General features: G+C 42.3%; 1 protein-coding gene and 1 pseudogene across 2 annotated transcripts; one reads left to right on the forward strand and one right to left on the reverse strand.

Moving 5' to 3' along the window:
- Nucleotides 1–1,114: 1,114 nt before the first annotated feature.
- On the reverse strand, nt 1,115–37,553 carry LOC120052675 (influenza virus NS1A-binding protein homolog A-like). Of its 2 annotated transcripts, XM_038999724.1 has the most exons (14): nt 37,208–37,553; nt 21,629–21,924; nt 21,201–21,338; nt 19,290–19,459; nt 16,881–16,956; nt 16,604–16,777; nt 10,056–10,181; nt 8,424–8,537; nt 7,751–7,895; nt 5,969–6,193; nt 5,717–5,838; nt 5,339–5,597; nt 2,365–2,538; nt 1,115–2,149 (listed from the first exon to the last, which is right to left on the reverse strand). In XM_038999724.1, exons 3-14 carry the CDS (start codon nt 21,309–21,311, stop codon nt 1,890–1,892), a joined length of 1,956 nt encoding a protein of 651 aa, XP_038855652.1. In that variant the 5' UTR covers nt 21,312–21,338; nt 21,629–21,924; nt 37,208–37,553; the 3' UTR covers nt 1,115–1,889. The 2 variants fall into 2 exon arrangements, with proteins under 2 accessions (XP_038855652.1, XP_038855653.1); XM_038999725.1 differs by lacking the exon at nt 10,056–10,181.
- Nucleotides 37,554–67,416: 29,863 nt separating this feature from the next.
- LOC120052126 overlaps nt 67,417–72,089 on the forward strand; it is a 10,887-nt pseudogene continuing 6,214 nt past the window's right edge.

Here is a 72,089-nt window from a genome sequence, read left to right on the forward strand (position 1 = left end):
CCTCCAGTTTAGACTTATGGTTGAATGATTTTCAATATTTCTATATAGCCTACACAAGAGTGGCTAGGTGTCGGCTATCACCAGTTAACGCTTGATCTGATAGAATCTATGCGTAGATTAGAAGATTGGACTAATCTTACAGTTAGTGAAATATTTGTCACAGAACATGTGTCATTTCCTAACCTCCCTTTTACAATGCATGTGACCCTGATCCTGGCTAAAGCTCATGTCCCTATGGGACCCTAGGCGGTTTATATTTTCTGTCTCCGACATTATGTCTGATTCAGTGAAACAATGAAACAAAATTCTGACTTTTCATTTAGAACCAGGCCATGTCAAACAATTATAATTCCATATAAGTATAATTATATTTCTATGGGTAGGTAATTGTTTGACATGGCCTGGCCAAAAGCCATGACCGCTCAGCAGAAAGTGAAGTGCTACCCTCGAACCTTCTGTGGCCTACTTCCCTCAGCCAGGTTGCGACGTGATTGACAGGTACGCCGTCACTCGTCACAGATTACAGGAGGCTATTTTGTGATTTGACAGAACGTAGAGGGGGAGGGATTAGTGGTCTTTGACAGACAGGTGTTAGGTAAGGTAGCCAATGTCCAAGGACAGGGTCGTTCAAGGGATTGCAGCTACAGCTCAGGTGTTGCGCCGCAATACGGATTGAATTCAGCCATTAGTGAGGTAGATAATCTGGTCCCAGTGGAAACTAACTGGTAGAGGAGCTATGGCTGCGCAGCCCAATTCTGATATCTTTCCACAAATTGGTCTATTGACCAATCAGATCAGATATTTTGCCAATTAGGCAAAGGGTCAGAATTTGGCTGCATAGACCATGCTGCCATACATTTCTGCTCGTGTAGAGAGAAGAGAGATAAATGCTATATTTGAGGACAGTAATTGTGTCCTGGTGGAAAAAAATAGTGACTTGCAACATCCAATTGGTGGAAGGTTTATAGAATGTGTATAAGGCAGGTTATTTCATTAGAACCCCAGGGTGGAAATTTCCCAATGCTACCTCAAAGACAGTGAAAGTCACTCCACTTTAACAAACCAGTCAAACCTGACTATTAGATCTAGTACTGTATTGAACTGGAAAACTAAAAGAGGTTGAAATGGTTTATTAGTTAAGAAATATCAGCTTGTTACAAATGTGATGCAGCACTTTCCAATTGAATCAATCTAAACTCAAAATTAAATTGAAGCCAAATATCTGAACCCCTTTTAAAACGCTCAACACAACAAAACAGCATCTCCATAATAGTAAATTAGTCAAAATGCAGCAACAAAAGAGTTGGTTAGCGTGTGTGTGCGAGTGTGTTACGCGTTACTAAACTGGCACTGGTTTCGTTTCATGACTCAATAGACATGTGCGTCCACTACTTCCTCTATTGGTAAATCAGCAGTGTATAAAAATATAAAAAGGCATTAAAGATTTGTCAAGCAATCCAGCTTCAGTTTAAACTACACAAAAACGCCATGGGAGTTACCTTCTTTCTTTGAATAAGGCTTCAAAATTGCAGATATTTAAATATGTGTGAGCTAAAATGACAGTTCAAAATGAAAAAAAGATATTCAGAATCACTTTCCTAAAACAAGTCAACTCAAAGTTTTCCAGTACCGTCACCTATTCTGAACACACCAGTAAGTCCAAGGTAGTCTTGGTGACCAAAACAGTAGGTGTTTCTCTGTAAACCCCCAGAAAACAATAGAAAACTTTCAAAGAAAAACTCAATTGCACTAAAAATGTATTAAAATGTTGGCATTATTAATACAAAAAAGAAAAAAAGAAATCTAAATATATACAGCACGAAAAATAAAAGGCTTGATGTTGCTTTAGGCAACCCCCCCAAAATGATCCCCCCCATAACCCCTGACCCTCAGGCGGAAGAGGAGAGGGCCTCGGCGCAGTCGCTCCACTCGTCCGTCTCAGGGTCGTACACCTCGAGTGTGTTCAGGAAGTTGTTTCCGTCGAAGCCGCCCACGGCGCAGATGACGTCACCCAGCGCGGCCACACCCGCATTGCTCCGTGCCACGGTCATGCTACCCAGCATCTTCCATGCGTTACGGACTGGGTCATACACCTCTACGCAGCGCAGTGCATGGGAGCCATCAAACCCACCAACCACTAAGAGCTTCCCTAGAGAGGGGAAGAGAAGGAGATGAGAGAGAGCAGAGAAAGGAGAGCAAAGGGTCAGCACAAATCAGATTTTATCTGAGTAAATTCCAAGTTTGCAACCTGCATTCCCACCCTGTGAACTGAGTACCCTATACATGGTAATCGTCTCTAGCCCACCCCCGTTTAGAGCAGAACATAGAATTTGAATACTTCATTTCTATGGAGTAGTCTCTTACCATCGTAGACGGCCACCCCAGCCCCCCTGCGAGCTACGTTCATGGGGGCGATTAGGGTCCAGGTGTTATTCTCAGGGTTGTAGCGCTCCACCGTGTTCAAGCAGTTCCACGACTCAGCACCTCCAATCACGTACATGAAGCCATCCAGCTCACATACCGCAGCCTGGTGCCTCTCTAGGAGAACACAGACAGAGTTAACACTGCACATTACCCACTTTTCACATTCACAGAACTCAAAGCTATTCCAGTTCTTCACGAATACAGTATATGCGATACAACGAAATCGGAAAGTATTCAAACCCCTCGACTTTATCCACATTTTGTTACATTACAGCCTTATTCTAAAATGGATTAACTAAATAATTGAGTGCTGCATCAGATGACCTGGCCTCCACAATCACCCGACCTCGATTCAATTGAAATGGTTTTGGATGAGTTGGACCACAGAGTGAAGGAAAAGCAGCCAACAAGTGTTCAGTATAATGTGGGAACTCCTTCAAGACTGTTGGAAAAGCATTCCAGGTGAAGCTGGTTGAGAGAATGCCAAGAGTGTGCAAAGCTGTCATCAAGGCAAAGGGTGGTTACTTTGAAGAATCTCAAATATATTTTGATTTGTTTAACACTTTTTTGGTTACTACATGATTCCATGTGTGTCATTTCATAGTTTTGATGTCTTCACTATTATTCTACAATGCAGAAAATAGTACAAATGAAGAAAAACCCTTGAATGAGAAGGTCTCAACTTTTGACTGGTACTGAAAGCATTCTGCCCCCTTCCCTTTTTCCACATTTTGTTACATTACATCCTTATTCTAAAATGGATTAAATACATTATTTCACTCAGCAATTTACACACAATTCCCCATAATGACAAAGCAAAAACAGTTTTTTACAAATGTATAAAAAACAAATACTTCATTTACATAAGTATTCAAACCCTTTGCTATGAGACTCGAAATTGAGCTCAGGTGCATACTGTTTCCATTGATCATCCTTAAGATGTTTCTACAACTTGATTGTAGTCTACATGTGGTTCATTGGACATGATTTGGAAACAAACACACCTGTCTATAAGATCCCACAGTTGACAGTGCATGTCAGAGCAAAAACCAAGCCATGAGGTCGAAGGATTTGTCCCTAGAGCTCCGAGACAGGATTGTGTTGAGGCATAGAACTGGGGAAGGGTATCAAAACATTTCTGCAACATTGAAGGTCCCCAAGAACAGTGGCATCCATCATTCTGAAATGGGAGTAGTTTGGAACCGCCAAGACTCTTCCTAGAGCTGGCCGCGCGGCCAAACCAAGCAAACAGGGGAGAAGGGCTTTGGTCAGGGAGGTGACCAAGAACCCGATGGTCACTCTGACAGAGTTCCAGAGTTCCTCTGTGGAGATGGGAGAACCTTCCAGAAGGACAACCATCTCTGCAGCACTTCACCATCAGGCTTTCATGGTTGAGTGGCCAGACGGAAGCCACTCCTCAGTAGAAGGAACATGACGGTCCACTTGGAGTTTGCCAAAAGGCATCTATAGGACTCTGACCATGAGAAACAAGATTCTCTGGTCTGATGAAACCAAGATTGAACTCTGGCCTGAATACCAAGCGTCACGTCTGAAGGAAACCTGGCACCATCCCTAAGGTTAAGCATGGTGGTGGCAACATTATGCTGTGGGGATGTTTTTCCAACGGCAAGGACTGGGAGACTAGTCAGGGTTAAGCGAAAGATTAACAGAGCAAAGGACAGAGATCCTTGATGAAAACCTGCTCCAGTGCGCTCAGGACCTCAGACTGGGGCCAAGGGTAACCTTCCAACAGGACCACGACCCTAAGCACACAGCCAAGACAACGTAGGAGTGGCTTCTGGACAAGTCTCAATGTTCTTGAGTGGCCCAGCCAGAGCCCGGACTTGAACCCGATCGAACATCTCTGGAGAGACCTGAAAATAGCTGTGCAGCGACGCTACCCATCCAACCTGACAGAGCTTGAGAGGATCTACAGAGAAGAATAGGTGAAACTCCCCAAATACAGGTGTGTCAAGCATCATACCCAAGAAGACTTGAGGCTGTAATCGCTGCCAACGGTGCTTCAACAAAGTACTGAGTAAAGGGTCTGAATACTTGTGATATTTCAGTTTTTCTTTAAATTTGCAAAAATGTCTAAACCTGTTTTTGTTTTGTCATTATGGGGTATTGTGTGTAGATAGATGGGGAAAAAACAATTTCATCCATTTCAGAATAAGGCTGTAACCTAACAATGTGGAAAAATTCAAGTGGTCTGAACACCTTCTGAATGCACTGTACATAAGCACCATTACTAAAGCATCCAGTCCTGTGACAGATCAAAGAACCCCTTTTTGGTATAATCTGGAACCCTTTTTGCTCAGTGTGTGTGATATTGGTACAGCATGTGTGTATAGTACAATCGTATTTGCTTTTAATTTAATTTTGCTTTATACTCCAGCATTTGGGATTTGATATCAAATGTTTTATATGAGGTGACAGTAAAGAATTTAGCCTTTTACTTGAGGGTATTTTCATACATCTGTTTTACCGTTTAGAAATGCACTTTATGTATCTAGTCCGCCCATTTCAAGGTGTCAAGTACTTTGACAAATGTACTTTGTGTATTCAATTCAGTCAAAAGTTTAGTATTTGGTCCCATTTACCTAGCATGCAATGCCTAAGATCGTGAGTCTTCAAACTTGTTGGGTTTATTTTTAGTTTGTTTTGGTTGTGTTTCAGATTATGTTGTGCCCAATGAATGGTAAATCATTTGTCATTTTTGAGTCACTTTTATTGTAAATAAGAACAGAATGTTACTGAACACTTCTACATTAATGTGGAAAAACCTTTAAATAATCGTGACATTCTGTACTGTCGCCTCATATAAAACATTTGATCTCAAATCAAATGCTGGAGTATAAAGCCAAATTAAAATAAATACGTAGGGAAGTGTATGTGTAGTATTGGTACGTACTGATGTTGAGAGGGGCACAGTTGTTCCAGGTCTTGGTCACAGGGTCAAAAGCATCACAGTTCTTCAGTCCTTTCTGCCCACAGGGGTCTGACCCTCCCACCACAAACAGCTTATTGTTCAACGAGCAGACACCTGCGTTGCAGCGATTGGTCCGGAGCTCTGCCACCTGAGCCCACGTGTCAGTGTGCGGATCGTAGGTCTCCCCACAGCTCAGCTCGTCTGAGTGACCGTTGGAGCCACCCATCACATACAGCTGACCCTAAGAGATCAGAGGAGACAGAGGCAGGTTTAAGTCAGAAAACTCTTGATCAGTCCGGGTCAGACAGGCACCTGTCAATCATATGAAATGCGGGTTCAAAGGACAGGGGTGTGTTGTACCATGAGCACGGCCATCTGGAAGCGAGCCCTGGCAGTCCGCATGGGAGCAGTGAAGGTCCAGCGGTCCTCTTTGGGGTCGTAACACTCCACAGTCCTCAGGCACTCCTCCCGGTTATACCCTCCTGGAGGGAACATACACAGAGGATGCCAGGTCAGTAACAGGACAGGGTTGATTTGGACGATCTGAGGCTTGAGACCTGTCAGTGCCAGACTCCAGATAGAGAGGCCCATTGGCTGGTTAACTCTGCATACCTGCAGCGATGAGCCTGCCGTGCAGGGTGGCAGTGCCCAGGCCAGAGCGTGCGTAGTGCATGGAGGTCAGCGGGTGTTCCTCCAGCTCCTCAGACTGAGCCTCAAAGCTCAGGCTCTTCATCAGACATGGTGTGGCAGAGGGAGAACTCTGGGGAGAGTTGCGGCCATGCAGGAAGATCACGCACAACACCCCGTCCAGTACTGCCAGACACAGGTAGGTGTTGTCTGGAAGAGAGAGGGGAGAAGGAGGGAGGGAGGTGATGGTATGAGCGGAGGTGATGGTAATAACTAAATAAAACACTTAAAATGTTATTATCTTAAAACCTCTTGGAAATAGGGGGCGCCATTTCGACTTTGGGAAAAAATCGTGCCCAAATTAAACGGCCTCGTACTCTGTTCTAGATCATACGATATGCATATTATTATTAGATAGAAAACACTAGTTTCTAAAACTGTTTGAATTATATCTGTGAGTAAAACAAAACTCATTTGGCAGGAAGTGAAAATTCAGAAAATGGGTCTCTGAATAGGCCTTGCCTATTCAATTGCCTTATATTTATGGATCGGTATGCACTTCATACGCCTTCCACTAGATGTCAACAGGCAGTAGAAGGTTGAATGGGGTGTCTAGCTTGATGTGAGACCGAATGAGAGCTTTTGGAGTGACAGGTCCGCCATATTGGCAGTATTTTGCTGCGCACTTGGGAGCACCATATTATTTTCTGCAATGCGTTAGGTAGACACGACGAAATGCTCCGTCTTGGACGTTATTGGATACATATGAGAAAAACATCATAAAGATGGATTTTCAACTGAGTTTGACCAGTTTATTCGACTTTTATTATGACTTTTGGAATTTTTCGTTCCATGCGCCAAACGTTCATGGACATGTGCGCTCCACCATGCTAGCCAAAGTTGCTAATTCGACAGAAGAAATGGACATTCTAAAACAAAACAACGATTTATTGTGGAACTAGGACTCCTTGCACTGCATTCTGATGGAAGATCATCAAAGGTAAGAGAATATTTATGATGTTATTTCGTATTTTTGTGGAATATGTTGGCTCCAACATGGCGGAGAATGGCTGGGCGCTGTCTCAGATTATTGCATGCTGTGCACTAAAGTATTTTTTTTTTTTTTAATCTAACACAGCGGTTGCATTAAGAACAAGTGTATCTTTCATTTGCTGTACAACATGTATCTTTCATAAATGTTTTATGATGAGTATTTATGTATTTCACGTTGCTCTCTGTAATTATTCTGGCTGTTTTGGTGCCATTTATGATCATGGCACCAATGTAAAACCAGGATTTGTAGCTATAAATATGCACATTTTCGAACAAAACATAAATGTATTGTATAACATGTCATAAGACTGTCATCTGAAGAAGTTGTTCAAAGGTTAGTGATTAATTTTATCTCTATTTGTGGGTTTTGTGAAAGCTATGTTTGCGGTGAAAAAATGGAGTTGTGTGTTTGGCTATAGTGGTGAGCTAACATAAATATATATTGTGTTTTCGCTGTAAAACATTTTAAAAAATCTGAAATGTTGGCTGGATTCACAAGATGTTTATCTTTCATTTGCTGTATTGGACTTGTGATTTCATGAAATTATATTATATCCCTGTGGCGCTAGGCTAGGCTATGCTAGTCAGCTTTTTTGATGAGGATGATCCCGGATCCGTAGAAGTTAAACATTAGGATATTCATACACATTATTATGCTATACACCCACTCCTTGACACCGAAGGCTTCAAACATTCTTCGACACATTCACTTACTGGTGGACTTCTCGGAGGCGATGTACTTCCACTCTCTCCTGCAGGGTTTGGGTGTGTTGAAGGCCAAGCCGGAGGGTGAGGAGCTGCCGGAGGTGGCGGAGCTCGGCTGTCTCTGGGTGTTGCTGTTCTCACGAGGGGGCTTCTTCTGCAAGAGCAGAAAGCAGCTACAGAAGCCCAGCTAGAGGTAACAGCCACATTATCCCACCACTGGCTAATACACCAGCTGGCTGCAGAGCGCACACTCCACAATCTGGCCTGAAAATTGACTAAACCTGGGTTTAAACCTGCCTAGAAATACATCCAAGCACATTCTTTTAGCAGTGCCAGTCCCCCTGAAATGTTTCAAAGCAGCCTACAACCCATTTTAAACCATCTGAACAAGCTGAAAGACAGCACAGACAATGGGAAGACTTTTACAAATGCAGAAGCAGCTACATACTGAGACAAAACACACAAAAAAGGTAGTAATCACTACCCAATCTCCAAAAGACTGATCTGAGAACCAGTCTAACATGCAACATGAGCTACGCAAGCAGGTCTGTAGTATCCCCAGGTTCTACAAACAAATTGTTTGCCTTGTTGCCAGGCTACATAAGGTGGGATAAAAACCAGGTTGGGCCAAGCGACACTCGGGTAGGCCCAGGAAAGGGCCAGGTAGGGGTGGGTTGTGTACCTGAACAAACTGCATGTGGTCCTCCTCCGCACCAACCCCAAACATCCCATGTTCCTCAATGACGAGTGCGCCATCGAGCAGCTTGTGGTCGGCTGAGTAGTACAACGTTTGCACCTGCAAGACACACAGTGACATCACCCATGTGGCAGCCTGTCTCCATGGCAACACAGCAGCATCCCGGGCAACACGAAAGGGAGGGAGGAAGGAGGACAGTGGGGGAGGAAGGCTGATCTGTTGTCACTGGTAGGAGCCAATGCTTCTTTATCAACATAGACACACAGAAGTAGTTACAGGACATGTAGGAGGCCGCACAAAATCAGCAGTTCCTGCTTCTGTGCTGCCCTCTCGCCATAAGATCTAAAAAAGGAGGAGTCTGGGTTTGGTAAATACGCAACATTTGGAAACTTCTTCTGTCCTCATGACCTCACACCGGCTGCTTGGAAACCAGAAACCACGCTCCTGGCTGGCTGATGAAGTCGGTCATTATAATTGCATAGGAAAACATTAGAAAAAAGGCACTGAGGTATGCTTTCATACAGCAGGTGAAGGCAAAGCTTTGACATACATTAACATTTCATACAAGTAGTCATAAAATAAATAAAAAAAGAGATGTTTTCAAACAAAGTTACAGTAAAAAAAAAAACTGTTCAAATAAGTGATTGGATTATGATGTGGGCATGGAGATGATGCGTAGAATATGCTTGAGCAGAGAAGCATTTCAAAAGTTGGTTTAAATGGCCGTCATTCTGCTCTTTCCCACGTTAAAGGACAAAGCTCTTAAAATGTACTGTGCAATCACTGATTTGGATTAAATATGGTTCATATTAAATGCGGTTCCAAAATAAGGGGTTAGATCAGTGAACGATGAGGGGTGTATCGAGTCTCGGGGGGGGGGGTGGTTGGGTTAATCATGGTTATGTGCTAAGCAGATGTACTGTTCAGTGGATATGGGTTTCTGTGAGTACTCTACTGCATGTCATTTTGTATATCCGGATGATCAATCCGACTGTATATCCGGCTGTAGAGAGAGGGAGGTGCTTCTCTCCTCCCTCTTTTTCTCTCTCTGTTTCTCGTTCTCTGACTCATTACCCTGGTGGCTCAGTCTTGGCTCTTCAGTCGTCTCCTGCTGCTGTTAATAAACCTGGGAGGACAGAGAAATCAACGGGGAGGAACAGTCATTAGAACTGGAGTGCTCGCTGACACACGCACGCAAACGCACACTTAATGCGCACACACCCCGGCTCAGAAAGAGAAGGGCATCAGTGAGACAGAACAGAGTCAAAGACCTGCTCACTCACTTTGTTTCCATGCGAAAGAGACCAAAAGTCATACTACTGTGGGTGGAACCAACTGATCACTAAAACATAAATATCAAAGAGCGAACACCCGCACGGCTGTGTCTCTGCTCACCTCTAGTTTGCAGTATGGCCAGGTACACTGTACTGCATAACTTAACACTTAAAAAAAAGAACGAAAAAACAAACAAACAGTCCTAACACAGTGTGTGAAATGACATCATGCCACGTTGAGTTGTAAACAGTGCCTCAACTTGTTAGAGGAAAGTGCAGAAAGGAGGGGAGGGAGGGATATGGGGCGGATGGGTGCAAGCTAGACTCCAGCTACGGTACTGACCTCCTCCATCAGTCTATCCAGTTGGTCGCCATTCTCCCACAGTCTGCGCTGGACCCAGTTAAGCACCTTGGAGTAGAGCTTGCCATTGCTGGGCAGGCTCAAGCTGTCTTCCAGCATTACTTCTAACTGTAGAGACAGATAAGAGGAAACCAGTCAGAAGAGGTGCTAGGATCAACCATGGCTAGGGTCAAATCATAAGACAATGACTCCTTATTGAACCATCATAGCCTAGCTAGGGTTATGATGCGTTCTACCTTAACTGGAGACAAAGAAAACTATTCAATCAAAACCAGTAACTGGTGAATTCTGCAGCACAAAAGTAATAATGCAACTAACTGTATTTGAAGGCCATAAGTAACCAGTTGGGTCACACCCACATTTGCAGATGGTCATTTTCAGGCAGGATCAAATACGGAAGCCATCGATTTAGATATGAACATCAACCGAGAAATGTAACCGTTCAATGATTAGTACATATTGGGTGAGATCCAGAGCGGGAACAGCTAACAATTTCTACTGAGATTATTTATCCACGTTTGTCCTCCAACGGTCAATAAAGCAATCAGATAGCCTCCTAGGCAAGGTAAAGACTAGTCTTGTATATTCCAGACCGTGGCGCATCATAAGCTAGGCAACGACACAAGGCCTGGGGAGGATGTCAGCTTCTGACATTTCAAAAGGATTAATATAATTATTTTTCAGGGAGGGTCCTCTTCAGACAATCAACACTCTTAACAAATCACACGTTTGGGTAGGTGGGGCTTAAAATGCAGGCAGGAATTGTGCTCATGTTTAGCTAGGACAAGAAGCAGATACGGCAGTGTCTTTACCGGTGACGCGCTTCCAATTTCCGAATGTCCCAACTGACGTTGGAACTTCTACAGACATGTTAAGCTGGAGCATTGGTACATTGTCTAGAGAGACTAGGTAAATAGTGAACATGTTTAAAGTATCCCTATATGTCTAACCAATCATTGTAGTTTATTTATTGAATATAATTAAAAATATATTTTTTTATAATTTATTTCCCTAAGCCTCTGAAATGTTTAGTCCAACTGTGTGGGCATGGGGATACAAATTTGAATATATTGCATCCTGGCCTATACCCTGTCTGCCGTTTATTCAATGCACAAACACCATGATTATCTACAGGCAGACCATAGGACTCTGCATCTGAGGCCAAACAAGTAATACTTCCGAATAATCAAAGTCTACTTCATAATTTTGCCAAATAGACTTTGTAATGAGACTGAAGATTATCATTATTTCTAATGAGTAAACACATGAATTACACATTTTGGAATGTTTTCGGTTGTTGAAAGTAAATAAAATAACGAGACTAGCATTAAAGTGTCATTCTTCAAATTCTCGTAAGTTATTTACATAAACAGATTGCAAACAAGGTTATAATGAAAGTCGAAATCATAGCATGTAAGTATCTTTTTACATGTGTTCAAGCTCTGGAAGGTGTTCCTGTGAGAGGAAAACAGATCATGGTGAAAGTAAGAGGTTGTTCGCTAAACAATCAGATAAGGTATAATCAAATCACATTTTATTGGTCACATACACGTTAATCAGTGGAAGAGTTGCAGTATTGCACACACACAATTACACTTAGCTTCTGACTAACTTGTTTGGCGGAATCTGTTGTGATATGTGATGTTGGAGTGATAATCAACCGTAGAATAGATCTCCAGGAGGTTGGTTGGTGACCACAGCCCCCACACACTACAAATGTGTCTTCAAATAGTCACGTCGCCCCCACCCATTGAATTCCTACTTGGTTATAGACCATGGTTTATTCCACTACTCGCTAAATTAAAAAAAAATTAAAAATAATAATAATCTGACATGGGTGGTGTCGTGAGAAATCAAGCTGCATAGTTTTGAACCATTTGGAGTTTATGGAGCTTGTGTTGATGCCTCAGAGTAGTTAATTACAGTAGTCTCGTTGGGAGGAGATCAATGCATGAAAGAGGATTTTAGCGCCAGGACGGGAGAGGGAGGACCTGACTCCGGAGAGGTTACGGAGGTGGAAGAACATTGTCGGACGTGGTGATCGAAGGAGAGGGTGGAATCCAGGATGACGCCATGGTTGCATGTGTAGGGGGGAGAGAGACAATGGTGACGTCAATGTTGAGGTTGCCAACTTTAAGTCTGGATTTGGTACCTTGTACGCAGAAAGAAATGGAGAGAATTTTTATAAATTTTATTTTGTCAATTAGAAAGATTGGAAGAAATTAGCCAACATGATTTGGCTATCCAACTTACCAATATTGATAAGTTGGTTAACTTCTTATGGCTGCAGGGGCAGTAATGAGTAGCTTGGATGAAAGGTGCACAGAGGTGCCCAGAGTAAACGGCCTGCTCCTCAGTCATAGTTGCTAATATATGCATATTATTATTAGTATTGGATAGAAAACACTCTGAAGTTTCTAAAACTGTTTGAATTATGTCTGTGAGTATAACAGAACCCATATGGCAGGCAAAAACCTGAGAAGTTCCACTTCCTGTTTGGATTTTTTCTGCGGCTGGTAGATTTTCAACCAAACTCCCATTGAAATTACAGCGAGATATGAATGAGTTTTCACTTCCCACTAGATGTCAACAGTCAATAGAACTTTGTCTGATGACTCTACTGTGAAGGGGGGCCGAAGGAGACAGGAATGAGTAACCACTGCCATGAGGTGACCACGCTTTGACCACGCGCGTTCGCGTGAGAGGCAGCTCCGTTCCATCGCTCAACTGAAGTCAATGTAATTCTCCGGTTGGAACGTTATTCAAGATGTATGTTAACAACATTCTAAAGATTGATTCAATACATCGTTTGACATGTTTCTACTGACTGTTACGGAACTTTTGGACATTTCGTCACGTTTTAGTGAACGCGCTTTGTGACTTTGGAATTGTTTACCAAACGCGCTAACCAAAGTAGCTAATTGGACATAAATAACGGACATTATCCAACAAATCAAGCATTTATTGTGGACCTGGGATTCCTGGGAGTGCATTGTGATGAAGATCATCAAAGGTAAGGGAATATTTATCATGTAATTTCTGGTTTCTGTTGACTCCAACATGGCGGCTAATTTGACTCTGAGCTCCGTCTCAGATTATTGCATGGTTTGCTTTTTCCGTAAAGTTTTTTTTTTTTTAATCTGACACAGCGGTTGCATTAAGGAGGTATATCTATAATTCCATGTGTATAACTTGTATTATCATCTACATTTATGATGAGTATTTCTGTTGAAACGATGTGGCTATGCACCATCACTGGATGTTTTTGGAACTAGTGAATGTAACGCGCCAATGTAAACTCAGATTTTTTTATATAAATATGAACTTTATCAAACAAAACATGCATGTATTGTGTAACATGAAATCCTATGAGTGTCATCTGATGAAGATCATCAAAGGTTAGTGATTAATTTTAGCTATATTTCTGCTTTTTGTGACTGCTATCTTTCGCTGGAAAAATGGCTATGCTTATTGTGGTTTGGTGTGACCTAACATAATCGTTTGTGGTGCTTTCGCTGAAAAGCATATTTGAAATCGGACACTTTGGTGAGATTAACAACAAGATTACCTTTAAAATGGTATAAGAAACATGCATGTCTGAGGAATTTTAATTATGAGATTTCTGTTTTTTTTTTTATTTGGCGCACTGCACTTTCACTGGCTGTTGTCATATCATCCCGTTACCAGGATTGCAGCCATAAGAAGTTAATTACATAAATAGTGAAGTTATAACTAAGTGATTGCAAATGTAAAATCAGGTTATCAATGAAGCACTGATGATGCTGTTACTAAAACATAGCTAGCTAGCCAGCCAGCTAATGACATTTCTCGAAATTACATTATAATGACCTGGAAATAGATGTCGTAAAATAAAATAAAATACTTTGTCATCCCTCTAATGTTGCCATTAGCTAGCCAAGTTAGTCAAAAACAGCTAGCAATGGTAACGTTAGCTAGCTAAAATTCAGTTTTGTCCCCTCAACCTTAGCTAGCTAAAGTTATTCAAGCTAAAGTCAATCTAGCAACTTCACAAGGATGACAAAAGGTTTTCCTATTAATTATATGCCTATTTTTGAAAAGTCATCGTTTTCCTAAGCCCCTTGACAATCTTCAACAGCGCAAATCAAGAGTAGAACATTGTCGGGAATCAGTCTTCAAAATAACATTAAAAACGAAAGATGCCACTCATAAATATGTCCTTCAGTTATTTTTCTAAAATTAAAAGTGTCTAGATACTTACTTCTTGAATGGTTGCTGCCGGGTGCAAGATAAAGTAGAAAGTAACTCCGGAAATACTTTGGTCGCCCAACTCTGCATGCTGTCAACAATGAGGAATGGAATGCCAATATGACCGGGCGGGTCCAGCAGCAGTGTAGACGGATATACGCTAGATGAACGGTCATTGGTCAGTTATAAAAAAGAATGCCTTTTGACGGAATCGGCCGATATTAGCTAAACAGATTGTCCTGATTTCCAATTTAACGCCGATGTTATAAACCTATGTCAAATCTAACGTGCATACCTATATAACGTAGGTACATGACGTAATGGCGCCACGTAACATTTGCGCTACACGTGCAACACAGCATTTCTAACCTAGCCCACAATGTCTGCTGTGTAGATCGAGCAGTCATTTGAAAGAGTAAGAACATTTCAGTGGGACAACTCAAAGGCAAAATCCATTAAATCCAAGATAATGGAATTCATTGCCCTTGACATTCCACCGTTCTCCGTCGTAGGTGATGTTGGCTTTCGCCGACTGGTCGAGCACCGGTACACAATACCAAGTGCGCTATTTTTCCCAGATGTTGCCCTGCCGGAGTTACACAGAAATAGCGTCACTGCTATTAGCTTCACGATATACATGCTATGGAACGCAGTTTAGGTCTTTGTGTGTCAAAGATACAGCAGCACTGTCAAAGCTGTTCAAAACAGTCTGCAAACACTGGCCACGAACGATGTGTTTACAATACCGCATTAGTAATAAAGCATAATTTGTTCTTCCGCAACTTCTGGGGTAGCTAGCTTTAGCTTGGTACCTAGTTAGCACCAATATAACCAGCCTGAAAACAATGACCAGTAGAAACTGCAATCATTTTCATTATTCTTAGCAATGATTTAGGAATCCTTGTAAGTATTAACTAGGTTGTCACTTGATGTTTGCCTACTGAAATTGAACTTCAGTTCATGAAAATAAATAGCTAGTCAGCAACTTAACTCTGTTGCCCAAAGCTAACTTTATAAGCAGCTAGCTAGCTTCATCTGGCTAGTGAGGCTTAACCGGACCGGGTTGTGAAGATAGCCACAATAGTGGAATTTGCAGTTTGCCATCAAAATAATAATGTCATTGACAGTGACGCAAATGAATACAAATAGTAGGACCATTCCATACTTTTATTTTGGAGGCTAACCGCAAAGTCCCTATTGTGGTTAATCCTTATTGTGGCTAGCTTCACATAGATGGGTCCGACCAACATTAATAAAATAAGACCTTATAAATTAGGGTTATTTTAGATGACACCTAGCTATATAGTTAGCTAGCTAACTATAGCTACTGAAACAGATGTCGTTTTGCTATGTTTTAGGGGAAGAACTACATTGCTTGCATCCATGAGCTAGCTAGCTTTTTTTTAATGACCAGCACTATAGGTGCACAAGACAACTTTACCAGCATCACAGCATACGTATCGATGAATCGTTGTGACATATGAAATATGAGTGATTGTAATCAATGTGTAATAACTACATAAAAAATGAATGAGCGCGTTAAATTATTATTTGACGTGCAGTCATATTCAGGTCCTGATTGGCCAAATCGCGTTATTTGACACGCCAAATCGCGTTATTTGACAGGCATCTTTTTTTGACACGCAAAGACCCAAACGACATTCCATAGAAATCCTGGTTGAGAATGAAACGACTGAACAACGAAACAGCAAGTAAGTGAAAGAAATAGGGTTTGATTATGTTTTACTGGTAATTTATTTAACATTTATTTAACTAGGCTTAAGAACAAATTCTTATTTTCAATGACGGCCTAGGAACAGTGGGTTTACTGCCTTGTTCAGGGGTAGTAAATGCCAACAAAATAACCCTTTGTGTGTGTAACATTAAATTTAACAAGGCAAGTCAGCTAAGAACAAATTCTTATTTACAATGACGGTCCGGACGACGCTGGGCCAATTGCGTACCGCTCTATGGGACTCCCAATCACGGCCGGATGTGATACAGCCTTGATTTGAACTAGGGACTGTAGTGACGCCTCTTGCACTGAGATGCAGTGCCTTTGACTGCTACGTCCGTGTGCGTGTTAACTATTTAACTGTACTTGAATGCTTTAAAGGCCACTTTTTTTTCTTTTTTTATATCGGTGTCATTTAATAAAATTTTTACAAGGAAAATATCGGATATTGGTATCGGCCAAAAATGTCATATCGGCGCATCACTATTAATGACAACCTGAAAAATCATGTTTTTAACTGCACTGCCCCGTTAAGGTTGCAGTAGAACATTACTCAGGGAAGGCTCACTTTGAGGCGGGGGAGTTTGAGGAAGTCCTCCTGCTCAGAGACCTCCAGCAGGTGTTCTTGGATGTAGATGTCGATCTTGGACAGCATGCGGCTGTCTCCCATGCAGCTGGAAAAGTTACGAAAGGAGATGGCACTCTGGGATTCCATCTTCGACAGCAGGTAGTTGCCACAGATCTGACCAATCAGAGAGGAGAGAAGTTTAAACCTCTGAACATTGGGACAGCATTTAAACATACAGTATTGCATATCAGTAGTTGAAAACCGAGTAAGATCCTACCTGCTTTACTCGTTCCATCTTTAGCCTTTTGGCTGCAGTGTAGACATCCTTAACCAACTCCTTGTCTGCCTTCAACCTGCAAGACAGAACCATTAGTTAGTCAGACAGACAAACACAGACAGGAGTTGTATGCATGCTTGACAGGTGATGAGCATAGTCAAAAAGAAAGCCTTGAGAGGGGTGAGCAGAGTTAGAGCGGTGAAGGGTCCAGGAAACATTTTAAAAAACCCATGCAGTCTTTTTAATTGTACTTTTAAATCCCTTATTTATTATTATTTATATAACTCCAATATATACACGTTTTCATAATATATTTCCCTGTTCCTCCTAGGGCCACTGAAACGCTCAGTCTGATCGTGTGGGCGTTAGGAAACAAAATTGAATATGAAATTACACAGCTGGAATGGCTAATAGGATGGTCTAGAGCCCACCCCCTTACCCCTTAAAAAAACAAAAAAACAAAGGCACATGGTATTCAACCTGTCAGTTGGAGCTGCACCCTGAAAGCGGCAAACTTTCACACGGCTGTAGGCTACTTTGTTAAAAACAAAAAGGCATACATAATGCATCTAAATATGCTTTATCGTTGTTGTACTGTTTTCAATAGGGAAACAGAAGATTCAGGACCAGAACAGCCTGTTTGCATGGTGGACCATCTTGGCCTATACCTTGTATGCAGTCTATTTATTGCAGAACACCACGATTATATACAGGGCCGACCATAGGCCTCTGGGTCTCAGAGGCAAAACACAGTAAGTCACACTTAAGCCTAACACTGCAAGTAATACTCAGAGGCAATGGCCCATGGTATAATCATCAGTATAACCACAAAGTCCATTTCATCATTTTGAGAAAATATCCAGTATCATCAGTGTCTATAACATTTCAAATGTTAAAGTAAACACTGGAATTATGTTGTTAACTTCTCTAGGATAGGGGGCAGCATTTTCACTTTTGGATGAATAGCGTGCCCAATTTCAACTTCCTTCTACTCATCCCCAGAATATAAGATATGCATATTATTAGTAGATTTGGATAGAAAACACTCTGAAGTTTCTAAAACTGTTTGAATCATGTCTGAGTATCACAGAACTTATGTAGCAGGCAAAACCCAGAGGACTAACTATTCAGTTTTTTTTAGGTCACCGTCTGTTCAATGAGTTTTCATTGGGATACTAGATTTCTAATCAACCTGTTTGCAGTTCCTACCGCTTCCACTGGATGTCACCAGTCTTTGGAAATAGGTTGAGGTATTCCTTTGTGCAATGAAGAAGAACAGCCATCTGGATTCAGTGTAACGTTATGTGTACTGTTTGAGAGTTGCGCAAGACTAGAAAAGTATCGTTAGTTTGTTGTCATCCTGTATTGAAAACAGATAGACCCGTCTTCAATTTGATCGATTATTAACGTTTACAAATACCTTAAGTTGTATTACAAAAGTAGTTTGAAATGTTTTGGCAAAGTTTAGAGGTAATTTTTTTGATATTTTGTAGTGACTTTACGCAAATTGGAAGCTGTTTTTTTCTGGATCAAACGTGCCAAATAAATGGACATATAAGGACGGAATTAATCGAACAAAAAGGACCATTTGTGATGTTTATGGGACATATTGGAGTGCCAACAAAAGAAATTCGTCAAAGGCATGATTTATATTTTATTTCTGCGTTTTGTGTTGCGCCTGCAGGGTTGAAATATGCTACACTCTTTGTTTACTGTTGTGCTATCATCAGATAATAGCATCGTATGCTTTCGCCGAAAAGCCTTTTTGAAATCTGACATGTTGGCTGGATTCACAACGAGTGTAGATTTAATTTGGTATCTTATATGTGTGATTTAATGAAAGTTTGATTTTATATCATTTTTTTTTTAATTTGGCGCTCTACATTTTCCCTGGCTATTGGCCAAGTCCCACATATCCCAGAGAGGTTAAAGGTAAATAAAGAAACCAGACTGCAATGAAGTTATTCTTCATGCATTCTCCTCAGTTATTTACATCAAATACTAAACAGATTCACAGATATTCAGTTCTTTATTGTCAACTGCCAGTGTGCCATTGTGATATGGATGGGTTTTATTTACACACATACATCTCAGATTGTAAACAAGGTTATAATGAAAGTCAAAATTATGGCATGTAAGTACCTTTTCAAGTTATTGTTTTACAACTTAAAGGCTCTGGAAGTTAACTCATTCACAGAAAAAAATATTTATATTCTGATCCTTACCAAAATAAGGACATCCAGGCCAAAGCAGGTTTTAAAAAAAATACTTATGTAGTGGCGAAAGTTGAAGGACATCACTTTAACAAAGCCTAGGACTCATTGCACAATGAATGTCTTAGAAGATGTACACTCACTGGGCAGCGTAGGCATAGTAAAGGAGTCAGAGGGTAGAGGTCATGGCACTTACTGGGCAGTGTAGGCGTAGTTAAGCAGGATCTCCACAGCCTCTGGGTCAAGGTCTTCGAAGGTGACGTGGGACACGCCGTGAGGTTCGATGTCGCTGTTGAAGATCTCAAACAGGTAGGGGCTACAGCAGGCCAGCACAGCACGGTGAGCCATCAACTCATGACCACACACCTACAGAGGAGATAGATCAGAGGTCAGGGCTCAAACTAGAGACCATTCTTCAGAGGTGCTATAATTTATGCTGAACAAAAATAAAAATGCAACATGTAAAGCGTTGGTCCCAAGTTTTATGAGCCATAATAAAAGATCCCAGAAATGTTCCATATGCACAAAAAGCTTATTTCTCTCAAATGTTGTTTACGTTCCTATTAGTTAGCATTCCTCCTATCTCCACAGAGGAATTCTAGAGCTCTGTCAGAGTGACCATCAGGTTATTGGTCAACTCCCCGATGAAGGCCCTTCTCCCCAGATTGCTCAGTTCGGCCGGGCGGCCAGTTCTACGAAGTCTTAGTGGTTCCAAACTTCTTCCATTTAAGACTGTGTTCTTGGGGATCTTCAATGCTGCAGACATTTTTTGGTACCCTTCATCGGAGCTCTACGGACAATTCCTTCTACCTCATGGCTTGGTTTTTGCTCTTGACATGCCGTGTCAACTGTAGGACCTTATATAGAAAAGGTGTGTGACTTTCCCACTCATGTCCAATCAATTGAATTTACCACAGGTGGACTCCAAATCAAGTAGTAGAAACATCAAGGATGAGCAATGGAAACAGGACGCACCTGAGCTCAATTGAGTCTCATAGCAAAGCGTCTGAATACTTAAATAAATAAGGTATTTTTTTATACTTTTGCAAACATTTCTAAAAACCTGTTTTCGCATTGTCATTACGGGGTATTGTGTGTAGATTATTTTCCTCAATGTATTTTATCCATTTTAGAATAAGGATGTAATGTAACAAAATATGGAAAAGGGGAAGGGGGCTGAATAGTTTCAGTACCAATCAAAAGTTGACACCTACTCATTCAAGGGTTTTTTCTTTATTTTTTACTATTTCCTACATTGTAGAATAATAGTGAAGACATCAAAACTATGAATTAACACACATGGGATCATGTAGTAAGCCTAAAAGTATTAAATCAAAATATATTTTAGATTCTTCAAAGTAACCACCTTTTGCCTTGATGACAGTTTTGCACACTCTTCGCATTCTCTCAACCAGCTTCACCTGGGATGCTTTTCCAACAGTCTTGAAGGAGTTCCAAAATATACTGAGCACTTGTTGGCTGCTTTTCCTTCACTCTGCGGTCTAACTCATCCCAAACCATCTCAATTGGGTTGAGGTCAGGTGATTGTGGAGGCCAGGTCATTTGATGCAGCACTCCATCATTCTCCTTCTTGGTCAAATAGCACTTACACAGCCTGGAGGTGTGTTTTGGGTCATCCTGTTGAAAAACAAATGATATTCCCACTAAGCACAAACCAGATGGGATGGCGTATCGCTGCAGAATGCAGAGGAAGCCATGCAGGTTAAGTGTGCCTTGAATTCTAAATAACATCACTGACAGTGTCACCCAAAAAGCAGAACCACACCTCCTCCCCCATGCTTCACCGTGGGAACCACACATGCAGATATCTTCCATTCACCTACTTTGCATCTCAAAGACAGCAGTTGGAACCAAAAATCTCAAAAATGGACACATCAGAACATGTGTTCTTGTTATTTTTAGTCCCACCCTTCAGCTCCATTCAACCCCTACCCATCCATCTCTGAACACCATCCAGTTGATTTCTATTTGCCATATATTTTTCAACTGTGCTCTTTCACAAAAGTTCTGAACCTTTCTATTCTCATAGTTCAAGATCCAGTAATGGGGGGGGTTCGAGAGAGCGAAAGAGAAAAACTCCACGTACCTGCAGTCTCACGTCACAGAACTGTCCACTCTTTCTCAGGGCGTTCATCTTTGCTATGGTGGAATCCAAGAGACTCTCATCTTCAAAGAGCAGATAACCGTTGGGAATCATCTCACTGTTTAATGTTGGGGGCTGAGCCTGACCAGCAAGGGATGGAGGGGAGAAAGAAGGGGGAACATGAAAAAGAGAGAAAAAAAGTGTATCTAAATTTCTATCCCCATATGACTTACACTTCAACCATCAGTCCCACACACACACTAGAATGGCATGATGCTGGCATCGTTCATAAAAGCTTGTTTGATTAATTCATGATCACAATGAGGACTTGGATTAGGCACATGTGCATTGTGTGTGTGTGTGTGTGTGTGTGTGTGTGTGTGTGTGTAATCCGCCCCTTGCATTAATAATAATAATAATAATGGTCTTACCTAATACAGGATTATGTAACTCCAGGGACTGCTACTGGTGTCAGTGGAGAACAGGGACCGATGGAAGAGAAGACAGGCAAAGTAGACAGACCACAAGAGAACCCAAGTCTTATGAACCAATGGAGGAGGAAGGGGGCTGTCAGAAGTAATGCCAGTTGACCAAAGGGGTGTGAGCCGGGGGTAGTGGGGCAGCCGCACCGATGCAAACTATCAGGCTTGAAGCGACTGTAATCAAGTCCTCGGGATCCCGTTGGCTATAGAGTCAAACTTTTTCTGTGTTGGTCGTGCATTATAACCTGGAGGAGAGAGGAGAAAGTTTGTCACAACTAAATTACACCAAACTGCAGTGAGATCAATAGATAGGATATAAGCACATGCATATAAGCACATCAGAACAAGGTCTGAATTTAACCCACGTGTTTAAACTAAGCTACTTCGTGGCATCTCCAGCAGGCAAGCAGAGTGACTGCTGCAGTCAAGTAGCACACTAACAGTCCAGTCACTAAAATAGTCTCTCAGTAGCATTAACCCCCACCCTCCCATTTTCCACTCCTTCAGTGTCCCTCTCTAAAGTCTTAAGAACAGGCACTCTGATCCCTGCCCCCTCCACACCTGCCACACAGCCCAGACACTACCGCTGAATCCGGCTCAAACTCGTCCTCGGCAAAGCACATCCATTAGGACTATCCCCTGTCTTAAGACTGTTAGCACACCCGGGAATCCATGAGCTCCCGTCTCAGGACCCTCCCCTGTCCCATCTAAATCCACCAGTAAGGCCACACCCACAAGACTACATCCCAAACCATTAACTACCTCCATCGTACTTCCACCATCGTACTTCCACCACCTACTTCCACCATTGGGTGGAATGGAGACATACTGCTGACTGACTACCTAGCCCTTTGTGATCACTGCTATGCTTATGCCATGCTATCCCCACCTCTGTGTGCATTAATCCACCACTGTCTTAGTGAGGAGTGTTACTGTACCATACACCCAGCAATACACCAGAGACCTTCACAGCTCAAACACATAGGATAGGAGCCAGCCAGTCTCACGCTACCCCATCTAGCACCCTCCCTCACTCAGCTTCACAGGATTCTCACGCAAAGTCACTGAGGTGGCAGGGAGAACAGGGGGGGTCCTAGTTGATAAAACTATTGGAATTCCTTTGTGATTTATCACTTCTCTTCCCACATGGAGACATGGAGGAAGCATAGCAGCATGATGAAATACCATACATAAATAAGTGATGGCGGAAGAATATATATATTTTTGATAGCTACATATCAGGATATTATGTTTGCTGATACATCATATCGTTTTGACAAAAACGCAATATTATTTTTGCACTAGTTGGTGTACCTGCACCAAAACTGCAGTATTGTTCCTTCATAGCTTGTTCTCCATGACTGATCAAAACACATTTTCTCATGCTCCCTCTTGGTGAGCAATATGTTTGGAATATCAAATCGCAAAAATAAATGTTTGAATCACAATACATATCGTATCGGCACCCAAGTATCGTGATAATATCGTATTGTGAGGTCCCAGGCAATTCCCATCCTTAATACACAACAAGAGAAGGAAGAAACAGTTACCATTCCAGGGAATCTGCCATTATGTGGGGGATGTGTGAGATTCTCACAAGGCAACATGGAACTACCCTTGCTATTTTACTAGTGTACATACAATGTTATAGCCAACCTAACCGCTGTCACTGGTGCTGACAGCTACAGTGCTGTGAAAAAGTATTTTCCCCATTTCTGATTTTCTCTATTTGTGCATATTTTTGACACTGAAAACCAGATCGTCAAACAAAACCTAATATTAGATAAAGGGAACCTGAGTGAACGAATACAAATTGGATACTTATTTAATAAAATGTGGGTTTCTGACTATGGACTGTTCATTTCAGCTCCTAACACAACAGGCCTGGACTTTTGACTAGGCCATTCCAAAACTTCTTCTCTGTTGCTTTTCTGCCATTCTGATGTAGACTTGCTTGTGTGTTTTGGATCATTGTCTTGCTGCATGACCCAGCTGTGCTTCAGTTTACAGACTTGATGACCTGACATTCTGCTGTAAACACAGACCGTGATCTAAATACATTTTTCCATTGGTAGCACTTGTGGTCTCAACTTAGTTAGGCGCACCACATAAAATTTAGGAGCACCAGAAAATATATATGTTTTCAAATTTGATTGAGATGCAGCCTATATGAATTCTAGCTACTTTTGAAGCACATATGAAACTTCAACACTTCAGTTTATTATAAAAGCTAAGATGTTGAACGAATAACATTGAAATTACCAAGTCATTTGTGAAACATTAGGCTTCTACATTGTGTAAAAGCACTATTTTCCTATTGAGACGCATTACATTCAAAATTGTACACCGTCTCTACAAATGTACATTTGTGATAACGACATGCAAGCGATCCGTCATTCATTCATTGCTATGATCATTGCTCTCCTGAAGAAGCTATCCTTTTTCTTTCTGTGCCCCAAAATGTTTGGATATACTGGTTACCAGGTTGTTAGCTGCTAGCTAGCCAATCAGGTAACATGACTAAACAAAGAAATAATAATACATTTGTAAAGCGCTTTTTGTTATACAAAAGAAACTCAAAGTGCATACATTTTTTTTGCATAAATGAAGCAATCTTTTATAAATGTGTGCTCTGTTTCTTAAAAAAGTTCCCAAGGCAGAATGTGGCTGTGGAATCTAGTGGAAACCAGACGGGAGGAGAGGAAGACAAAGAAGTGAATGAGTTTAGTGGCAAGGGAGACTAAGTTAATTAATCATCTTTTCGGTCACAATCAGCTCAGAAAATAGCACATTTTGCAAGGAAAGCCTACAATTAAAGCTGGAAGCTACCGCTACCGTCTTGCATTGCAAAGTGTGACTTCTAGCCTGTATGGGCATTGATTTGTGAACAGTAATAACAGTTTCTACATGTCGTGTTGGTTGCATTATTCAAGTTCAACTTTCTGTGCAGCATGAGTGGGGAGCCAACAATGCAGCCCAGACAGCTCTAGCAATTAATGAGTAAGTGGAGCAGGCACTTCCTTTTATAGCCCGAAGAGCAGCTGCACTGATGGACTTGATAGGCGCAGACACGCAAGAAACATTTGACAGAAATACTAAATGAACGTAACAAATTCTAGTATCAAACAGTTTTTCCTTTTTTTGACAAAGTACATAGGTTTCTGTATACTGTGCACCACTAATCTTTTTTACTAATTTAGTTACAACACTCCTCTAGTTCACTCACTTGCTCACACACCCCGATTGTAATGATACAGTACAAAGAAATGAGAGCTCTGTTCACAACAGCCTATTTTGTTTTTCATACAGTCATGAGTTAAATTAACTTAGGCTGCAGTGACTACTGACACTGAAACTTGTCCTATGCTTAGGCTACTCATCACATTAAGAATTGTATTTTATCATTAGACTGCAAATGCTTTATTATAAAGGATCATTTTTTCCCAGCACCCCCTACTCATAAGATCTTCCCGTAGCTATGCATGGAAGGACGGAATAGAATGAATAAATTCAAATAACAATCATTATTTTAATATGTTGGTCACCATTGTATAAAAGTGATAATTCCCTCGAAGCCGTGGTTTGGCCAAAGCTTCTCTGGCATTAAATCACTAATGGATATACCATTGATTCCCCACTATCAACTGAAAACAAGCTTAAAACCCTTTGGATCTCCCCGGTGGAGTGTGTAGCCACATGCCAGCCATGGCCATTTGAGACAATAGCTCTTAAACGATTACACTCAGGAGGATAGAGAAGTGGGCCTTTATGTGAAACAGAATCCCAGAATTAAAAGCCTTATTCTACTCTGCCTGGATATAGATATATATATGTGGATGCAGCCTGCATCATGTTGTGGGGGTGCTTTGCTGCAGAAGGGACTGGTGCACTTCAAAATAGATGGCATCATGAGGGAAAACATTTTTTGTGGATATATTGAAGCAACATCTCAAGACATCAGTCAGGAAGTTAAAGCTTGGTCGCAAATGGGTCTTCCAAATGGACAATGACCCCAAGCATACTTCCAAAGTTGTGGCAAAATGGCTTAAGGACAACAAAGTCAAGGTATTGGAGTGGCCATCACAAAGCCCCGACCTCAATCCCATAAATTTGTGGGCAGAACTGAAAAAGCATGTGCGAGCAAGGAAGCCTACAACCTGACTCAGTTACACCAGCTCTGTCAGGAGGAATGGCCCAAAATTCACCCAACTTATTGTGGGAAGCTTGTGAAGGCTACCCAAAACATTTGACCCAAGTTAAACAATTTAAAAGCAATGCTACCAAATACTAATTGAGTATATGTAAACTTTTGACTCACTGGGAATGTGATGAAAGAAATAAAATCTGAAATAAATCATTCACTCTACTATTATTCTGACATTTCACATTCTTAAAATAAAGTGGTGATCCTAACTGACCTAAAACAGGGAATTTTTACTGGGATTAAATGTCAGGAATAGTGAAAAACTGAGTTAAAATGTATATGGCTAAGGTGTATGTAAACTTCCGACTTCAACTGTACCTATGGGGCTAATAGGGGACAAAGTTAAAGCAAATTTACCGCAGGCATTACGCACCAAATGTATTATTACTTGAGTGCTGCCAGCTGTGGGCAGGATTGAAATAAAAGGAAAACTGGCGTACACTTCATTCCGTGACATACACATTATTTTTCCTAAACTCAATTTAGAAAGAGACAGACTATTACCCAAATTACACTATTTACACGAAAATAAATGCTTGACTCAAATGCCATATAGGCCATTTAACGAGAGAAGGTGGTTTTTTGGTTCAGCTACACTTTAAAATAGGGGTTGCTGGTTTCTAGGCAGTGTGGTGGCAGAAGGATTAGAGAACTAAAATGATAAGAACCTGGCTCGATTAGCTTCATGACCTTAACGTGCCTGGACTGTGTTTACTTGAAACAGTCAGATGATGACTGTACCAAGACATATCTGCCATTGCTACCCTAGCGGTCTGTACAGAGTGCCTGTGTGTGCACAGTGTCTCACTACAGACCCAATACAGCTCTATGCAACAGAAAGAGACCGACCAACAGTCCGACAGACAAACTGCTCTTTGTGTGCTGCTGGAAATAATGACGACCATGTCTTCCTCCAGTCCAAGACGGTTCAGACAGAAGAAACAATACACGCGCTCACATTCTTAAAACCGCCACGAAGGCCATGTGTGAAAGAGACTTTTGTAAAACTTTTTCTCTTTTGGGCATCTTGTGCTCAGCTGGTTTGGAAACTGTATGAGTGTGAATGCATAGTTTGTATGTAGGGGCGAGGGTCAGCAACAGGCCAAAAAACATCCTACTAAAGTATTTTAGTTATTGGTCCAAAAATACTAACATCGTCAGGAATTCTGCCTCCAAAACATTTTAGCATTCAGGAAATCTGATCAAGCACTCCAACAAATAGAAAAAAAAGACCTGATCTTGTCTCAATATAGTCAAGGAATTAAGTGATATTGCATTTGAAAGTAACTCTTTTTGGGCCTGGTAGTGGTGAATTTGTAGTGTATAAATTATTATAATTATGTTCCAACTACCCAACCATCCACCCGACAAAAATCGGGCCGCGGCTGAAATCTTGTTGCCTACCCCTGGTGTAGGGCAATGTAGCATTTTAGTTTAGCAAACAACACTTTAGGCACTGCTTTTCCACCGTTTAATCAAATACCAAATAATTAAAATTAGGTGCCATTTGCCAAATTAAACCATTAACCTTGGCGTATCATGATAGCGCAATTGCAGCCAAGCCATCACCTGGTAGTTCTTTGAAAGCTCTTTAGTTAAGATCCCTGGCGGACTTTAAAACCACCCAACTGTCATCTGAAGATAAGTGTCTGTCTGGGATCTCAATTACCATAATATTACCCACAGGACAGACAGCTATCTTCTACTTAACACAAACATATTCCTACATTGTCTTGGTTGCATGCTTAGAGTCGTTGTCCTGTTGGAAGGTGAACCGTTGCCCCAGTCTGAGATCTTGAGCAAGTTTTCATCAAGGATCTCTGTACTTTTCTCCGTTCATCTTACCCTCAATCCTGATTAGTCTCCCAATCCCAACAGCTGAAAAACATCCCCACAGTGTAACGCTGCTACCGCCATGCTTCACCGTAGGGATGGTTCCAGGTTTCTTCCAGGCGTGACACTTAAGCGTTCAGGCCAAAGAGTTCAATCTTGGTTTCATCAGACCATAGAATCTTGTTTCTCATGGTCCGAGACTCCTTTAGGCAAACTTCAAGCCGGCTGTCATGTGCATTTTGGTGGAGTCTTGGTGTTTCCAAACTTCTTTCATTTAAGAATGATGGAGGCCACTGTTCTTGGGGACCTTCAATGCTGCATTGTTGGTACCCTTCCCCAGATCTGTGCCGCGACACAATCCTGCCTCGGAGCGCCACGGACAATTCCTTGGTTTTTGCTCTGACATGCACTATCAATTGTGGGACCTTAAATAGACAGGTGTATATCTTTACAAATCATGTCCAATCAATTGAATGTACCACAGGTGCACTGCAATCCAGGATGATTAATGGAAACAGGATGCACCTGAGCACACAGAAACATGCAAAGCAGATTTCTCCACCAAGTCTTTTAAACAGACGTATCACAACAGAAAACGACTTGAATAATTATTATGAAGTGTGTATGGGGATCAATGACACTCCAGCCAGGAGCATCCAGTGCAGTTCTGTTCAGCAGCCAGACCCCACAGAGGCATGATAAGACGAAAGAACACGCAGATCATATTCATCTCTCTGCCTGCATGCCTTATTAATACAATGAATGATTCACTCTCACTATTGTTGATCACATGCCTTACACAAGTCTTACACAAGAGCATGGTGACTGGAGAGAGGGGGAGTAAGGACAAACTGTACAGGCAAGGAGGGGAGAGAAAGGGGAAGTACAAAGGGAACTATGAAAAATGTATTGCATTGCTGTGGAACAGAACAGAATGTCACATGACTAACGCTACACTACTGAAATCTGGAAAGTGTTTTTGAATCTGGGTGCGTCTCCCGCCTACTCCGTGTGTGTGTGTGTTAGGATGGCGGATATGCTATAGCTTGCATGCAGAATAAGTGACAGAGTTGGCCAGGCGGGTTATAAAATTGAATGTGTGCCCAACTGCGTGTGTGTCCGTGCATAGGTATGTAAGCAAGAGTTGAATCAAGGATCTGTTTGTAGCAGCAGCCATAGCCCCTGTACATATGTGGGTCGGTTGGCCCACTTTACTAGCGGTTATGCAACATAACATCTGGCAGAAGATCCTTCTGAATGCTCCACTGGCTCTCTGCTCCTTTAGGTCCCCCCACCCCCATACTCTAATCTCCATTTACTCCCCCTCCATAGCTTTCTTTCCCAATCAGAGACACTCTTCCTGATTCTGATAAGCATTTTGACTGATGCTATCAAGGCTGCTCTACAAAAGCCAATGAAAAGGTGAATGAGGAGATGCACATTTAAAGTCTTCATAAACCACAGTGAGGTAGAGACCAGTTAGTCTGTCTATATTTCGGGGATAGATTTAGGGCCGTTTCCGACCCAAAAAAATGTTGGTCAACAGAGCCAGTTTGCGTATTTTCCCCCCACATATTTTCCACACGTTTGAATAAAATCAACTATATGTAGGCTAGAGCTTGTCTGATGTTTAAGCACCGCGATTAAAAAAATGAAGACAAATTACTACACTGCTCAAAAAAATAAAGGGAACACTTAAACAACACAATGTAACTCCAAGTCAATCACACTTCTATGAAATCAAACTGTCCACTTAGGAAGCAACACTGATTGACAATAAATTTCACATGCTGTTGTGCAAATGGAATAGACAAAAGGTGGAAATTATAGGCAATTAGCAAGACACCCCCAAAAAAGGAGTGATTCTGCAGGTGGTGACCACAGACCACTTCTCAGTTCCTATGCTTCCTGGCTGATGTTTTGGTCACTTTTGAATGCTGGCGGTGCTCTCACTCTAGTGGTAGCATGAGACGGAGTCTACAACCCACACAAGTGGCTCAGGTAGTGCAGTTCATCCAGGATGGCACATCAATGCGAGCTGTGGCAAAAAGGTTTGCTGTGTCTGTCAGCGTAGTGTCCAGAGCATGGAGGCGCTACCAGGAGACAGGCCAGTACATCAGGAGACGTGGAGGAGGCCGTAGGAGGGCAACAACCTAGCAGCAGGACCGCTACCTCCGCCTTTGTGCAAGGAGGTGCACTGCCAGAGCCCTGCAAAATGACCTCCAGCAGGCCACAAATGTGCATGTGTCAGCATATGGTCTCACAAGGGGTCTGAGGATCTCATCTCGGTACCTAATGGCAGTCAGGCTACCTCTGGCGAGCACATGGAGGGCTGTGCGGCCCCCCAAAGAAATGCCACCCCACACCATGACTGACCCACCGCCAAACCGGTCATGCTGGAGGATGTTGCAGGCAGCAGAACGTTCTCCACGGCGTCTCCAGACTCTGTCACGTCTGTCACATGTGCTCATGTGCTCAGTGTGAACCTGCTTTCATCTGTGAAGAGCACAGGGCGCCAGTGGCGAATTTGCCAATCTTGGTGTTCTCTGGCAAATGCCAAACGTCCTGCACGGTGCTGGGCTGTAAGCACAACCCCCACCTGTGGACGTCGGGCCCTCATACCACCCTCATGGAGTCTGTTTCTGACCGTTTGAGCAGACACATGCACATTTGTGGCCTGCTGGAGGTCATTTTGCAGGGCTCTGGCAGTGCACCTCCTGGCACAAAGGCGGAGGTAGCGGTCCTGCTGCTGGGTTGTTGCCCTCCTACGGCCTCCTCCACGTCTCCTGATGTACTGGCCTGTCTCCTGGTAGCGCCTCCATGCTCTGGACACTACGCTGACAGACACAGCAAACCTTTTTGCCACAGCTCGCATTGATGTGCCATCCTGGATGAACTGCACTACCTGAGCCACTTGTGTGGGTTGTAGACTCCGTCTCATGCTACCACTAGAGTGAGAGCACCGCCAGCATTCAAAAATGACCAAAACATCAGCCAGGAAGCATAGGAACTGAGAAGTTGTCTGTGGTCACCACCTGCAGAATCACTCCTTTTTTGGGGGTGTCTTGCTAATTGCCTATAATTTCCACCTTTTGTCTATTCCATTTGCACAACAGCATGTGAAATTTATTGTCAATCAGTGTTGCTTCCTAATTGGACAGTTTGATTTCACAGAAGTATGATTGACTTGGAGTTACATTGTGTTGTTTAAGTGTTCCCTTTATTTTTTTGAGCAGTGTATATCAGATTGATATAGCCTAACCAGAAAAAAAATGTCCAGATGCTTCTCCTCCCGCTGGTCTTCACATTGTGCCTTTACGCTCCTAAATGCCAGTAATAGGCTACACCAGCAGTCGGCAACCTTTTCCACTTGGAGTGCCAAGTTATAATACCATTTCTACTGATCTGTGTGCCAGTTATTTTGTTTGAAATGCACATTCATTTAACTCATAATAAAGTCTTTGATTGATATATATCAAACTCAATGTCATGTGGTTAATCAAAATGCTATCTAAAAGTAACTTCTAGTGCCATTGCCGATACGTAAAAGTCGCCGACATAATGCCAACAAATAAAAACATTGCAGTCCACAGGTATAAAATATCCTGATAAAAATAAATATCCTATAAAATCCCATTGACTATGCATGGCCTGTTTGAAACATTGTATCAACAATTAACTTGGTCTGGCCTAAATCTTGTGCTAGCAAACTTGCCTTTGAGGTGTCTCACTGAAATGTTCTTACTCTTTCAAATGACTATTCAACTTGTTGACTGCTCGATTCACACAGCAGACATTGTGGGCTAGGTTAGGAATGCTGTGCTGCACATGTAGCGCAAAATTTTACGTGCTGTCATTACGTCATGTACCTACGTTATATAGGTCGTTTCAGTTGGCCATTGTGAAAGATTAAAATGTGATGTCACGAGTGATATGCTAACTACATCGCAGGAATCGAAATGGAACTATGAAGATGTGAAATCATGCTTAGCAACGTAGCTACCTTGCTAACTACATCGGCTCTACAACGAGTCATCAAAATATATAACACCTCTTCAAATGACTGGATTTGGCTATTTCAGCCACACCCGTTGACAGCTGTATAATAAAATCGAGCACAGACATGCAATCTCCATAAACAAACATTGAAAGTCACTGAGCTCTTCAGTAAGGTCAAAGTGGCACCGTCATAGGATGCCACCTATGCAACAAGTTAGTCAAATTTATGCCCTGCTAGAGCTTCCCCGGTCAACTACAAGTGTTGTTATTGTGACGTGAAAATGTCTTGGAGCAACACCAGCTCAGCCGCGTAGGAGGTAAGCCACACAAGCGCACAGAACAAGACGGCCAAGTGCTGAAGAGCATATCCTGGGTTGCGACACTCACTACCGAGTTCCAAACTGCCTCTAGAAACAACATCAGCACAAGAACTGTTCATGAAATGGGTTTCCATGGCAGAGCAGCCACACACAAGCCTAAAAATCGCAATGTCAAGCGTCGGCTGGAGTGATGTAAAGCTCACCACTATTGGACCTTGGATCAGTGGCAACGCGTTCGTTGGAGCTAAGATTTACGCTTTACCAACTGGCAGTCCGACAGACGAATCTGGGTATGGCGGATACCAGGAGATCGTTACCTGCCCCAATGCACAGTGCCAACTGTAAAGTTTGGTGGAGGAGTAATAACGGTCTTGGTCTGTTTTTCGTGGTTTGGGCTAGGCCCCTTAGTTTCAGTTAGAGTTGCACATTCTGGCCAGGTCGCAGTTGCAAATGAGAACTTGTTCTCAACTAGCCTACCTGGTTAAATAAAGGTGAAATTCTGGGGAATATTCAGAGGTGGAAACACTGTGGGAATATATAGGAATTAACATAAATATATGCAAATTAATACCATTTAAATGTAGATGTTTTTTGCATTGGATCTATTTACCATATCATATGGAGACAGAAACATAAACCTTATCATAACTAGACATAATTGCAAATGATTAAATCCTTCCAATAGAAATAAAAAAAACTATTTAGTTATGAATTGAACTTTTAATTAAATGAGTTGACTCTTCACATGGGATGATCTCACTGAACAACAAAAGGGAATATTGAATGATCCCAATGATCCATCGCATCTCCCAAAAGCATTTTCAACATACATCTGTAAAATTACAGTCCAGAAACTGAAGCTTTGGTTGTCTTCCTCTCAGGTCTTCTCCCTGGAACATGGAACATTGAATGGCCTAGTTACAGTTGACTTAAATCTGCTTGAAAATCTAATGGCAAGAATTGAAAATGGCTGTCTAGCAATGATCAACAACCACCTTGACAGGGCTGGTTATTGTATATATATATATATATACACACACACATATATATATATACATATAGTATGCTTTTGGGTAGTAGTTAATTGTCCAATTGCTGCAACTCCCGTACAGACTCGGGAGAGGCAAAGGTCGAGAGCCATCCGCCCTACGAAACATGACCCTGCCAAGCCTTGACACACTGCTCGGTTAACCCAGAAGCCAGCTGCACAAATGTGTTGGAGAAAACACTGTACAACTGGCAACCAAAGTCTGTGTGCATGCGCCCGGCCCGCCACAAGGAGTCGCTAGAGTGCGATGAGATACGTAAATCCCAGGCGTCCAAACCCTCCGCTAACCCGGACAACGCTGGGCCAATTGTGCGCTGCCTCATGGGTCTCCCGGTCCCGACACAGCCTGGGATCGAACCCGGGTCTGTAGTGACGCCTCAGACCTTAGACCGCTGTGCCACTCCGGAAGCCCCAACAGAGCTCGTTTTAAAAAGAATAGTAGGCAAATATTGTACAATCCCTGTTTCCAAAGCTCTTAGAGACTTACCCAGAAAGACTAAGATTTAAATCGCTGCCAAAAGATTATTTTAACATGTATTGACTCAGGGGGTTGAATACTTATCCAAATATATTATTGCTTTATTTTCCAGGAATTAAAAAAGGTTCTACATTTTCTTTCACTGAGAGTATTTTGTGTAGATCGCTGACAAAAAAAAAGACAAATCCATTTTAATCCAACTTTCTAACAAAATGTGGAAAAAGTAAAGGGGCGTGAATACTTTATAGCAAAATATAACTCAAATTGTATTTAGAATTTAAATGTAATATCTTACGTTGTTCTTTTCTATAACCGTTTTGTACTTCGTCATGTATTTGTACATTTTATGTGGACTCCATAAACAGTAGCTAACAGGGATCTTAATAAACTAAACTGTAAAGGGATAATGTGTTTCTGTAAGGAAGTTATTTACTTTTCCCATGATTCAATTAATATTTCACCAAATATGTATTTTTCTCATCTTATTTTAGTCCAGAAGACAAAGGATCTAGGCATTGAAAATAAAGACCTACATGTACACCCCAGACCTCCAAAGAGCTATTTTGGGGGAGTGAGGAACATCTGACCAGGGGATGCCAAGAAGAAGCCTAGGCCTAAAAACCTTACTTATGAGACAGGACAACTAGCTACTGCCACATTGTACAACATAAATGTCACTCACTCAGATGACAAGATGGCAAGACTACTGTTACTGCTACCACAGAAAATATCTCAATGGTTGGAAATACTAAGACTGAGTTGGCGGGTTTGATGATCCTTTGTTGTGCATCTCTACAGATTTGAAGAAAAACGGCAATGGTTCAGTTTTCGCCAGCATGCTAGCCTAACTAACACTATAACAGCCCATTGGATGCGACGCCTAGCATTGGGGTGAGTAGCTACCGGAAGTGTTGTTGAAACCAATGGGTTGCTTCACTATTAGCATTTTTTAAAAGTGTCACATACACCAGATAGGTACATTGAAAGGTGCTGTTTTACAGGGTCGGACATTGTAGTATGGTACCTCTGGAGTAAATTTGGTGCCTTGCTAAAGGACAGAGATTTTTCACCTTACCGCTATGCTACATGCCCGCCCCCTAGCATGCTGACAAAAACAGAAGTTTAATTATAAACTGAAATACTACTAATCTTCTCAATTCACCTTTCATCATTTCGGGATGATTAGGAGTGCAACAACATATTCCATCCCTAGATTGAGTTAAATTTGCCAAAAGTCCAGACCAGTAAACTGTACCTTTCATTTAATAATAATAATGTAGAAAGCCATGATAAATTGTAGCAACCTATCAATCTCAAAAAGGAAAAAGACTAATTGTAGACCTACCCGTGTTGCCATGCTGCCGACCCAGTTGGTGGGCAGTGTCAACGAGTGTAACCACCGCCCCTCGCAGATGATGGGTCCAACACCCAATCTGAAGCAGTTCTATTGGCTGGCTCAACATGTCTGTCGCTGAGACTGGTCTCTGGGCGTGCACATAGCGTACAGTGGAGCATGCTTGCATCAGATTGTGCAAGCGAGAGACATCAGACCACAGCGCTGTGACTAGCTTGTCAGTCTACCCCAGTCCCATAACACAAGCATGTAGGTCAGCGGAGCCAAAACCTCATTAGCTGGCATGACTTCACACTACCAACTATGCACACACAAAAACAAACACAAAGGACATGGCAATTACTGTGTATTACGAAAGAGGCCTCATCAGGAAAAGATCACAAACGGATATTTTTGTTTGGTAGCCTGCCTGCTAAACTTGCCAGGGCCTCACGATAGCAATGGAACTTAGCGTTTTAACGATGCATCTTTCCTACAACGGCCGAATATGTAATATAGTTTCACAAAAAACACCACACAGAGAGAACGTTCGCTAAGTGCATCGTTGGGAAAAGCAGCGCTGCTCTCGGATCAGTTTCCCCCATTAAAATCTTACCTTAACATTATAATTTTCACAACACTGATGACGGATCAGCTCCTAGAGAAATCTCACATATGGATGCAAATATTGAGGGGTCTAAATCTAATACTTACCCTATAATAATGCTCTAAATCAAGATTTGGCACAACATTGTGGACATTTCGTTACATATCAAAATATATTGAGGCAAAATTCACAGCGAGTAGCCTAGAATTAGCAAAATTGAACTCAATTAAATGAATAGGAAATGTACTTAAATATTATTTAATTATGTAGGCCTATGTAGCCTATTCTTATTTTAATGCAGTCATCTCAGTCCTCATTTGAAGCATATTCATATCCTTTGCTTATTTGTAACAGTTGCAAATACATTGGCAACTTTGTATTTGTTGTCAGCTTCCTTGTGTTTGTGAAGTTATCAGCAGTCAGTGACAGATCTTGATTCTACGTTTAGCGGATATCTGCATGTAAAGGGTTTAAGGAAAAACAAATATCTAACGGCGCACTTAGCTGTTACACATGTGGTCTGAGGCAGTGGGTAAATACCAAGCGTTTTCAATTGCAACTTTAACAATGGTATCGGTAATTACTCTGACATTTAATGATGCTCCTACATAGGTTCTAACAATACATTTAGCCTTGAGATGGCTCAGCTGACAATTTTTTTTCTTTGCCAGCCAGTGATGAGGACATGCCTAACCAGCAGATCCGATCCACTTGCTTAGAGCTGCACTAGGGTCAGACAGGATTCCTGATTAAATTAAGACTGCAGAACTGGCACAGATATGGCTCTGAAAAACGTACCTCAATCCAGGGATAACAAATGCATTTTACTACGAATTAACCCAACTGTTACACCAATATGATTGAACAACTGCTAGTTTAAGTAAACTGCTTTTGTTGTCCTCATGCTAGCTAACAGTAGCATTATGGAATGGCACGTGGCTTTGAACAACAAAGGAGCTGATTGGCTGACAATGGATTCAAAAATGGCAGCTGTGGCTTCTGCTACCTAACATGAGGACGAAAAGGACAGTTTTGTGGAAAAATGTCATTCCTTCAATCTTCTCGGTGTAGCAGTTGGGCTAATGGGACAATTCGGAGTACACTGCATTTCTCATCCCTGGATTAACGTACGTTTTCAGAGCCATATCTCACACAGAAATCCTCTCCGACCCTAGTGTAGTTTTATGCAAGGGGTCGGATCTGCTGGCTAAGGACATGCCTTGACAAAAGCACATTCACAAATCAAGCTATTTCTCATTAAAACAGGAATAACTTTCTAGATACTAATTATAGACTAGGTAAAAGCTGCAAACAGTTAAAACAATTGGTATGCGGTGTAGCACAGTCCATCGACATATTTCTTTTTTTTTTTTAAATGTACTCGCGCTAACCACTGTCACTGCAGCCAACGACAAATTGTAGATATTCATTCTGCGGTTGTCCACTCACTACAAAGCGGGAATATGCAACATCAATGATTCAATGTAAAACATGTAGGCTACAGTGCGGTAAAACCAGTCTAGATTTAGAATAACTTGCCGACAGAGGTCAGCATATTAAAAATAAAACAGGCAAGCAAGCAACCTCGTGTTAAATGTAACGTTACACATTTCCCAGTAGGCTAGCCTTGGCCTACGACATAACGTTACAGTACAACATCTACCAACAATGACAATACGCTAAATTCGAAAGAAATAAAACCTTACCTGGGGCTTTTGACAGCGGGTGGTGGTAGACATATTTAATGGAAATTCAGAGTTGTGTGGGTACGGTACAGTTTTCGGACAGGTCCCACTCTTTTCTCTCCAATGCGACCGAAGAGAAAACAAGGCGCGACAACGGGGGCGACTCGAGCACGTTCACAAAAGCCAGGGCGAAGTGCCAACAAAGGTAGTGGAAAACTGACGATAGTTCACTCAGGCAGTTTACCATTTGTAGAAAAAATGCAATGTTAGTTCTGGTGTGTCTCCCATAAAACCCAATGCAATAGCAGATGGGTCTGGTCTACTTAGTTCATTGAATCATAAGTGCGAGTGGGGTGTCCCTCTTCCGTCTCTGGGGCCACCCCCACACGTACCACACGTAGCAATACCCAAGATGGAGCAAGGAGCCAGAGATTCCACCGAACGTATAACTGTGGAGCATCCGGTTGGCGTTTCCACACTACCAAATATGATGATGAGAGGAAGCCCAGCGGCCGGCAGTAGGATGTATTTGATTAACTTTTTTTTCCTCACCTTTATTTAACTAGGCAAGTCATTTAAGAACAAATTATTATTTACAATGAAGGCCTACACCGGCCAAACCCTGATGACGCTAGTCCAATTGTGTGCCTCCCTATGCTCTTTTTTTTCATCGATGAAACATTTGATATCAATACAGTTTTCTGTTCCACCCAAAAAATATGTTACAAACAGAGTAAACTAGCTTGTAAGATCTCAGTAGCTTGTGCTTGGCTCTGCCCCCCTCGTTGCTTGTTCTGCCCACTATGACTACTTTGTTCCGATTGGAAATGACAGACTGTGGTCTATCTTGGGTTAGTTATAAAGGTCTTTGGTTAAAATAGCCTAGCCTGCCTATAGTAGTTGTGGTCAAAAATAAATAATCATGTTTTTAAGCAAAAAAAAACTATTTGTCACGTGAGAATGTCCCTAGGACTGTATGTAAGTGATCTGAGTGGGGAGAAGAAGGGCACCAAAGTGGTACATTAATCACAGTGTGGAAAAATCCACCAGAGCAGAAGGGCCTAATGAGAGGGAAATGTAGCCTAACCTGAAAACAAGCTTTTATTGGCAGAGAGGTTTGGAACTGATCTATTATGCATCATACCAACTGTATTTCTGTATTTTGAAAGTTATATATCTTCAAAACTTGATTGCTGACATGCAAAACATTTTAGGACTATATAAACAATGCAATAACGAATCACATACCAAAATATAGTTTTGGGGTTGAATTTTCTTTAATGCTGAGTGTCAAGCAGAGTGGCATCATGTCCAATTCTCAACTAGGCATTGAACCCCAACCTTTAAATCTCGGGGTGTACTTTTTAACCACAAGGCCAAGGCAGTTATTTAAAAATATATAGGCCATTATAATTTCTGCATACTTTCTATCAAGTTTTATACATTCAATAAGGGATGCACCAATTTGAATATTGAGGGCCAATACCAATATCCTATTTCCTTTTTCATTTTATGGCTTTTCTAGCACAGATAGAAATTGCAATCACGTTTATTCGTAGGCTAATAAGAAAAAATGCAAAATTATTTGATTACATTTTTTTTATATGCATTCAAAAGGATTTGGAAAGTTCACGAAAACATTAGGGAAGATCATCAGGTAGGATATCTGCCTTTGTAGAAACGTGGTCGGAGTTTATATCTGTGCTAGAAAAGCCATGAAATTAAAAAGGCAACATGAATGGCGCCGGAAGAGATGCCTGCCGTATTACGGTCTCCTAACCAATTGTGCTATTGTTTGTGTCTTTTTGTGTTATTTGTAACTTATTTTGTTCATAATGTTTCTGCCACTTTCTCTTATGACCGAAAAGAGCTTCTGGATATCAGGACAGCGATTACTCACCTCGTACTGGACGAAGATTTTTTCTTTAATGAGTCGGACGCAAAGGATTTACTTCAGACACTCGACAAGGCCCAAATCCCTGTCATTCGCATGAGAAAGAGATGGAGATATCGAGGACATAGGTTGGGGTGCCTTGTAAGGATCCGACGGCAAGTGGGTAATCTGCCTCTACCATCAGTCATATTAGCCAACGTACAATCATTGAATAACAAAATAGACAAGCTACGATCATGAAAATCCTACCAACGGGACATTAAAACTAATAGTTTATGAGTCGTGGCTGAACGATGACACGGAAAACATACAGGGTTTACGCTGCATCAGCAATATAGAACAGCTGCCTCCGGTAAGACAAGGTGTGGCAGTCTGTGTATAACAGCTGGTGCATGAAATCTAATATTAAGGAAGTCTTGTGGTTTTTCTCTGAGGTAGAGTATCTCATGATAAGCTGTAGACCACACTATTTACCAAGAGTTTTCATCTATATTTTTCATAGCTGTCTATTTACCACCACAAACCGATGCTGGCACTAAGACCGTACTCAATGTACTGTATAAGGCCATAAGCAAACAGGAAAACGCTCATCTAGAGGCGGCGCCGTTTCACCTCATTTCTACCAGCATGTTAAATGTGCAACCGGGGGAAAAAACACTCCAGACCACCTTTACTCCACACACAGAGATGCATACAAAGTTCTCCCTCGCCCTCCATTTGGCAAATCTGACCATAATACTATCCTCCTGATTCCAGGTTACAAACAACAAAACTAAAGCAGGAAGCACCAGAGACTCGTTCAATAAAGAAGTGGTCAGATGACACAGATGCTAAGCTACAGGACTGTTTAGCACAGACTGGAATATGTTCTGGGATTCTTCCAATGGCATTGAGGAGTACACCACATCAATTCATCAGTGCATCGATGACATAGTCCCCACAGTGACGGTACGTACATACCCCAACCAGAAGATATGGATAACAGGCAACGTCCACACTGAGCTAAAGAACAGAGCTGCCGCTTTCAAGGACAGTGACTCTAACCCGGACGCTTATAAGAAATGCCTCTATGGCCTCTGACGGAACATCAAACAGGCAAAGCGTCAATACAGGACAAAGATTGAAATGTGCCCTCAATGCTCATCACTAAACTAGGGACCCTGGGACAAAACACCTCCCTCTGCAACTGGATCCTGGAATTCCTGAGGCTGGGTAGGTAACAACACATCTGCCACTTTGATCCTCAACACGTGTACCCCTTAGGGGGGCGTGCTCAGTCCCCGCCTGTACTCCCTGTTCACCCATGACTACATGGCAAGGCACGACTCCAACACCATCATTAAATTTGCTGACGACACAACAGTGGTAGGCCTGATCACCGACAACAATGAGACAGCCTATAGGGAGGAGGTCAGAGACCTGGCCGTGTGGTGCCAGAATAACAACCTCTCCCTCAACGTGATCATGACAAAGAAGATGATTGTGGACTACAGGAAAAGGAAGACCGAGCACTCCATTCTCATCAATGGGGCTGTAGTGGAGCAGGTTGAGAGCTTCCAGTTCCTTGGTGTCCACATCACCAACAAACTATCATGGTCCAAACACACCAAGACAGTCGTGAAGAGGGCACAACAAAGCCTATTCCCCCTCACAAGACAGAAAAGATTTGGCATGGATCCTCAGATCCTCAGAAAGTTCTACAGCTGCACCATCGAGAGCATCCTGACTGGTTGCATCACTGCCTGGTATGGCAACTGCACGGCCTCTGACCGCAAGGCACTACAGAGGGTAGTGCGTACGGCCCAGTACATCACTGGGGCCAAGCTTCCTGCCATCCAGGACCTCTATACCAGGCGGTGTCAGAGGAAGGCCCTAAAACTTGTCAACGACTCCAGCCACCCTAGTCATAGACTGTTCTCTCTCCTACCGCACGGCATGGGGTACCGGATCGCCAAGTCTAGGTCCAAAAGGCTTCTTAACAGATTCTACCCCCAAGCCATAAGACTCCTGAACAGCTAATCAAATGGCTACCCAAAGTATTTGCTTTGTTCCCCCACCCCCTCGTTTACGCTGCTAGTAGCGTTATCTATGCATAATCAAATTAACTCTATTACCCCAATTATCTTGACTAACCGTTTCAGTGTACAAAATAACTGTAAACTAAGATGACGTTTTGCAAATCCAAGTAGTTTTCCATATTGATTCAATGTCATGTCATAAAATAGATAATTTTTTTGTGGAAAGAAGGGTGATTCAACCAGTTTGTGCTCAGTGGGTAGTGGGTCTTATGTGACACAGCAATTCATAATGCTGCACCCATCCTCTTTCTTACCTTTGCACTGCTGGGTCTGCTGAGTCTGAGCACCAGCTGAAAAGATGGATAAATCTTTTGGGGGAGGGCAAGAGGAAAGATTGATAAACATACTGAGGGAATTCATACTCACTTCACAATCTGAACTTCTCATCTAGTGGTCTCTCTCTCTCTCTCTCTCTCTCTCTCTCTCTCTCTCTCTCTCTCTCTCTCTCTCTTTCTCTCTTTCTCTTTCTCTTTCTCTTTCTCTTTCTCTTTCTCTCTCTCTTTCTCTCTCTCTTTCTCTCTCTCACCTTTGCATTTTGCTGGCTGGAGCGTTTTCTTCTCTTGGTTTATGTCATCTCTCTCAGCTGTATTTCCATCATGTTGGAGTTGTGTACACGCTTTCTTTTCCTCAATGTCCACTCTCCACTTTGTCCATTCGTCTTTACCTATGTACTCATTGTCACTATCCATTGTTCCCTCACTATCATAGTCACTCTCTGACCAGTCAATGTCCAGGTCCTGTTCACCTTTGACCTTTGCTGCCTGGTCTGTCTGAGTGTCGTTTGTCTTTCCTTCAATTGCTAGTTGATCCTCACCTGGGCCCTGAGTCTTAACCGTTGCCGCTGCGAAAATTGAAAAATCTTTCATCCTCACTGTGTCTTCCACCCTCTTTCTTTCCTCCTTCTCCTCCTCCATCGTGGTCTTCTCTGCATGCTGTCTTTCCATCTTTATCATCCTCTCCTCCAACTCTCTAATTTTCCCAAACATTTCATTCTTCATGTCTTCCAGTTTCATTTCCTCCTCATGCTTTCTCATATCTTCTCTAATCTGACTCTCAAGTTCTCTCTCCTCCTCCCTCTCCTCCAGCTGTCTCATTTGTTTCTCCATGTGTGTCATATTTTCTTCTGCAATCTGTCTCTGCTTCTTTTCTTTCCTTAGGTCCTCTTCCAGTCTCTTCATTTTAATTTCCTCCTCATGCTTTCTTTCCTCTTCTCTTTTTCTCATATCTTCTCTAATCTGACTCTCAAGTTCTCTCTCCCCCTCCCTCTCCATCATTTGTTTCTCCATGTGTGTCAATTTTTCTTCTGCAATCTGTCTCCGCCTCTTTTCTTTCAGGAGTTCTCTCCTGTCTCTTTCCCTTGCTTCCTTAACACACTTTTCTCCCATATTATTTTCATCTTCCTTTCTCTCTTCCAGGTCTCTTCTCTTTCCATCACTCAGTTTCTTCGTTAGACTGGTTTGCTTTTTCAGCATCTGCTGTTCTTCTCCCATCTTTCTCTTTCTCTTTCCTTCTTCCACCTTTCTCTTTGCCTTCCTTTCTGCTTTCATCCATTCCTCTTCCTTTCGGTAGTCTTCTTCCTTCCTGTAAAACTCTTTCCATTCCTCCATGCTCTTCTTTTTAGATATCTCCCACTCATCTCTCTCCTCCTGTCTCTTCTTCTGGAGCTCCATCTGTTTCTCTACCTTCTGCCTCTCAGATTTCTCCCTGAACCTCCTCCACTCCTCCTCCATCTCTCTCGTCCTTTCCCTCATTCTAATTTCCATTAACAGCAACTCTTCATCCTTCATCTGATTTATTTTTGCAAGCTCCTTCTTCTCCTCCCTCTTCATCCTCTCAAGTCTGTCCCTCTCCACCTCCTTCAACACCTTCTGTCTATTCATCTCCAGATGCTGGTAATCCTGCTGTTGTCTCTCTTCTCCATACATCTCCATCTTCTGTCTCTCTATCTGTCTCGTCTCCTCCATACAGGCCCATTGCTTTAGCAGGCCCACCTCTTTCCTTAGCAGGCCCACCTCAAAATGCCAGTCGCTCTGACCAATACTCTGCACTTCCATAACGAATGAGCTCTAAAAGAGAGTTCGTAAATGTTAGCATCCTGCAGAATGCTGCTAAAGGAAAACAAATCCTTAAACAATCTAAAGACGTCATCGGCATCAAGCACATCACTTTTAACAGTTCCATCTTTCCTTTTTACCCAATTGCCAAAGATGAATTTGACCTTAATGTACAGTATATTCCAAATTGACAGAAATTGTATTATTGTTAAAATTACTGACAATTTCCCCTGCAGATTGTCAATTGGAAGTTTATTTTACTTCTGTGTCTTTGTGCAAACTTCTAAAATCCTTCTGCAAACTACTCTCATATAAATAGAATGTGTAGAATGGAAATATCCCCTCAGACCCCGGCAATTTGACTGCACCCTCTCACGGTTACACTCAAAATGGCTAGCTTGGCATTGTTATACACAATTGCCATTGTTATTTGAAACGCCATGGCAAGGACTTCTCATTGAAATGTGTGTAATGTCAGTTGACATTAAATAATGAGCACAATACAATCCTGTACTTCTTGGTTAATGGAGGACACTTCCTGCTTTGCTAAGGGTGCACCCATCAGCACGACATTGAATTGAATAGGGATGTCCTTTCTAGCAATTATATTTCTATTCCTGCTCTAACCATCTCTAGAATATCACCTCTCAACCATATTTTGACCATAGAGATCCTATTAAATTACTAGAGGGGCTACGTCATAAACTATCAAAGTTCCATAATGGGGTGAAAATGGCAGCCATCTTGGTCAGGGAGAAATCCAAAACCAGTCTAATTGGAATGAATGGCTGTAGCGGCATAGGTGATGCATTTCCTGCTTTTACTTATGCAGGAAAATAAAAGTAAGGCATGTGATGTAATGAAATTATAGTCAACCTAAAATGTTGTCATATAACTAATTGGAAATACAGTTTTTATACCAATTGTTTTACACAATATCCTATCACAGCACTGGGAAACCATGGTTAACCAACTCCCTGACCAACATGGCTGACTTTTGGACAATCATAAGAAGGCTCATTTCCATTCTAGTATTCTAATTCCTAATTCTATGAAATTGACATTGTGTTTCACACTGTGACATCACACATTGTGTCTCACACAATAGCAATGTAACGTTTGGCTGAATTGGCTCAGTAGTGTGAAAAGGGTATATAGCCCTCTGTACCTCTAACCTCTTAGCAGTAAGAACCATAGCACACTATCATGGATGAGGGAAGATGTGTGGACGGGTGCTGAGGAATATTTTTCTCCGCTCAAAGGCCTAGTGCACTAATTTGGTGTAAAAATACATTTGTAATAATAAAAAATAAAACATGTATTTATTTATTACAATGTATCAGGGGGTGCTGCAGCACCCCTACTTCCTGCGGCTATGTATCCTGTGATTATAGTGACAGTATTTCCAAAAAACATAACCTCCCAGTTTCCCTAAACACAATTGACATGCATTCATTCAAACTACTATTAAAGCATTTAACCTATGCGGTGTCTTTCATCAATGCCTACATTTCTAGTGTCTCTAATACAATATTTTGCATCTCACCATAAGACTGCCCTGTATCCAAACTTAAAAAGCTGTGACCAACCAATTATGCAAACTTCTCTTTATACTATAGATTTTGTGTAAATCTTTTCAAAATGTTTATAGTACAGTACACTATGCTGTTAATGCAAACCAATCTTTAACCAAGAAAATATTAATTTAAACATAAGACAGGAGTTAGATACTCGCAGTAGGCTAAGGATTTCTATCATATTTACCTAAAACCGTCCTCTCCATTATAGTAGATTCACCATAACTTTTGGAAAAATGTATAAACATGACTTACCAATATGATGACCGTCTCCAACTAACCTTCTCTAGGAATGTTCTCCCACCTAAGATTCTAGCCTAATAGCAAGAGGATTCTATCTTCTTATGACCGCATGATCCATTATGACATCACTCTAAGAACGCAATTACTCATCCTCAATGCTTCACTGTGTACAACTACAGACTCCAAGTTCATTGTTTTATTTATTTCACCTTTATTTAACCAGGTAGGCCAGTTGAGAACAAGTTCTCATTTACAACTGCAACCTGGCCAAGATAAAGCATAGCAGTGCGACAAAAACAACACAGAGTTACACATAAACAAACGTACAAATCAGATATTTTACAGGTCAAAAGACCATTTAGTGAAAAAAAGATCAGAATTGGGCTGCCTGTGTAAACTGAGCCATAGTACGACATCCCTTGTCACCTGAGATTCAGACGAGGAGCAAACATAGAGACAGGGGACTCCTCTTTGTGTCTGTGGCATTATAGCGTCTAACAGCATTGGCAGTGCCATTGAGGCTATCTCCATTTTGAAGAAGTAATTTTTCTTCTTCATGATTGGCTGATCCGTCAAGATGACCGTTGGACATGACTACAACAAGTTCACCAGGAAAGATCAGCCAATGAAGTGGAAGTCCCACCCAGTTGACTACATTGAAATGGTGGAAGCCCTCAATGGCACTACCCATGCTAATACGGACTTTTAGCATCGATCATTCTCCTATGGGAGCAAAGCATATCCACATGGGAACGAATGGAATGTGCTTACGTTTGACATTTGAGTAATTTACTGTATGTCTGCCTCTGTCTCTCTCTCTCTCTCTCTCTCTGTCTGTCTGTCTGTCTGTCTGTCTGTCTGTCTGTCTGTCTGTCTGTCTGTCTGTCTGTCTGTCTGTCTGTCTGTCTGTCTGTCTGTCTGTCTGTCTGTCTGTCTGTCTGTCTGTCTGTCTGTCTGTCTGTCTGTCTGTCTGTCTGTCTGTCTGTCTGTCTGTCTGTCTGTCTGTCTTGCTCTGTCTGTCTGCCTCTCTTTTTCTCTCTTTGTCTCTCTTTTCCTTTTTTGTCTCCCTCTTTCTATATCTCTCATCCTTTTTACCTATACCTCACTGTGCCATCAAATACTTTGTGAAAAGTCTGTCCCTCTCTATCCCCCTTCATGTTTTACCTTTTCATTTTACTGGCTGTTGATCATGCGGGTCCTTGCTCTTTAGCCCTGATGCAGTGAAAATAGAGTAATCTAAGGACAGAAAGGAATATACATGAATGGAGATTTGATAGGACAATAACACACAGCAATATAAGTATAGTTAAGGCCTATAAGCTGTTTCAATGCACTAGAGGAGTACTGTGTTAATAAACTGCAGTCACACATAACTCAGTACCTTAGTGAGATACACTGCTGTTACTTAAATGTAATAGTTTTATTAGGCTCCCCATGTGGATTAAGATGGCGTCGTCTGAGTGATGCTAAACCACCCTGAAGAAGGCTGCAAAGCCGAAACATCTGTGTACACCATCCCTGATGCAGTTGAAATGTATATTTTTTAAATCTAAAAATGACGTAAGCTTTATGCGACATCTTTTCGAGTGCAGACCATCGCACTGTTTTACTTATTTGAACGGATTTTACGCACCAACCTAACTTTTGGGAGAGAGCAATGGTGCTCTTCCCTATTAAACCACAGAGAATGAAATGTTTTCTGTTCGAGTCCCCTGTCACTTTGCCTGGTCCTACATTTACACTGTGGTTGTCTGGTCTGTTTGCTTGTCCCTTCCTGATTCTCTTCTCTCTCTCTCTCTCTCTCTCTCTCTCTCTCTCTCTCGCATTTTGCTGGCTGGAGCTTTTTCTTCTCTTGGTTTATGATGTCTCTCTCAGCTGTATTTCCATCATGTTGGAGTTGTGTACACGCTTTCTTTTCTTCAATGCCCACGCTCCACTTTGTCCATTCGTCTTTACCTATGTACTCATTGTCACTATCCATTGTTCCCTCACTATCATAGTCACTCTCTGACCAGTCAATGTCCAGGTCCTGTTCACCTTTGACCTTTGCTGCCTGGTCTGTCTGAGTGTTCTGAGTCTGTCCTCCAGCTGCAGCAAACACAGACAAATCTGACAAGAAAAGAGAGAGAATGGACATTAATACACACAGAAAAACAGAAATAAGAGAAGCGCCTTGAACATGCTAATAAACTATCTTAGCATTCAACATTGTATCAATATGTTATAATCCAAGGCCCAGTTTCCCAAAACCATCATAAGGCTATGTTAATCATTAGAACCTTCATAGGAGCGTTGTTAAATCTCAGAGCTGTTTCCCAAAACCATAATTAGTCAAGTTGCAGTTGAAAACGCTATCTCAGACCACTCGTAGAACAGCTAGTGCTTTGTTAAATGCTTTTTTTGCCCTTCCACATCACTTTCTACACAGAAGATCTCCCCTAAACATAGAAACAAGCTGTTTATCTGTCTCTCTGTGACTGAGGATAACTTCGGCACGAAGTTGACTATAAAATAAATATCAAATCAAATCAAGTTTATTTTATATAGCCCTTCGTACATCAGCTAATATCTCGAAGTGCTGTACAGAAACCCAGCCTAAAACCCCAAACAGCAAGCAATGCAGGTGTAGAAGCACGGTGGCTAGGAAAAACTCCATAGAAAGGCCAAAACCTAGGAAGAAACCTAGAGAGGAACCAGGCTATGAGGGGTGGCCAGTCCTCTTCTGGCTGTGCCGGGTGGAGATTATAACAGAACATGGCCAAGATGTTCAAAATGTTCATAAGTGACAAGCATGGTCAAATAATAATCAGGAATAAATGTCAGTTGGCTTTTCATAGCCGATCATTAAGAGTTGAAAACAGCAGGTCTGGGACAGGTAGGGGTTCCATAACCGCAGGCAGAACAGTTGAAACTGGAATAGCAGCAAGGCCAGGTGGACTGGGGACAGCAAGGAGTCATCATGCCCGGTAGTCCTGACGTATGGTCCTAGGGCTCAGGTCCTCCGAGAGAGAGAAAGAAAGAGAGAAGGAGAGAATTAGAGAGAGCCAAGATTTTCAAAATGTTCATAAATGACAAGCATGGTCAAATAATAATCAGGAATAAATGTCAGTTGGCTTTTCATATCCGATCATTAAGAGTTGAAAGCAGCAGGTCTGGGACAGGTAGGGGTTCCATAACCGCAGGCAGAACAATTGAAACTGGAACAGCAGCAAGGCCAGGTGGACTGGGGACAGCAAGGAGTCATCATGCCCGGTAGTCCTGACGTATGGTCCTAGGGCTCAGGTTCTCCGAGAGAGAGAAAGAAAGAGAGAAGGAGAGAATTGGAGAGAGCATACTTAAATTCACACAGGACACTGGATAAGACAGGAGAAGTACTCCAATAGTTGCCAATGTCTTGGCAATTCAGCAAGCGAAGTTCAGTAGGCTACATAGGCCTGTATTTCAATCATATTGAAATCAATTTAATCTTCAGTCAATTGACTTCTATTTGTAGACTACACGGTTTGTAATTTTTGCCTCAATACATATTTCATGATGTTTAACTACATGTGCCAAATGAATCTGTGATTTAGTGCATTATTATAGGGTAAGCGTCAGAATAAGTCGCCTCAATATTTTGTAGCCATAAGGTGGTAATAGCTCTCTAGGAGCTGATCCGTCATCAGTATTGTGGAATAATTCTAATGTTAAGGTAAGATTTGAATGGAGAAATCTGATCACAGAGCAGCCCTGCCTTTCTTTCAATCAGTATCGACACCTACTCCAACGATGCACTTAGTGAACGTTCTCTCTGCGTGGTGTTTGGGGAAACGCATGTGACATCTTCGGCCGTTATAAGAAAGCTGCATCACTTAAACACTAGTAAGCTTCAGTTCCATCGCTATCGGGAAACCGGGCTTTGGTCTTTACCTTTACACTTTGCTGGCTGGTCCTCCTGAGGGTTCAGAGTCTTTGACTCAGCTGCAGCAACCAAGGAGACATCTAACAAGAAATAGGAAAATTAAGGATATTAATACCAACAGGGGGGGAGGGGGTGCAGTTGTATAACACTTTCAATGTACAAAAGAACTGTAAACTAAGATGACCTTTGCACTGGGTCTGTTTGACCTCAGCACCAGCCAAGAAGATGGAGGAGAGGGAGGTGGTATACAGACAGTGTAAGTGAAAGTGTTGAAGCTACCCTCACATATCACACTTTATTCTCTGTCTAGCCCCTTTTTACCTTTGAGCTGTGCTGGTTGATTCTTGTCAGGGTCCTGAGTCTTAACCTCCTCAGCAACAGAGATGGAGTAGTCTGACATTTGAAAAAAATGGTGTGTGAAAATGTGGGTGAAAAGGTAAGTGTTAATGATATCACGGGAGTTTCCTACAATTATAAAATATTAGTGATGATTTTCACATGCTGTCAAACAAGATCAGCACTCCTCATTGTAATTCCACTGACTGCCTTCTTACCTCCGCACGTTGCTGGTTGGTCTGTTTCCTCATCAATCTCAAAATCGGCTGTAATTTCCTCAGTCTCACTGTCACTCTCTGACCAGTCAATGTCCTGGTCCTTTTCACCTTTGACCTTTGGTGCCTGGTCTGTCTGAGTGTCGTTAGTCTTTCCTTCAATTGCTAGTTGATCCTCGCCTGGGCCCTGAGTCTTAACCGTTGCCGCTGCGAAAATGGAAAAATCTGAAAGAGATGACAAAGGTGTGAAAAGGTAAGTGTCATTGATATCAGTGGAGTTCACTACATTTAATGACAGATCAGTGATAATTTACATATGATGCCAAACAACTGTATTTTTTACCTTTGCACGTTTCCGATTGGTCTTCCTGAGGATGCTAAGTCTCTCCCTCTGCTCCAGCAAGTACCCTGTCCTCCTGACTCTCTAACTGTCCTTTGTCCTTTTGGTCATCCTTTTCTTTCTCTTGGTTGGATTTGACACTCTCACTGTCATTGCTATCTGACCCCTTTCCAGGAGCCAAAGTGAGCTCGTCAGATTCTGTCGCTCCATTTTTTTTGTATGTCTCTGTGTCTTGGCTTTGACCCTCTTTTCTCTTGCCCTCCTCTCTCTTTGTGTTGCTTTGGGTTGTTTTGTCTTTCTCAATGTTGTTGTCCGTATTGTCTTTGTCAACCATGCCTTTCTTCATGTTTGGTTTCCCACTCTTATCATCATCACATTCACTTCTTATCACATTTCTTCCTGTTCTCTCATCACTCTCAATATCTGCCTTTTCTTCAACCTCCTCCTCCTCATCCGTTTCCTTTAATTCTTCACTCATGTCCTCAGTGATTATTTCCTCAATCTCGCTGTAGTCACTCTCTGACCAGTCTATATCACCTGCCAGGTCGTTCTGAACTTTGACATTTGCTGGTTGATCATTCTGACAGTATTTTGTAGCGACCTTCGCCAACAAGCATATTTTTATGTCCATCCTTTTGTTTCATCTCAGTGAAACCATCATCATCATCACTACTGTTACCTTTTTCCTCGGTCAGGAGTGCTTCCGTCGTTTCATTTTTCTCTTTGTCTGTCTTCTTTTGGTGTGTTTTGGCACTTTTACTGTCATCACCATCTGAACATTCTGCATCACTTCTGTATTTCTTCCCATCACTCTTGGGGTCATCATTCTGGTTGCCATCCCTCTCTTCATGCTTTGGGTTGATTTCCTCGATCACAGATGTGTCACAGGCTCAAAATGGCCAGAAACAAAGATCTTTCTTCTGAAACCCGTCATTCTATTCTTGTTCTGAGAAATGAAGGCTAGTCCATGCGAGAAATTGCGGAGAAACTGAAGATCTCGTACATTGTTGTGTACTACTCCCTTGACAGAGCAGCGCAAACTGGCTCTAACCAGAATAGAAAGAGTGGGAGGCCCCGGTGCACAACTGATCAAGAGGACAAGTACATTAGTGTCTAGTTTGATAAGCAGACACCTCACAAGTCCTCAACTGGCAGCTTCACTGTTGATGTTGAGACTGGTGTTTTGCGGGTACTATTTAATGAAGCTGCCAGTAGGGCTGGGCGATAAGGCAAATAAATTAGCACGATATTTATATTTTTTCATTCGATAATGATAATTATCACGATATTAATCAAATGTTTAAAAGGTGCATGTCTGCTTCAAACTCAAGAATCCCTGAACAAACCGTGGTTAGAGCATTGGGCCAGTAACCGAAAGATTGTTAGATTGAATCCCCGAGCTGAAAAGGTAAAAATCTGTCGTTCTACCCCTGAACAAGGCAGTTAACCCACTGTTCCCCAATAGACCGTCTGTTAAGGTTGTCGTAGTCGTTCTCCTCCTCAGACGAGGAGGAGCATGGATTGGACCAAGATGCGGAGTAGTAGGTATTCATGCTTTAATGAACAAACAACAAACACTACAAATTACGAAACTCTACAAACGTGACTAACCTGAAAACAGTCCTGTGTGGCCCAAACACTGACACAGGAAACAAACACCCACAAAACACCAGTGAAACCCTGGCTGCCTTAGTATGACTCTCAATCAGGGACAAACGATACACACCTGTCTCTGATTGAGAATCATACCAGGCCAAACACAAAAATCCCAACATAGAAAAACAAACCTAGACCAACCCACCCAACTCACGCCCTGACCAACTAAAACAAATACATAACAAAGGAAAACAGGTCAGGAACGTGACAGAACCCCCCCCCCCTTAAGGTGCGAACTCCGGGCGCACCAGCACAAAGTCTAGGGGAGGGTCTGGGTGGGCGTCTGTCCACGATGGCGGCTCTGGCGCTGGGCGAGGTCCCCACCCCACCATAGTCACTCTCCGCTTCCGTATCCCCCTCCCAATGACCACCCTCCAACTAAACCCACCTAAATGAAGGGGCAGCACCGGGATAAGGGGCAGCACCGGGATAAGGGGCGGCAGCTCCGGGCTGAGGGACTCTGGCAGGTCCGGGCCGAGGGACTCTGGCAGGTCCTGGCCGAGGGACTCTGGCAGGTCCTGGCCGAGGGACTCTGGCAGGTCCTGGCCGAGGGACTCTGGCAGGTCCTGGCCGAGGGACTCTGGCAGGTCCTGGCCGAGGGACTCTGGCAGGTCCTGGCCGAGGGACTCTGGCAGGTCCTGGCCGAGGGACTCTGGCAGGTCCTGGCTGGACGGCTCTGGCTGATCCTGGCTGGACGGATCTGGCTGATCCTGGCTGGACGGCTCTGGCTGATCCTGGCTGGACGGCTCTGGCTGGTCCTGGCTGGACGGCTCTGGCTGGTCCTGGCTGGACGGCTCTGGCTGGTCCTGGCTGAACGGCACTGGCTGGTCCTGGCTGGACGGCTCTGAAGGCTCGGGACAGACGGGCAGCGCTGGGCAGGCAGACAGTTCAGACCACGCTGGGCAGGCAGGCAGTTCAGACAGCGCTGGGAAGGCAGACAGTTCGGGCAGCGCTGAGCAGGCAAGCAGCGCAGGCGGCGTTGGGCAGACGGCCGACTCTGACCTGCTGAGGCGCACAGTAGGCCTGGTGCGTGGTGCCGGAACTGGAGGCACAGGGCTGGAGACATGCACCACAGGGAGAGTGCGTGGAGGAGGAACAGGGCTCTGGAAACACACTGGAAGCCTGGTGCGTGGAGTAGGCACTGGTGGTACTGAGCTGGGGTGGGAAGGTGGCGCCGGATATACCGGACCGTGAAGGAGGACACGCGCTCTTGAGCACCAAGCCTCCCCAACCTTACCAGGTTGAATGGTCCCCGTAGCCCTGCCAGTGCGGCGAGGTGGAATAACCCGCACTGGGCTATGCAGGCGAACCGGGGACACCACCTGTAAGGCTGGTGCCATGTACGCCGGCCCGAGGAGACGTACTGGAGGCCAGATACGTTGGGCCGGCTTCATGACATCCGGCTCGATGCCCAACCTAGCCCTCCCAGTGCGGCAAGGTGGAATAGCCCGCACTGGGCTAAGCACGCGTACTGGGGACACCGTGCGCTTTACCGCATAACACGGTGTCTGACCAGTACGACGCCCTCTCACTCCACGGTAAGCCCGGGGAGTTGGCTCAGGTAACCAACCCGGCTTCGCCACACTCCCCTTTAGCCCCCCCCAAGAAATTTTTGGGTGAGCCTCTCGGGCTTCCAGCCGCTCTGCCTTGCTTTAGCCTCATACAACCTCCTCTCCGCTTTCGCTGCCTCCAGCTCCGCTTTGGGGCGGCGACACTCCACTGGCTCTGCCCAGGGTCCTTTACCGTCCAGGATCTCCTCCCAAGTCCATTCCTCTTTTCCCCATTGTTGTTGTTCCTGCCTTCCTTCTCCACTCCGCTTGATCCTGTTTTGGTGGGTGTTTCTGTTAAGGTTGTCGTAGTCGTTCTCCTCCTCAGACGAGGAGGAGCATGGATTGGACCAAGATGCGGAGTAGTAGGTATTCATGCTTTAATGAACAAACAACAAACACTACAAATTACGAAACTCTACAAACGTGACTAACCTGAAAACAGTCCTGTGTGGCCCAAACACTGACACAGGAAACAAACACCCACAAAACACCAGTGAAACCCTGGCTGCCTTAGTATGACTCTCAATCAGGGACAAACGATACACACCTGTCTCTGATTGAGAATCATACCAGGCCAAACACAAAAATCCCAACATAGAAAAACAAACCTAGACCAACCCACCCAACTCACGCCCTGACCAACTAAAACAAATACATAACAAAGGAAAACAGGTCAGGAACGTGACACCGTCATTGTAAATAAGAAGTTGTTCTTAACTGTCTTGCCTAGTTAAATAAAGTTTACTTTTTTTTTATTATGTGAGCTACACATAAAATTATACTTAAAGGAAAATTGTTCCATGTTTTCAGCCAGGGAGCACGTACCTGTGGTCAAGACCACCTTTTCGACGGTGCTAATTGGTAGTGTCACAGGCCGGCTCATAGCCTGTGGCAAAAATGAGGGGACACGAACAACAGGTATAGGCCAATCAAAAAGGTTCTTTATTATAAACCAAAAACTATTAACTTTAAACAAAGAAAAAGGAATGAGGTGTGAAAGTATCATAATGTAGGGTGAATGTAAAGTGCAGGGATGCGTGAATCTGTGTGTGTGAATATGACCGAGTGAAAACTACGTAAAACTACAAAGGAACAAACAAAACAGGATCATACCTGGAGGAGCAGAGAGAGAGAGACGAGTGGTTAGTGAAGCAGTTTAAATACCCTAAGCCCAGGTGGCTCCAATCACTAACGACCCTCCTCTGCCTGCAGGAGGAACCGCCCCTGCAATGCAGAGGGGCCGTGACAGTAGCATGTCCTTAGCAATGCAATGTATAATAGCATTTGTGATGTCTTTTCTATGTTTGTTTGTAGGGCATAAACGCTGTCAGTGTTGACTGCTTCGGGCAAACATCCCTAGATTGGCTGGTACTCGAGGGGCGTTTATCAATACCGTGGTGCAAACTCAAACTTCCTGCATGTTCCTAAGAGTGATTTGGATGTTGAAAAAGGTTTGTCGTATTACCAGACTTCGTAGCCACCTGTCTATGGCACAATATCCCCCGAACATTGCTCTGCTCTTTGTCGGACTTCAAAAAGCCAAACCACTTTCAAATTACTGAAACAGTTTAACCCTTTTTATCAATGATTTCTTCGTTGGAAGCTGCTCCTTCTCCATGGCTATCACAGCCGCTGTTTTCGCCTACATCACTCATTTTTCGTGGTTAATAGTGGCTACTCCATTACTCGAGGTGCTAAGTGGTTTTTAGTGGGCGTATACCTCTCCACGTGCATATTGTCACTTCTCTGCACATTCCTGCTGCGTCACAGAGGTGAAATGGACTGCTGTACCTAATTATTCTATATCGACATTATCAAAAATGAATCTAAATGTTTTTATATAGTTATTGAGGGAACTAATTACCTCGATAATTATTGATATTGATTTATCGCCCAGCCCTAGCTGCCAGTTGAGAACTTGTGAGCCGTCTGTTTCTCAAACTAGACACTCTAATGTACTTGTCCTCTTGCTCAGTTGTGCACCGGGACCTCCCACTCTTTCTATCATGAATGAATGATCAACACAGAAGTCTCACGAGGTCATTAATGTTTCCCTGATTCCCTATAGAGCTGTTATAGAACTGCTGTGGGCACAAAAACAAATGAATGCAGGATCGGCTCATGATAAAGACTTCAGGAAAATGGTGGTAATAACAGGCACCATTAATGTAGGAGTTGCCCTAACAATATGGTATTGTTTGGTCCATAGTGATTGATCTAATCTTTCTCCAAATGATCCCCTTCTATTATCCATCAGTAGTGCTTTCTATGGCAGGAGCAGTCAACAGCTATACAACACTAATGGTTCTCCCCCTCCTTGCCTTCTCTGTCCAACACTAGCTCCACCCTAATGCTGAAATCAAACTGTTAATAGCCCATTAGAGCTCCCATCTCATCACATTAACTTTATTAGCAGGAAGCTATCCAAGCTGTAATTGATACAGCCAGCCAAGTTTGTTTGGGTAGGTAAAAAAGGGCTTGAGATCCTGGCACATAGTCTCTCTTGTTTTGTGTGTGTGTGTGTGTGTGTGCTTTTCCAATACATTTAATTTCTAAAGGGTAAATCTCTGGTTCCTGCCACATATTGACAGATTGATTTGGTGTGTTTAACAGGTACCAGCCACAGCGTGTCCGTGTCTGAGATCCTAGCAGTCCGGGAGCTCGATGTGGACGGCGGGACGAAAGATGATGGCAGAAAATGCCCCAGAAACTGACTGAGGCCTATCAATATGCATTCACAGGTACAATTTGTTGATCATCTAGAGCAATCTACAGATAATGCATTCAATATGTAGTGTGATTACCCATAAAATTATGAATTCACTCAAGTTTATACAAATATGTCCATTCAATAGAGAATTGCTTCTGAAAAACGATAGTCCAAACCATGTCTCTACCATATACAGTGCTTTCAGAAAGTATTCATACCCCTTGACTTATTCCACATTTTGTTTATACAGCCTGAATTCAAAATAGATTAAAATAAAAATTCTCACCCATCTACACACAATACCCCATAATGACAAAATTAAAACATGTTTTAGAAATTGTTGCAAATTTATGAAAAATGAAATGCATAGATATCATTTGCATAAGTATTTTCACCCCTCAGTAAATACTTTAGAAGCACCTTTGGTAGCGATTACAGCTGTGAGTCTTTCTGGGTAAGTCTCTTAAGCGCTTTCCACAACTGGATTGTGCAACATTTGCCCATTTCTTTCAAGAAATTATTCGAGCTCTGTCAAATTTGGTTGTTGAACATTGCTGGAGAACCATTTTCAGGCCTTGCCATAGATTTTCAAGTAACTTTATGTCAAAACTGTAACTCGGCCACTCAAACATTCACTGTCTTCTGGTAAGCAACTCCATTATACATATGGCATTGTGTTTTAGGGTATTTTCCTGCTGAAAGGGGAATTAATCACCCAGTGTCTGGTGGAAATCAGACTGCGCTTAGCTCCGTTTCTTTTTTTTATCCTGATAAACTCCAGTCCTTAACGATACAAGCATACCCGTAACATGATGCAGCCACCACTATGCTTGAAAATATGAAGAGTGATACTCAGTAATGTATTGGATTTGTCCCAAACATAACACCTTTGTATTCAGGACAAAAAGTGAATTGTTTTGCCACTTTGTTTGCAGTATTACTTTAGTGCCTTGTTGCAAATATGTTTTGGAATATTTGTATTCTGTACAGGCTTCCTTTTCACTCTGTTAATTAGGTTAGTATTGTGGAGTAACTACAATGTTGTTGATTCATCCTCAGTTTTCTCCTATCACAGCCATTAAACTCTGCAACTGTTTTAAAGTCACAATTAGCCTCATGTTGAAATCCCTGAGCGGTTTCCTTCGTCTCCGTCAAGTGAGCTAGGAAGGACGCCTGTATCTTTGTAGTGACTGGGTGTATTGATATACCATCCAGTGTAATTAATAACTTCACCATGCTCAATATGGTAGATAATACCGCAATGTAAATTTGTTTTGTTAAGCCTCTGTACCCTGTCACCCCTTCGCGTCCCCCTTCCACAGTGTCTTATGTGGAGAGAGCGAGGCAGCACCGCTGGCGGTGTAGTGACGTCACCTTCCACTGTTCAGAGGGGGCGCTGCGTCAGCAGTGGATCCAGACCATCAGAGAGCAGCTCACAGCACTGAGTATGGCTGAGTATTACTGACAATGAATATGCTTTGTGAAGTTTGGTTGCAAAGCTTACTCAGAAATGAGAGTGGCCGTCAATCTGTTCTGTTAATCAGTAGTGCTGAGCGATTAACCGTCATTTCATATTTTTTCCGGTCATTAAACAACTCATTGACCGTCTGTTCAATTAATTGAATTCAATCTAGTTCGTTTTTTATGTGAGCCCAGAGTGCCATTTCTCTAGAGAGAAATTAAATAATTCACGACAGAAATTAAGTAAACTATGTGGGACAAGGGGCTGAAGGGAGTTGTCATTTTCATTAAGCAAATATTCAACCTAGTTCAGCTCAGAAACATGATAATTAACTACAATCCAATTGTGCCAGTTTCTTCAGTTTTGGACAGAGATCAGAGAGGTTGCCAACATCAGTCCAAAATAAGCCCAATGTGTTTCTATGTTCTTATTTTGGACCTCAACTTGTCGCCTGCCTTTGACAACAACTCCCATTGTTAGGGCAGAGACATCATTATATACAGATCTCTGGACGGATACACTTTTACGCTTGCTATGTTAGATGCACACAGAAAATTGTACACAAATGTTTTTTTATATATATTTTTTTATATCCCTTTTATTTAACCAGGTAGGCAAATTGAGAACACGTTCTCATTTACAATTGCGACCTGGCCAAGATAAAGCAAAGCAGTTCGACACATACAACAACACAGAGTTACACATGGAGTAAAACAAACAGTCAATAATACAGTAGAAAAATAAGTCTATATACAATGTGAGCAAGTAAGGTGAGATAAGGGAGGTGAAGGCAAAAAAATATAAAATTAAAATATAAAAAAGGCCATGGTGGCGAAGTAAATACAATATAGCAAGTAAAAACACTGGAATGGTTGGTTTGCAGTGGAAGAATGTGCAAAGTAGAGATAAAAATAATGGGGTGCAAAGGCGCAAAATAAATACAGTAGGGAAAGAGGTAGTTGTTTGGGCTAAATTATATATGGGCTATGTACAGGTGCAGTAATCTATGAGCTGCTCTGACAGCTGGTGCTTAAAGCTAGTGAGGGAGATAAGTGTTTCCAGTTTCAGAGAATTTTTGTAGTTCGTTCCAGTCATTGGCAGCAGAGAACTGGAAGGAGAGGCGGCCAAAGGAAGAATTGGTTTTGGGGGTGACCAGAGATATACCTGCTGCAGCGCGTGCTACAGGTGGGTGCTGCTATGGTGACCAGCGAGCTGAGATAATGGGGGACTTTACCTAGCAGGGTCTTGTAGATGACCTGGAGCCAGTGGGTTTGGCGACGAGTATGAAGCGAGGGCCAGCCAACGAGAGTGTACAGGTCGCAGCGGTGGGTAGTATATGGGGCTTTGGTGACAAAACGGATGGCGCTGTGATAGACTGCATTCAATTTATTGAGTAGGGTATTGGAGGCTATTTTGTAAATGACATCATCGAAGTCGAGGATTGGTAGGATGGTCAGTTTTACAAGGGTATGTTTGGCAGCATGAGTGAAGGATGCTTTGTTGCGGAATAGGAAGCCAATTCTAGATTTAACTTTGGATTGGAGATGTTTGATGTGAGTCTGGAAGGAGAGTTTACAGTCTAACTAGACACCTAGGTATTTGTAGTTGTCCACATATTCTAAGTAAGAGCCGTCCAGAGTAGTGATGTTGGACAGGCGGGCAGGTGCAGGCAGCGATCGGTTGAAGAGCATGCATTTAGTTTTACTTGTATTAAAGAGCAATTGGAGGCCACGGAAGGAGAGTTGTATGGCATTGAAGCTTGCCTGGAGGGTTGTTAACACAGTGTCCAAAGGGCCAGAAGTATACAGAATAGTGTCGTCTGCGTAGAGGTGGATCAGAGACTCACCAGCAGCAAGAACGACATCATTGATGTATACAGAGAAGAGAGTCGGTCCAAGAATTGAATCCTGTGGCACCCCCATAGAGACTGCCAGAGGCCCGGACAACAGACCCTCCGATTTGACACACTGAACTCTATCAGAGAAGTAGTTGGTGAACCAGTCGAGGCAATCATTAGAGAAACCAAGGCTGTTGAGTTTGCCGATGAGGATGTGGTGATTGACAGAGTCGAAAGCCTTGGCCAGGTCAATGAATACAGCTGCACAGTATTGTTTCTTATCGATGGCGGTTAAGATATCGTTTAGGACCTTGAGCGTGGCTGAGGTGCACCCATGACCAGCTCTGAAACCAGATTGCATAGCGGAGAAGGTATGGTGGGATTCGAAATGGTCGGTAATCTGTTTGTTGACTTGGCTTTCGAAGACCTTAGAAAGGCAGGGTAGGATAGATATAGGTCTGTAGCAGTTTGGGTCAAGAGTGTCCCCCCCTTTGAAGAGGGGGATGACCGCAGCTGCTTTCCAATCTTTGGGAATCTCAGACGACACGAAAGAGAGGTTGAACAGGCTAGTAATAGGGGTGGCAACAATTTCAGCAGATAATTTTAGAAAGAAAGGGTCCAGATTATCTAGCCCCAGCTGATTTGTAGGGGTCCAGATTTTGCAGCTCTTTCAGAACATCAGCTGACTGGATTTGGGAGAAAGAGAAATGGGGAAGGCTTGGGCGAGTAGCTGTGGGGGGTGCAGTGCTGTTGACCTGGGTAGGGGTAGCCAGGTGGAAAGCATGGCCAGCCGTAGAAAAATGCTTATTGAAATTCTCAATTATAGTGGATTTGTCGGTGGTGACAGTGTTTCCTATCGTCAGTGCAGTGGGCAGCTGGGAGAGGGTGGGTATAATTTGAGGAACGTTCCAACAGGAATCCGTTCCAAAAACTTCGTAAATATCAAGGTTGCCAACAAACAACGCATACAGTCGTATAACAGTAGAATGACATACCGGGTAGGGAGTGAGCTATGTAATTACGTTTTTCACTCACCACGTTTATTCGGAAAAATGTCTCTCTTCGTTCTGGTAGCCTCCACCATTTCTCGTTCGTTGGTTTAGTTATTATTTCCGGTGTTCCTGCATTTGCCGGTGAACTCTGTTGCGCCTCAATTAGGAAATCGCTGTGGTTGAAATGTAACTAATGACCGCTAGCCCCAGTATTTTTTTTTTAGCTAGGTTGCTTGTACACAATTGTTACCGATGATACTGTATCAGGACAGGTGCCTCTTGAAATGCTACATGACGGAAAACAAGGGGCGAAACATAAAAATTGCCCAGGTCAAACGTGGTATCATAGTGAAAAATGTGTGCTTCTTGGTTTGCATTTAATGACTGCCTTGGCCTCTTCAACCATTTCTGCACAGAAAATAATCATTTTCCTGATGGTAGCACGCTGCTCTAACTTCGTCTGGTGAGAGGCCTAGTCTTTTAACAACTGAGGCAATGTCATCAAAAGTTGAGGCCCTCTTTCTTTTTGGCATTCTGATTAGTATGGAGATGACACATAGGACAAGTTTTCCAGACAGTTACAGGCTAACTATATGGAATGTTATATGGAGAAATGTCCCCTAGTGCTTCAAATAGTTTTCCAAGCTAGATTGGGGTCCATTCAGAATTAAATTGAGACCTGCTACATTCTACATCAGTTACTTATTTTTAAATGGAAATAATCAGTATACAGAATTTGACATTGAATGTAAAGAACATGGATTGAAAGTGAATTACAGTAGTATTTTTTTAACCATATCCCCCCTGTAATCAATGATCATTTCTAAATACATGACTTGCCCAATCATGTCTAAGCAATGATTACTTCCAGTGAGGATGGAATTGCGCTATGACGCATAACCACAGTGGGCTGCAGGCATAATCCACATAAGCAGTAGCTAGGAGGCCACCGACCATTATTATCATTATTATTTATTTTTTAACAGCGGTCACTTACTGTTGTGCTACAATAGTAAAATACACAAGGTGAAATTTAGAGATTTGGTTGTGCATCAGCAGTTGGTTAGCAAATAAAAGTTACATACACATATGTTATCGTACGGGCAGCAAAATGTTGGTTTCTAGCTCCAACAATGCAGTAATACCTAACAATACAAAACACACAATCCTAAAAATGTATATAGTAAATATCAGAACAAATATTGCCAGTCACCGAGTCACAATTAGCCATGTCAGCTACAAAAATGTAGATTGCTAAGTTAGTCTAGCCAGTTATCTAAACTTCTTGTAATAATGGCACGATACCGACTGGGCACGCAGGGGCATGTGCCCAAGGGCCCTGACCTCCAGGAGGCCCCCAATGATTGTGTTAGTCACTCTCACTCAGACATGGTTAACATTGCATAAATCTTGGCAAAATGTGTAGAATTGCAGCAAATTCACTGTAATACTGCACTTTTTCTCTGCTCCATGGCAAAATGAGTCTAATTGCATGAAATGTATTCAAAATTGCTAAACCTTTCCCTGCACAATGGCAAAATGGCCACAATTGAAATGTAAATAATTCAACAATTTCAATTTCTCTCCACCATCAAGAGGGGGGAGGGCACTACAACATTTTGCCAGCGAGGTGGGCAGCCCCCAAACCAAATATTGGTTAGGGCCCCCAAAAGCCATGTTAAGATCAAAATGAACAACATAACATGGACAGAGGGGGACCTGGGACTTCATCCACAAATCATCTCACAGTAATTGTTGATATAGGATGTGTTTATAATCTTATTCTTGTTGTAAACTGCAAAACTGATCCGAGAGGAACACTCCTACTCTGAGACAGTTGATACGTAAGGCCCCAGGTTAGATGGAATGTTAACACTTGGCCCCTGGGGTTGAGTGGGGTCATATGGGTATCAAACTTCATGCTAATGAATTTATCTGGAGTAGGAGTGATGAGTTATTGCTGATGTGGACGAGGCAGAGGCTCAAGTGTTTCCACTGTACAAGATATCTGTGGAATGGTTACAGACAATATACAGGTGAGAGGTCAAAAGTATATTATATGCAAATAACAGGATTGGGTTGTGTAGCTGACAGTAGTGGCTCGCTCAATCTTTACATATATCCCTCCTTTTGTCCTCCTAAGGAGTAATCACTGATTAGAAATGACTAGACAGGTTAATGCCATGTAGTGGAGCCCTTGGTTTCACCTGCCCATTCATGTCTAAGCAATGATTACTTCAAGGAGGGAGGAAGGAGTTGCTCAGTAATTTGTATCAAACATCTCAGTTCTCCCAAAGTGCCCCCTTTCAATTCTCTGCATGAACAGGAAATATGGTGGAAACTCCTTTTGGGCCATGCATACGCCAATCTAATGCTTTTACATTTATGGCGAATAGTGAATTATATTATGTACAGGAGAAGTGAATGTTTGATGTCATTACACTAAATTGAAAGTGATTTCTTACAGACATCCCACCAAATGATGTTAAATATATTTCAAAAGGACAAATTAAGAATTACAAATGAAATGCATCACCCACATATGAAACATATTCAATGTCTACATGAACAAATATAGCAATGTGCAGAATAAATTAGCAATTACAATTGTCATTGATTGACATTTCCCCTCATCCCAAATCACATGTCATGTCTACATCAAGTAGCACCTTTCCATCTAACTGCATCGTAGGTCAGCCCACATGGGACAAGTTAGAGGGAAAACATTTTTCACACGCTAGATCAAACAATGAAAGTTCAGCAGGATGTCATCCAGAATGTGGAAATGTAAGGCCCTTTGCAAGGGGTCAAAGGTCACAATAGGGCAGAATGGAAAGTATCACCAATAACCAGAGACTGGATGTATTATTAGTGTATTTGTATACTGTTCTGCATATACACAGAAAGAACCTGGTGAATTTTTCACCCGTTAGTTGGAATTTCTCTACCCCACACTGTCAGATCGTCAAGTTGTAGTTCATGAATGTCTTTGACAGGAAAGTTGTGGTTAGCTAATGGCCAACTTTCACCAAAATTTAGAAATGTGTTGTTCTTGTGTATACGTAAGACTTAAAGCATAATAAATGCAAAAAGTAACTAAATGTTTTCTGGTAGGGTCCACTACATCATAGGCCCTGTCCGGGGAAATCATAGGACATGGCCACAGTGTCTCCCTACCCCTCGTATCTCAGCCTCCAGTATTTATGCTGCAAAAGTTTGTGTCAGAGGGCTAGGGTCAATCTATTATATCTGGAGTATTTCTCCTGTCTCATGCACCCTGTAATTCTCTCTCTCTCTCCCTCTCCCTCCCCTCCCAGAGGACCTGAGCCCTAGAACCATACCTCAGGACTTCCTGGCCTGATGACAACAACCTCTCCCTCAATGTGAGCAAGACAAAGGGGCTGATCGTGGACTTTAGGAAAAGGAGGGCCGAACAGGCCCCCATTAACATCGACAGGGCTGAAGTGGAGCGAGTCGAGAGTTCCAAGTTCCTTGGTGTCCACATCACCAACAAACTATCATGGTCGAAACACACCAACACAGTTGTGAAGAGGGCACGACAAAACCTTTCCCCCTCAGGAGACTGACAATATTTAGCATGGATCCCCAGATCCTCAAAAAGTTCTACAGCTGCACCATCGAGAGCATCCTGAGAGGTTGTATAACCGCCTGGTACGGCAACTGCTGGGCATCTGGCCATAAGGCGCTACAGAGGGTAGTGCGTACGGCCCAGTACATTACTGGGGCAAGGCTTCCTGACATCAAGGACCTATTTACTAAGCGTTGTCACAGGAAGGGCCAAAAAATAGTCAGAGCCCCCACCCCCCCAGTGTTTTTACACTGCTGCTACTCACTGTTAATTATAAATGCAAAGTCACTTTACAAATGACCTCAACTAACCTGTACCCCCGCACATTGACTCGGTACCGGTACCCCATGTATATAGCCTCGTTATTGTTATGTAATTGTCTTGTGTTACTTATGGATTTAATAAAAAAAATTGACTTTAGTTTATTAAAACTTTTCTTAACTATTTCTTGACCTGCATTGTTGGTTAAGGGCTTGTAAGTAAGACCTTCACGGTAAGGTCCACAGCTGTTGTATTCGGCGCATGTGACAAATATAATTTGATTTGGCTTGGTTTTTGCTCTGGCATGCACTGTCAACTGTGGGACCTTATATAGACAGGTGTGTGCCTTTCCAAATCATGTCAAATCAATTGAATTTACCATAGCTGTACTCCAATGAAGTTGTAGAAACAGCTCTAGGATGATCAATGGAAACAGGATGCACCTGAGCTCAATTTGAGACTCATTGCAAAGGGGAAGAATCATTATGTAAATAAGGTATTTCTGTTTTTTATTTGTGATTCATTTGCTAAAATGTATAAACCCGATATTTACTTTGTCATCATAGGGTATTGTGTGTAGATTGAGGGAAAATATTAATGTAATCGATTTTAGAATAAGGTTGTTAGGTTATAGCATGTGAAAAAGAAAAAGGAGTCTGTCTGTCTGGTAGAGAAGTGGTTATGGTGTTTGCTCCCCAAACCAGAGTTTGAGAGTTCAAATCTGAGAAGAGCAATTTTTAGAGAGCCATTTTTTATGTTGCCTTTTGTTGGCATGAAAGAGCTAATTTGAGGTGTGTAGGGGGGTAGGGGCTAGTTCCCATCAAATAGAAGGACTGAAGTGACACCTTGTATAGAATGTCCTTTTAACAGAGTTGTGATAACATACTATGTCGTGGAGTAACAATATTATCCTTGTCTGCAAAAAGCCAACTTTGACCTGGGGGCATGCTTTGTAGACCATTCAAAAGCGTTCCGATACCTTGTCCCCAAGAAAAAACCCACATGTTATGATAGCTTATAGACAGTAGTAGGCAAATGAAGGGACAAAGTTCCAATATTAAGATGTTGGAATAACATTTCTAGGGTCTATTTGCTAGTAATTGGAAACACGTCCCTTTTGAATTTCGTCCCCCGTTCCTAAACACATCCATCCTATAGTGTAGGTTTTGAAGATTCATAATCTATGTTTGTAGTCATCAGAAGAAGATTGAGGAACGGTTGGTGGACCCAAGAAGTACAAGCCCCCACACCATTCTCCAAGCTCTGAAATGTTGTCTTTGATGTGTGCATTTTGAAGTACCCCTTAACATTTAGTCTCTGTCTGTCTGGTAGAGTAGTGGTTATGGTGTTTGCTCCCCAAGCCAGAGTTTGAGAGCTCAAATCTCAGAGAAACAGTTAATGTAGTAACTTCTTTCTTGTTGCCTTTGTGGGCCTGAAAGAGCAAACAAGAGGTATGTAGGGGAAAAGGGGCTAGTTCCCATCAAATAGCAAGAATGAAGTGACACCTTGTTTCAAATGTCATTTCAATAGAGTTGTGATAACATACTATGCTGTGGAGTAACAATACAACCATTCTCTGCAAAAGCCAACTTTGACCTGGGGCCATTCTTTGTAGACCATTGAAAGGTGTTCCTAGTCTTGGTACCCCTGAAGAAAGCCACATGTTAAGATAGTTTAAAAATAGTTGTAGTAGTAGTTATGGTGGTGAATTCCCAAAGGAGAGGTTATGAGTTAAATTCCTTTCAAGAGCATGCCAACTTGCTTTTGTTGCCTTGACAGAACAATGTTGAGGTGGGGTTCCGGAAGGACATAGACAGCAAGGGAAATTGGATTATAAAATGTTAGGGTACAGCAACTGGTGTTGAGTAGGAGTGCTGATCTATGATCAAACCCACCCCAGTCCATATAATCTTATTCCAGAGACAACTGATTCAGAATGATCTAGGCAAAGCTGATCGTAGAAAAGTGCTCCTCTGTACGCATTTATGAAATGTCTCAGGCTAAGAGTGCTGAACTGGAATCAGTACCCCCCACCCCCCGTCAAAGTAATGTTATTCATTCTACTCACAAATGCTAAACAGATCCTAGTTCAGCACTCCTACTTCAAGCCACCAAGGGAATGTTGGGTATTGGGTGCTAAACGTCTTGAACAGTGGTTGAAAAAGTACCCAATTGTCATACTTGAGTAAAAGTAAAGATATGTTAATAGAAAATGTCTCAAGTAAAAGTGAAAGTCACCCAGTAAAATACTAAGTAAATGTCATTGCTAAAAGATACTTAAGTATCAGTGGTAAAAGTATAAATTATTTGACCTTCCATATATTAAGCCAACCAGACAGCACAATTCTCTTGTATTTTTATTTAAGAAATAGCCATGGGAACACTCAGACATAATTTACAAACGAAGCGTGTGTTTAGTGAGTCTGCTAGATCAGAGGCAGTAGGGATGACCAGGGATGTTCTCTTGATAAGTGTGTGAATTGGACCATTTTCCTGTCCGGCTTAGCATTCAAAATGCAAAAAGTACTTTTGGGTGCACTGTATTGAGTAAAAAAAATATTATTTTCTTTAGAAATGTGGTGAAGTAAAATTTAATGTTGTAAAGAAACAGAAAGAGTAAAAGTACAGATACAAAAAAAAACAGATATAAACGGAATGTAGTGGAGTAGTTTAAATACATTTTTGTTAAGTAATTTACACCACTGGACTTGAAAGGAACACCTCAATTTCCTCGACTAACAGGTGCCCCGACACATTGACTCTGTACCGGTACCCCATGTATATAGGCTCGTTGTTTTTATTTTACTGCTGATCTTTAATTATTTGTTACTTTTATTTCTTATTTTTCTTAGAACTAAATTGTTGGTTAAGGGCTTAATTTCACCATTTCACTGCAAGGTCTACACATGTAGTATTTGGCGCATGTGACAAATACAATTTGATTTGTTACACATGAAAACATGTTGTGAACCTGGTGTGACATTATTGAAGCTGTGCTGACACCTAGTGGACATCAAGAGGACCTACACTACACCCATATATACACACACACTATAACCTTAAAACAGATAGGATGCTTTACATAAGTTGCTCTTTTTTATTAGACACTAATATATATGTCCAATAAACAGACGTTCAAAAGTCGGAATGTAAAGCAAAAACGACTGGAAAGTTATTCAAAAGCAGGTGTAGTGAATCAAGCATCTTGGGGTTACCTGAAATAGGTCAAAGTATATATTTTAAATGTTCTAATTTATTTAATCTTTATTTAACTAGGCAAGATGAACTCAACAACATCGACAGACACAAGTTACCTGCTATATTTGGGAAACAGGATTAATACAGAGAGAACTTGGCAAAATGCATGTTTCTGTAGTAAGAGTAGGTATATACAGTATCATCGGTAACAATTGTGTACAAGCCACCTAGCTAAAAAAAATTACTGGGGCTAGCGGTCATTAGTTACATTTCAACCACAGCGATTTCCTAATTGAGGCGCAACAGAGTTCACCGGCAAATGCAGGAACACCGGAAATAATAACTAAACCAACGAACGAGAAATGGTGGAGGCTACCAGAACGAAGAGAGACATTTTTCCGAATAAACGTGGTGAGTGAAAAACGTAATTACATAGCTCACTCCCTACCCGGTATGTCATTCTACTGTTATACGACTGTATGCGTTGTTTGTTGGCAACCTTGATATTTACGAAGTTTTTGGAACGGATTCCTGTTGGAACGTTCCTCAAATTATACCCACCCGCTGGGAGATGTTCTTATTCTCCATGGATTTAACAGTGTCCCAGAACTTTTTTGAGTTTGTGTTGCAGGAAGCAAATTTCTGCTTGAAAAAGCTAGCCTTGGCTTTTCTAACTGCCTGGTTTCTAGCTTCCCTGAAAAGTTGCATATCACGGGGGCTGTTCGATGCTAATGCAGAACGCTATAGGATGTTTTTGTGTTGGTTAAGGGCAGTCAGGTTTGGAGAGAACCAAGGGCTATATCTGTTCCTGGTTCTAAATTTCTTGAATGGGGGCATGCTTATTTAAGATGGTGAGGAAGGCATTTAAAAAAAATAACCAGGCATCCTCTACTGATGGGATGAGATCAATATCCTTCCAGGATACCCCGGCCAGGTCGATTAGAAAGGCCTGCTCGCTGAAGTGTTTCAGGGAGCGTTTGACAGTGATGAGTGGAGGTCGTTTGACCGCTGACCCATTACGGATGCAGGCAATGAGGCAGTGATCGCTGAGATCTTGGTTGAAAACAGCAGAGGTGTATTTAGAGGGCAAGTTGGTTAGGATGATATCTATGAGGGTGCCCGTGTTTACGGCTTTGGGGTGGTACCTGGTAGGTTCATTGATAATTTGTGTGAGATTGAGGGCATCAAGCTTAGATTGTAGGATGGCTGGGGTGTTAATTAAGCATGTTCCAGTTTAGGTCGCCTAGCAGCACGAGCTCTGAAGATAGATGGGGGGCAATCAGTTCACATATGGTGTCCAGAGCACAGCTGGGGGCAGAGGGTGGTCTATAGCAGGCGGCAACGGTGAGAGACTTGTTTTTAGAGAGGTGGATTTTTAAAAGTATAAGTTCAAATTGTTTGGGAACAGACCTGGATAGTAGGACAGAACTCTGCAGGCTGTCTTTGCAGTAGATTGCAACACCGCCCCCTTTGGCCGTTCTATCGTGTCTGAAAATGCTGTAGTTAGGGATGAAAATGTCCGAATTTTTGGTGGTCTTCCTAAACCAGGATTCAGACACGGCTAAAACATCCGGGTTGGCAGAGTGTGCTAAAGCAGTGAACAAAACAAACTTAGGGAGGAGGCTTCTAATGTTAACATGCATGAAACCAAGGCTATTACGGTTACCGAAGTCATCAAAAGAGAGTGCCTGGGGAATAGGAGTGGAGGTAGGCACTGCAGGGCCTGGATTCACCTCTACATCACCAGAGGAGGAGTAGGATAAGGGTACGGCTAAAAGCTATGAGAATTGGTCGTCTAGAACAGAGAGTAAAAGGAAGTTTCTGGGGGCGATAAAATAGCTTCAAGGAATAATGTACAGACAAAGGTATGGTAGGATGTGAATACAGTGGAGGTAAACCTAGGTATTGAGTGATGATGAGAGAGATATTGTCTCTAGAAACATCATTGAAACCAGGTGATGTCATCGCATATGTGGGTGGTGGAACTGAAAGGTTGGATAAGGTATAGTGAGCAGGGCTAGAGGCTCTACAGTGAAATAAGCCAATAAACACTAAACAGAACAGCAAAGGACAAGGTATATTGACATTAAGGAGAGGCATGCTTAATCGAGTGATCATAAGGGTCCAGTGAGTAGAGGTTGGTTGGGGTCACGGCGATTCAGACTGCTGGCCGGGTAGCTGGCTATCGGTAGCAAGCTAGCATAGGATGGAGGTCTGTTTTTAGCCACCTTGTGCGTTTCCGTCGGTAGATTAGCGGGGTTCCGTGTGGTAGAGGGGATCAATCCAATTGGCAAAATCAATATAGTTATAGTGACCCAAGAAAAATTGTCCGATAGACTTATTCAGATAGCAGCCGATAAGACAGCTAATGATTAGCGGGCCCCAGATGAGCGTTCAGGTAAGGTCGCGACGGAGGTGCCAGTTGGATAAATCCCTCGGGCAGATAACGTCGGTAGTCAGTCGTGATAGCCCGGTGGGGCTCCGCATTGGCAGTGAAACGTGTCCCGATAGGTGATTGTAGCCCTGGAGTGGCTGATGGAACTCTTCAGCTGGCTAGCTCCGGAATAATTGATGTTAGCTCCGGGATCGACGTAAGCCCCGGGATCGACGTAAGCCAATAGACACACGGTTTGCAGCTAGCTAGCTGCGAGATCCAGGTGTAAATGTCCAGAGTTTGCGGTTGAAATCCGGGGATATGGAGAAAAATAGGTTCGGTGTGTTCTGGTCTGAGTCGCGTTGTACAAAAGTGGCGATAGAGCTAAAGGAATAGCTGATGACCACAAACCGTGGTTAGCTGATATACTAACGTTAGCCAGTAAACTGGTTAGCTTCTGGCTAGCTTCTGGTTAGCTTCTGGTTAGCTTCTGGTTAGCTTCTGGTTAGCTTCTGGCTAGCTTCTGTTAGCTTCTGGCTAGCTTCTGGTTAGCTTCTGGTTAGCTTCTGGCTAGCTTCTGGCTAGCCTCTATTGTGGATTTTCAGATTTGAGGTAAATAATACTTTTTTTTTGTAATTGGTGAGGCGGGTTGCAGGAGAGCGTTTTGAAGTTGAGTTTTTGGGGAAAAAATATATATAAAAGATATGCGAAGAAAGGTGTAAATATATATATATATATATATATATATAATATATAATATATATATATATATATATATATATATAATATATATATATATATATATATATATATATATATATATATATATATATATACGGGACACGACAATACGAGGACAAAAGGATGTCTGACTGCTATGCCATCTTGGAAGAAGAATTTAAAAAATGGGAGATACATTTTGAAAGTATGCCTTATCTACTTTGAAGAACTAGTTAAATGATTTCGTCAGACAGCTCTGCAACATAGGCTACCTAAATAGAATGACTAGACAGTACAGTATGGGGAGCACAGAGAACGTTAGTTTTGGCTCGCTGACTGCTACTACCTGAGCAGAGATGAGATGACTTTAAGGAATGAAAAATAAGGAATTAATATACACAACTGATATTTGATTTCATAGTCATTTCCTATTTTTCTATTGATGTCTACCAATGTGGACCTGACAGAGACGATGGAATATGTTCAATGTTTTGGCAGTTATTTCATTTTTTAAAGCATTAAATACATTAGCGAAAACCGTGATTATTTTTTCAATAATCGAACCGAAACCGAACCGACCTCAAAGAGCACTAATTGTTCAGTACTATTGCTTTCACTTGACTTTTTGCAGCTAGCAGACCCAAGCATTTGCTGGTGTACATCAACCCTTATGGGGGCAAGCAGCAAGGCAAGTGCATTTATGAGCAGAAAGTCGCGCCTCTCTTCGCCTGTGCCTCCATCTCCACGGACGTGATTGGGGAGTTCCTGCCAAAGACATTAAACATGATTTAATAAAAGATGAGTCTTTATGGGCCAAGTCAAATTGTTCACTGTAGGCAAATGGGCACAAGCTCTCTCAGGCCGCACAGGAATATGACATAATTTACGGCCGCCATCTATGATCCTAGTTCCTCATTGGAAAGGATGATGGTCGATGAATACTGGATTCCTTTACATCCCGTTTACTTCTCAGACTAGCGAAAGACTGGACATTTGTCAAAGTCATATATTTTAACGAATTGCATTTAACTATACAGCTGCTTCGGTTGATATCAAATATTGATACAGTATTTGAACAATTGTATAAAAAAATAAATCTAAGATGGGTGTGAAAATGTTTGCACATAAAATCAAACTATTCCTTTGGCTACAAATTGTTTCAATGTCTAACAATTAGAGAAGAGAAAAGGTCTACTTTAGGACTTCTGCTATCTCAGACTTCTTTATGGAAAATGCTTAGTCGATATATTGCTCCAAGCGAGTGAATGATTACTCCTTAAGTCCAAAATATCGATTTATGCAACAAATTAGGAAAACATCATGCGATATAAATGAATCAATTATTAACCTGTTCAAGTTGACATTTCAAGTGTATCCCAACTACAGGAAGCACTTGAAAGACAAACGTGAAGCATGCTAAGACGTCTAACTCTTTCCTGGTCATTTGTTGTCATAGTTACAGAGCATGCCAATCATGCCAGGGACCACCTGAAGACAGAGGCGGAGTTAAAGAAATATGATGGGTGAGTCGAGGATGGAGATGTTCTCAATGTCATTGTCGCTATAGTAATCAAAGGTCTGTTTTAAAGACCTCTTTGTAGTCTGGTTTTCAGCTCAACCGTCACTAAATCATATTCAACCAATCACAGTTGAACTAAAAACACCCCTGGTCAAGTATATTAATCTCAAACGACAAACAAAAAGATCAGTTTTGTTGTTCTGACCTCTGTGTTACATGACCTTTGACCTCTATGCAGAGTGGTGTGTGTGGGCGGGGACGGCATGTTCAGCGAGATAGTTCACGGCCTGGTCTCTCGAACACAGGGATAACGGAGTGGACCAGAACAGCCCGGAGGAGAAGCTGGTACCCTGTAGTCTCCGCATCGGCATTATATCCGCAGGTTAGTCAAGACCAC

The sequence above is a fragment of the Salvelinus namaycush genome, chromosome 8 (genome assembly GCF_016432855.1).
Source record: "Salvelinus namaycush isolate Seneca chromosome 8, SaNama_1.0, whole genome shotgun sequence".
NCBI classification, from domain to species: domain Eukaryota; kingdom Metazoa; phylum Chordata; class Actinopteri; order Salmoniformes; family Salmonidae; genus Salvelinus; species Salvelinus namaycush.

Excerpts from the sequence above, each read along its gene's own strand:
- LOC120052675 (XM_038999724.1), bottom strand. The coding sequence starts at position 21,311 with ATGATTCCCAACGGTTATCTGCTCTTTGAAGATGAGAGTCTCTTGGAT. Across the intron at positions 6,194-7,750 it reads CGCCTCCGAGAAGTCCACCA|ACAACACCTACCTGTGTCTG; the intron begins GTAAGTGAATGT and ends TCTCTCTTCCAG. Across the intron at positions 2,150-2,364 it reads TGGGGTGGCCGTCTACGATG|GGAAGCTCTTAGTGGTTGGT; the intron begins GTAAGAGACTAC and ends TCCCCTCTCTAG.